At 36.9% G+C, this 72089-nt stretch overlaps 2 protein-coding genes across 2 annotated transcripts; one reads left to right on the top strand and one right to left on the bottom strand.

The window, feature by feature from the left end:
* Nucleotides 1-22482: 22482 nt before the first annotated feature.
* On the bottom strand, nucleotides 22483-44919 carry LOC142348441 (chymotrypsinogen B-like). Its single transcript, XM_075399798.1, has 4 exons — nucleotides 44532-44919; nucleotides 32102-32201; nucleotides 23750-23807; nucleotides 22483-23175 (listed from the first exon to the last, which is right to left on the bottom strand). The coding sequence occupies exons 1-4, from the start codon at nucleotides 44800-44802 to the stop codon at nucleotides 22681-22683; spliced, it is 924 nt and encodes a 307-aa protein (XP_075255913.1). The 5' UTR covers nucleotides 44803-44919; the 3' UTR covers nucleotides 22483-22680.
* A 709-nt stretch (nucleotides 44920-45628) lies between these two features.
* On the top strand, nucleotides 45629-60952 carry LOC142347991 (uncharacterized). The gene is made up of 2 exons (XM_075399156.1): nucleotides 45629-51088; nucleotides 60593-60952. Exons 1-2 carry the CDS (start codon nucleotides 45629-45631, stop codon nucleotides 60950-60952), a joined length of 5820 nt encoding a protein of 1939 aa, XP_075255271.1.
* Nucleotides 60953-72089: the final 11137 nt, after the last annotated feature.

Genomic DNA, 72089 nt, shown 5'->3' with positions numbered 1-72089 from the left:
AGACTGCACAACTGCAAGTTGTTTTTTGTGTGAGTCTGCTTCCGTTCCACTCAACGTCACAAGTAAGTGATCCCAGAAGCGTTAATTGATGAGCATCATAAGCTTCAAGATGTCTTATCTTACCATCCAACTGAGGTTTACCAAGCTCAGTCCATATTTTTGATGATATCAATGTGCTATCTGCACCTGTGTCTACCTGCATTTTTACTTTGCAGTTATTTATTGAGATATATTCCCATGTCACAGACATGCTAAAGATTTGTTCTTTAGTATAAAACATTCCCATCTCCGATGCTGGAGATGCTTGCTCTGAAGAAACATTTTCTTCTTCGAAAAAGTTATTCTGTTTATTGTACTTACCTGAATTTGGTTGGGGTTTGCTTCTACACATTTTTGAGAAATGTCCCACCTTTTCAAAGGTGTTGCATTTCTTACTTAGCGCTGGACAAGGTCTACTAGAGTGTGGCTTACCTCGACACCTAGTGCACATGTTGCTTTTATTAGCCGTAACTTTTTCATTTGGTTTTCGAAAGGTCTTTTTGAAGTTGAACCCAACTTATTCTTTCACATTAAAGGGCTTATTACCTGATGAAGAACTTGCAAAAGTCATTGCTTGACTTCTGAATTGTAAGCTCTCGGTCATTTCAGTAACCGACATTGCTGGTTTTGCTTTAATACCGTCTAGTAGTCTAAGTTTTGCTTCAGGGTCCCTCAAACCTGAGATAAACTTTACTTTTACCAGCTCCTCTTCGGGGTTGGCCGCTGATTTCAGTTTTTCGAAGTCACAAAAGCGTGCTTCTTCTCTAAGACGTGCTAGGAAGTCGTCGTCTTACTCCCCTATACCTTGTATAACGCACAGAAATTTAGCACTTTCTGCCGTTACTACTCTCTCTTTAGGAGAAATATAGTTTTGAATCGCCAATCTGATGTCTTTATACGGAGTGTCTATCAAATTCCTAGGACTCATTAGGCTCCTAAGTTTAATAATTGCATCTTGCCCGCACATACTAAGGAAGAGATTGATTACTTGTAGGTCCTGTACAGTACCGTCGTTGTTGACCTTGTCCTCTTTCTTCTCTGCGCGACATTTCGCCACAAAAGACATGGTCCACGCAGTAGCTGATTCTGCTTTCTGTATATCCAAAATTTGTCTGTCTGTAGCTGGTCTGGACACCATTGTCGTGGTCGATAACACGGGTCAAAGAATTCAATAAATTGAATTTTAAATTAAATTTTGAACTGAAAATATACAAAAATTAGCTTGTATTTATAGTGGTTATCTATGCGAAAATATACAGAGAAAATTTAGATTGGCTAACAATATTTTACATGATTGGCATGTGAATAGATCTCAACTCCGAATCCCGGAGGTGATTTTCTATTTTCATCAACATTTCATGAGAATCATATATGGCTTGGGTACAATCGAGTTCATTAGTTGGAGGTCGGTGGATGTTAAAATCAGGTTTCTGTTGGTGGGAGAATTTGCTTCTGACATTTGTTTGATAGGTCAATAAGATAATGATAGCGCCAAAACAAAATTAGAATTGAGTTTAGTTTTGTGGCCATTGCTTATCGACACAGCAATAAAGTTCGTCAGGTAAGTTCTTCTTTCGTTCTTTGAAACTTTAATAAATAAAACTTCTAAGTTTCTTGATGTTTCTTGGAAACCATCACATTATTATTATTATTATTATTATTATTATTATTATTATTATTATTACTATTATTATTATTATTATTATTATTATTATTATTATTATTATTATTATTATTATTATTATTATTATTATTATTATTGTTTTCTTTAAAATTTTGTCGTTGCGCACCAAAGATGTGTACATTCATATTTTGCGACGCTTTGATTTTTTTAAAGGGAAGAGGCCTTAAGCTTAGATTTGGGACATTTCTAAATGATTTTTTGGGCCAATTTTCAAATGAAAAAGCCGAGGTCAAATTTGTAAAAAAGTTGCAAATTAATGTGAGAGTTGCAAATTAATGTCAAAGTTATAAAATTGTTTGCAAATTAATGTGAGAATTTGCAAAAATTTGCAAATGGATCTCAAATTCGCAAAACCTGTTTGCAAATATTTGCAAATATAATACATTATTTAAAAAAACTGGTAAATCATTTTGCAAGTTTTTGCAAATTTGGCCTTGGGTTTAGACTAGGGTGTTTTGTGTTATACGAAAGCTATTCGTATAAAATTATTGTGGCTTGCAGAATGAAGAGCATTAATAAGAAACCAAAACTCGTTTAAATTGGTAGGTATATAATATATGTTACTTATATGGGGGAGGGGGGCGAAAAGAGGCTCCTATAAATGATTATCTCCAATTTTAATTGGCAACGTTAGAGAAATTGTTAATTTGGAAAACAGTACAAAAAATTTTCCCTCAAATGAGGCAATTTGAACTGGCAAATTCTTGAATAAATCATCACTCTGAATTGGAAATTGTTTCAGCAACAGTAGGTTGTTGTAACTCGCAGTAAGCTTTTATAACCATATTCATAATTCACGATCAGAGGGCAAAGTCTCTAGTTTGTACTCTGATCTGTAAGCTTAGGGTTGTAGATTGGACCTAATTGGCAAAGCGTGTCCGGAGCATGATCTGATTATTGGATGGTGATCAGAAAATCTTGAAATTGGTGCAATCATTTGCAACATTTTGGAAGAACAACGGTTTAATCAGCCATCATAACTCCAAAGATTGGTGCGCAAAAAAAATTGGAAAAAGCGCTGTGATCACAGGACAGGTTCTCAAATTTGGAGCACTGGAAGACAAATTATGAAAGATCTCACTGACAACCAGAGGAAGGATATTTTTGATCCAGTTCTTGAAAAAAAATTTTTCTTCTTTTTTTGTGTTTTTTTTTATTTTCAAACTTAGCAGAACAAATCAAATACTTTCTTTGACGATAATTTTGAAGTAACATTATGACAAAAGCGCCCGACAGAGCGCGGTCTTGACATTAATTTTCTTAATTCAATGCTTTCGTATTCGAAAATATCTTATGATGCAGAGTTTCGCTGAAAGCAATGGAGATTAAAGTTTGGTCCCATCCCGGAAAATTACTTTTGTGATAAAAACTTTTAACCAGCTCTGTGTGCCAATTTTGGTTGATGAGTATTCTTTGCAAAGTGATATCAAATCGATATCAATGGAAAAATGGCACAAAAAAACTAGATCGAGAAGAAGTTTTTGTTTTCTCGAGGAGTTATTTAGATATACAATTTTGAACTTTTTCCATTTTTCTCTTTTTAACATTTTTTGTTCACGTTTTAAATTGGTTAAGGTACTTAAACTAAATTCTCGAAATTCTAGAAGTCTTATCATTTATGATAGCTAACTAAGAGTTGCAACTAAACAACTGCTCAGTCAGAATAGAGCTCGAATTTTTTTGTTGGAGGGCGTTGGAACTATTTTTGCAAATTGACACTTTCAGTGGAGACAGAAAACTGTAGTATCATTGACAAGCTTGAAAAAAAGAGATCGAATGAATTTTCTTGGGAATTTTTTTTTGCCAATTTTTGTTGTTAACAAGAAATGCAAGCTTGAGCTAAAATTCGCATTTTCAATCTCCTCTGAGCGTTTCAGGTTTTATAATACTTCAAAGAATATATTTTTTGCTGATCAAAATTTTGCAAGTGATTAGGATCAAATTTTGCAAATGATTAATTTTAATCTAGTTGACAAAGTTTCCAAAAATTTTTCGTAGAGAAGAATATAAAAAATGATCTTTCTGCAATTATTTATATAAAATTTTCTGATGTATGGGATTTGAAATTTTCTCAAATAAGAGTGAACCTCAAAAATATTATACGTAGGAAACCCATCTTTAAAAAAATTTGAAAAATTTAAAGATTTTACGGTTTATGGTTTGTTCTTTTTCGGTAAATGATGAGTTGGAAAATTAGAGAAAACATTATGTGCACACATTACGAATCTTCTGTAAATATTGTATCAGGCCCCAAGGTGTAAATCACATTGATTCCTTTGGAAACAAGTTAGTTACTGGACAGAGAGTATCAAACAAAAGAAAATTTAATTTTAACAATGAAAAGGAATGTCCAAAGTTTTCAAGTCAGAGAATGTATTCAAACTAATTAAATCTTGAAACAGGTATATTAATAGTGTTAGTTAGAGTTTATTTGAAAATTCTCGGCCACGAAGATTGAAGATTTATTTGAAAATCCTTGACCTTTCTTGAGAGCAAAGTTTCAAAGAACTTCATAGGAAAACATTACAGTGTAGTTGAAAAAAAACAAACAGTTTTTTAATGCGTACATAAAAAACCTACTCTTGCTGTATCAATTAAAACAGTATGAAAACTTTGATGAGTTAAAACTTCGACTATTTGAAAACATTTTTTTTCTGAAGAAACTATAAGTCAACAAGGAGGCTCTGTAATGAGCGTTTGCACATAAAGTTCCGAACCCGCTCATCCAAATTTTTGGCATAAATGTCTATCAAATGAGGAACAGATAGAAAACCTCAAAAATTCAATTATCTTTCAAAAAATGTGTATGAACAAAGATCGCCTCCGACACAAAAAACTCATTGGAGCAAAAAAATGCGGCATTACATTGATGAGATGAGTAATTATTCAAAAAGCAAGTCAAGACGAACAACAAAATCAAACAACAATAACAACAAATATTAATTACATCCAAAACTTTATGTCCATTTCAAAAAAAACTTATTAACAAGCTCAAAAGAGCGCCGGATAAAACTGAAACTAAACAAAATAACTTATAATTCACCTAAAAACATACGGGACCACTCTATAAGAAGGTAAGAAGGCTCGGTAACAATCAGATAAAAAAGAAAAAAACAGCAAAAAAATTGGCTTATGTTTTTAAAAACAATTAATTTCAAAGGAAGGATAGCCATTAGATGGCAAATGAAAACGTCCAATATGTTTATGATCACATAAATTTCTATGGGAGGGCATTTGGATCTGTCATTAATCAATTTTTTAAGCGGTTACAAAAAGAACAACAAATAGAGACAAAAAAAATTCAATTGAAACTTGCGAGAAAACGCTGTCGAAGTCCTTAAGTCGTATATGGCCCCTCAAAGTATGTTCAAATGAGCCTTTCTCGAACTCCAAAAGAACTCTTTCTCGAAGTGCTATAGGCCTTCTCATTAATGAGAATAGGTAACAAGTAGACCAAAAAAGAAAAAAAGTCATGAAAGCCGTTAGCTACAAGAATAAATAACTAAATGGGTTCGTCTATTCGTCCGAAGGAACCGCTGTAGAACTTTAATTATTCATAATTTGTCTTACTTCTACAAACAGGACGTTAAATACAGACAAAAATCAAAAATTATTTTATACTTTGTACGAAAAACCTGTGCAGAAGCTAGTAAATTCTTAACGAGTTCTAAAAAAAAGATTTTCTATACTTTATCCCTCCCTCGACACCAATAATGTCATATGCGACCTGTAATTAACGCGACTTAGTAGCAAAGAGACAAAAAAGAACAAAAATGCCAAGTTAAACAGAGTTAAAAAGAAATTTTTTTTTGAAAACAATTGTTTTCAAAGTCACGAAAGCCATCAGCTATCCCTTCAAATCAAAACAAAAGCTCATTTTTCCTACATGAAATGCCAATGAGATTGTCATTATACAGGTAATTTTATACGACTAAAAAGACACTTTAAAAACGGTAGTTAAAGACTATTGTAAAAAAATTCAATTAACTTATTCGAGAAAGGGTTATCGAAGCCGTTAAAACCATTATCTATGCCTTTCAAGACTTTTAAATGTTCAATATTGTCTTATTTTTAACGCCAATAATGTAATATGTGAACTGTCAGTAGTGTGATAATGTGACAAAACGAGAAAAAACATAAGAAACGGGCCAATACCTAAAAGGAAATGAAATCTAGTAGTATGAAAGCCAGAAAACCATAATTTAAGGCTAAAAACTGCCAAAAAAAATTCAAAGAAAAGAACAGGAAGAAGAAGCGTTCTTTCTTTGACCACAGTAAGCTACAAGTTGACCAAATTAAAAGAAAAATAGTGGCGAAGTTCAATAAGCCATTGTTTATTCAAAGAGCAAACACTTTTAAAACTCAAAACGACCATAATCTTTCTGGCATAGAAAATTGATACATTAATTTAAAACTGTTTAGGAAGCCAATTGTAGCTATCAACAATTAGCTTTGAAGTGAATTGTTCTGTTCCTTAATTAAAATAAAAGAGCTCGAATTTTTTTTAAAAAAGACCGACTGATTACAATCCGAATTACTTTTTCGATTGTAACAGTCCAAGATTGGACCAAAACCAACCCGCTATTGCTATTCGAACACTTCTTTTAGAATACTCAGTTGTTTCGAGTGCTTTGGATCTAGATTAATTGTTAGTTAAAAGATCAATAATAAATGCTGCGTTTTTGATAATCATAGAGTAAAGTTAGCAAAGAACGGCAAGATTTTGATTCTAGACTAGTCTCAATGGAAGGGGAAGTAAAACTTGCTCCTTCTTTAGTTTACAAAGATTGTTTTTGTTGTTTTTGGGGTGTGTACTTTCGGCAAACTTGATCAAAGTGGACTAAAATGCTTATTTCGGGAAATTTTTGCTGAAAAAAGCTGAATTTTGAAAATTTTAGCCAAAATTTCAGCCAGAAAAAATAAATCAAAATAGACAACAGTAATTTTTGCTTCTAAAAATAAGATCAACACTACTATTGTTTACAATTTTATATAACTTTTAGCAAAATTGACGAAATTTTATGGCAAAATTCCGGAAATTGTGAAAAAAAAACGAAAATCCGTCTATTATTCACAAAATTTCAAACCTCAATAACTCCCAATAATTTCAAACCTCAATAACTCCCAATAACCTCAATGATTGATACCACTCACAACTCTGTGTACGATGAATAAATCGATCGGTCAAAATTGTCTGAACAAAAAAACCCGTTTGAGTATATAGTTCCTCCTCCCCCCCCCCCCTGAAGAGGGGTCGGAACAACAATGGTTTTGTTTGAAAAGACCCTGTGTCAGGTGATGATAAAACCATAAGGATTTGTATTTGATGTAAAATTTCTCGACAAATATTGATCCAAATGGGGTTGCAAATTATAGTTCATTTCAAAGCCTAGCATTTCTACTTTACAGCCATATAAGTTTTACGATCATTGGTTGAACTTAAGTATCAACTTTGTTGAAAGATGTCATTTTTCAAGATATTTAACATGACACTAATAATTGTTTTATCAAAAAAAACAAAAAATGGCTCAAATACTTCAATATTTAGCTCATATTGACGTTTTTCTCATAGGCTTTGCAGCCATATATATATATATATATATATATATATATATATATATATATATATATATATATATTGTGTTTTATATAAATATTGTCTTAAAATTTGCCCAAAATGACATCAAACATAAAACGAAAATACACTCATTTATGACTTTGTTAAGATGTGGCTATTTCCATCCACTTTTAACATAGGTTCAAAAGCCGTATACAAAGTTTTGAAGCAATCTTGTATAGAGAATTGAGCTAGGATAAAAAATGGACACTTTTTGACCATTTAAATGCGTTTATGCCTCCTAGAAGCATTAGTCACCGAGTTAAAAGTTGGATTTGTATTTGATGTACAATTTCTCGACAAATATTGATCCAAATGGGGTTGAAATATAGTTCATTTCAAAGCCTAGCATTTCTACTTTACAGCCATATAATTTTTACGATCATTGGTTTAGTATGCGTTTCAACTTTGGTCAATGATGTAATTTTTCAAGTTGTTTAACATGACACGAATAATTGTTTACAAAATAATTAAAAAAAGTTTGCTTAAATGCCTCAATATATAGCTCATTTTAAGCCTTTTCTCATATGCTTTGCAGGCATATATATATATATATATATATATATATATATATATATATATATATATATATATATATATATATATATATATATATATATTAATTCATATAAAAGTGGCTTAAAGTTTGCCAAAAATGACATCAATTATAAAAAGAAATTATAGTCATAAATGACTTGGTAAAGAGTAGCTACTTCCGACCGCTATTGATACTACTCACAACTCTGTGTACGATGAATAAATCGATCGGTCAAAATTGTCTGAACAAAAAAACCCATTTGAGTATATAGTCCCCCCCCCTCAAGAGGGGTCGGAACAACAATGGTTTTATTTGAAAAGACCCTGTGTCAGGTGATGATTAAACCATACATCAATAAAGAAATGTTTGCTTTCGTTTAATTCCCTGACGCCAGTAATGGTTCTCTTTTTCTAGTTGGCCAGAGAGAGTTTGAGTGGCATTGACTCAGTATCAGATTCAGGTATCGAGTTGCTGTCCAAATTAAAATGCGATATTCATATACGCCCGGGTTGAAGTTTCTTTGATTTCATACAAGGATCATATATGATTTCATACTGTCCATACTTGATTTCTTAGTACGATCCCTGTATGAAACCAAAGAAATCATATATGATCCTTTTATGATTACCAAGAAATCATATATGATCCTAGTACGAATACCAAGAATCATACATCTATTTTTTGAAAATCTTTAACCAGTTATGTTTTTTTTAATTTTATTCGGTAGGGAATCACATATATGATACCCCGGCATCACATTGTGATCCGCAAAAAAAGCCTAACGTACAATATCAATTTCAAGTTGGGTACAAAATAAAAGAGTAAACGCAAACAAATAACAAAACTTTTGACATGCTCTGAAGCCAGTTACATATAAATGCTCATTTATAAAAAAAATCAAGAAAAAAATGCATATCACGTCAAATTCGTTTTCTGAATACGTTTAAACCACAAAGTTATTCTTTTAGCGCACACAATGAATCAAATGTGGATTACAAATGCGGTATAATAATTTAATAAGTCCTCTGACTACATTATAGGGGAATTTGTGGCACCAGTCAATGTATTATCTGTCATATATGACCTTGTATGAAATCCAAGAAATTTTTTCAACTTCAATGGAAAATCAAAATTATACAGTTTTTAGTCTTTGATTTTTTTTGTATGATCCCTGTATGATTTCTAGGAAATCATATATGGTCCTTGTATGACTACCAAGAATTCATACGAATCATACATGACCTAGTATGATTACTGAGAATCATATATGAATTAGTACGAAATCAAAGAAAGTTGTTTGATCGTTGACCCGGGCGACTATCAAAAGCTTCAATCTGCTACAAACTCCTCGAGCGGGATCTCAATTTTTTGCATCAATAGGAAGTTGAAGATACTGTATTGACTTTGCTGATTAATTTTTGATCAAATTAATTCCAAGATCTCTGCTCAGTGAAAAACTGAACATCTTATTTTGCCTACCGCACTGGCAGATCTTTCTACCATCGAGTTCAACAACATCGAGTTCACTCAGTTGTAAACAATTTCAATGACAATGTAAATTTCAATATACTCAACCCTCTTGCAAATTCGAAAGTTCTTGAATATTTTTTAAACCAATTGATGATATCCGATTTTGACATGTTTTTACCATGGCCCTGGGCTATTAAATGTCACTGTTCAATTTGCAGATCCTGAAACCTTTACTTGCGGTCTTCCCGGGTCGAGGTTTGGCGGTGAATTTTCGTAAGAAATGCGGTGAAATGCGGTGAAAAAAAATAATTTTCACCGCGTATTTCTTACATCTTTTTGCGGTGAATGTGGTGAATCGCGGTGAATTATTTTTTTTCACCGCGTTCTCAGTATTCTTACAAAAAAGAATCGTCCCTACACGGGTTCGAACCTCTGCCCTCCTGCATGCCTTCCAATGCTTATTCCACTGCGCCAACTCTCACTTACTTGTTTGTTATTTCTTGTGAATTTAAATCAGATTGAGTAAACTTTGGAAACCATATGCGGTGAATTTTTGTAAGAAATGCGGTGAAATGTGGTGAATTATTTTTTTTCACCGCATTCACCGCATTCACCGCATTTCTTACATTAATTTGCCATAATAGTCTATGCGGTGAATTTTTGTAAGAAATGCGGTGAATTTGGTGGTGAATTTTTGTAAGAAATGCGGTGAAAAGCGGTGAATTATTTTTTTTCACCGCATTCACCGCAATCACCGCATTTCTTACGAAAATTCACCGCATTCACCGCATTTCTTACGAAAATTTACCCAAAAACCTCGACCCGGGTTTAATGATATTCTTTTGTAAATAAAATTACAACATGTGCAGCAGCTTCATTGTGTTTTTAGAGTTCCTTCATTGATAAATTAAAGTCTTTTACTACAGCTACTACTAATGAAAGATTGTTTTTTTGCGATTTCCCCACAAAACGTTTTGTTCATAACACTTATAGTTGTTGTTTACGTTTTTGTTTGGAGATTGCAAGAATAAAGACTCTTTCAATTTTTGTTAAAAATCTATCTGGCAAAGTTCAAGATCTTGGCAAAAATTGTAATAGTTCGGATCTTCTCCATTTATGTTAACCCGTTAAGTTATGCACCCCAATTTACAAAGCAGGTGCCCTTTCAATGTGAATCATTATAAAAAATATGGCAAGTGCGTCTGGGTGGTGTCAGTAATATGCACCCTCGAAACTGTGAGGATGCAGAAGCGGATGCATTGCAAAAGAATGGGCAAAAAAGTAGCTCTTGCTAATGTCAGCTGATCATCAAACAGACCTGAGCGTCATAGTATTTCAATACCGAATCACAAAGAAATTTTTTTTCTATGAGCGAAACTCTAATCATGGCACTTTATAGACGTTTCAAGATAGTTTTCAGAGTAAAATTCTGAACATCAACTGAACATTTTGATGTTCATTCTGTAATTACGATTTGAACGAAATTAAATTTTTTCTCCGCTGAAAGGAGCTGAAAATTTGAAAGAAATGCGCTGAAAACCACTGAATTTTCAAAATAAAAGCTCTGATTGAGATTCGAATCCTGCTCTCCGGTGCCATCACTCAATGCACTTCGCCATTTATTCCTGGGATTCTTCCCGATTAATTGGATTTTTTTTTATCAATGAACAGTTCAGGAAGAAATGCGCTGAAATTATGAAGGAAATTCACTGAAAATTCAGCGCTTTTATTACATGTTTTCAGCGCATTTCTTAGAAAACGCTAATTGTTAATGTAATGGCAAATAAAATGGTTTTAAATTTTAGAATCGGTGTCAAAAATTGTTTAAATCTAAAGACATAATTAAGACTCATTTAGATTCATTTCCTGCATAATTTTAGCAAATTCAGCGCATATCTTACTCTATAATGCGCTGAAACGGCGCTGAAATCTCGACCCGGGTTACTGTGAAATAGCAGGTAACTTTGTAACTGGAGGGTGCATAACGTACGGGGGGCAAAAACGGAAAAGGTCCGAAAACTCAATATCTACTGGGCCACAATTAATTCATCAAAGTTACAACTATATATACAATACTTAGGGCCCTAACACAGGTGCGTTTTTATATGGGGTTTTATAAAAAACGCACCTGTGACGAATATTCCACCTACGATAAAAACGCAATTATAAAAACGCACTCAATTCTGCGCATGTAAAATATGGCAAGTGCGTCTGTGTGGTGTCAGTAATATGCACCCTCGAAACTGTGAGGATGCAGAAGCGGATGCATTGCAAAAGAATGGGCAAAAAAGTAGCTCTTGCTAATGTCAGCTGATCATCAAACAGACCTGAGCGTCATAGTATTTCAATACCGAATCACAAAGAAATTTTTTTTCTATGAGCGAAACTCTAATCATGGCACTTTATAGACGTTTCAAGATAGTTTTCAGAGTAAAATTCTGAACATCAACTGAACATTTTGATGTTCATTCTGTAATTACGATTTGAACGAAATTAAATTTTTTCTCCGCTGAAAGGAGCTGAAAATTTGAAAGAAATGCGCTGAAAACCACTGAATTTTCAAAATAAAAGCTCTGATTGAGATTCGAATCCTGCTCTCCGGTGCCATCACTCAATGCACTTCGCCATTTATTCCTGGGATTCTTCCCGATTAATTGGATTTTTTTTTTATCAATGAACAGTTCAGGAAGAAATGCGCTGAAATTATGAAGGAAATTCACTGAAAATTCAGCGCTTTTATTACATGTTTTCAGCGCATTTCTTAGAAAACGCTAATTGTTAATGTAATGGCAAATAAAATGGTTTTAAATTTTAGAATCGGTGTCAAAAATTGTTTAAATCTAAAGACATAATTAAGACTCATTTAGATTCATTTCCTGCATAATTTTAGCAAATTCAGCGCATATCTTACTCTATAATGCGCTGAAACGGCGCTGAAATCTCGACCCGGGTTACTGTGAAATAGCAGGTAACTTTGTAACTGGAGGGTGCATAACGTACGGGGGGCAAAAACGGAAAAGGTCCGAAAACTCAATATCTACTGGGCCACAATTAATTCATCAAAATTACAACTATATATACAATACTTAGGGCCCTAACACAGGTGCGTTTTTATATGGGGTTTTATAAAAAAACGCACCTGTGACAAATATTCCACCTACGATAAAAACGCAATTATAAAAACGCACTCAATTCTGCGCATGTAAAACGCACCTTGACATTATAAAGTGGCTATATGATTGGTAAAAAGTGACTATTTCCGACCGTTTTTATGAATGGTACAAAGAGCTATATCTAATGTTTTGAAAAACTCGTGTACATACAAGAGAGCGCGGATTAAAAAACTAGCGTTTTTTACCGTTTTGCTACGTTTTTGGTACCCGGAGTGTTTAGGTCCCAAATGGTTAAGGTACCATTTATGATTCTTTTACTCATAAGGTAACAAAAAATGGCTCCAAATGCTTGAAATACAGCTTTTTATAGCTCTTGTACATAAATAGTGGCTGTAATGGTACCTGAAATAAAATCCAGCACAAAAGAAAAATCAGGACAATAATGACTTGGCAAAGAGTGGCTATAACCGCCCACTTCCAACATAGGTACAATAGCCCTATATAAGATTTTGAAGAACTCATGTATAGAGAATTGAGCGAGGATAAAAAACGTGCTCTATTTGACCGTTTAAATGCGTTTATGCCTCCTAGAAACATTGGTCGCCGAGTTAAAAGCTGGATTTGTTTTTGATGTACAATTTCTCGACAAATATTAATCCAAATGGGGTTGAAATATAGTTCATAAAACCTAGCATTTCTACTTGACGGCCATATAAATTTTACGATCATTGGTTGAACATAAGTATAGACTTTGTACAAAGATGTCATTTTTCAAGATATTTAACATGACACTAATAATTGTTTTACCAAAAAAAACAAAAAATGGCTCAAATACTTCAATATTTAGCTCATATTAAAGTTTTGCTCATAGGCTTTGCAGCCATATATATTTTTTTATATAAATATTGTCTTAAAATTTGCCCAAAATGACATCAAATATAAAATGAAAATACACTCATTTATGACTTCGTTAAAAAGTGGCTATTTCCGCCCAATTTTAACATAGGTACAAAAACCGTATACAAAGTTTTGAAGCAATCTTGTATAGAGAATTGAGCTAGGGTAAAAAAACGGACTTTTTTGACCGTTTAAATGCGTTTATGCCTCCTAGAAGCACTAGACATCGAGTTAAAAGTTGGATTTGTATTTGATGTACAATTTCTCGACAAATATTGATCCAAATGTGTTGAAATATAGTTCATTTTAAATTCTAGCATTTCTACTTTACAGCCACATAATTTTTACCATCATTGGTTTAATATTCGTATCAACTTTGGTCAATGATGTCATTTTCCAAGATATTTAACGTGACACTAATAATTGTTTTACAAAATAATAAAAAAATGTTTGCTCAAATGCCTCAATATATAGCTAATTTTAAACCTTTTCTCACATGCTTTGCAGCCATATATATATATATATATATATATATATATATATATATATGTTTATATATATATATACATATATATATATATGTATATTAATTCATTTAAAAAATGGCTTAAAGTTTGCCAAAAATGAAATCAATTATAAAAAGAAATTATAGTCATAAATGACTTGGTAAAAAGTAGCTACTTCCGACCGTTTTTATCAGTGGTACAATAGCCCTACACAAAAATTTGAAAAGTTCATTTACTTAAAAGAGAGCGCGGATCAAAAAACAGGTTTTTTTTAACCGTTTAAGTACGTTTATGGTACCCGGAGTGCTTAGGTCCAAAATTGGCAAGGCACCACTTATGATTCTTTTACTCATTAGGTAACAAATAAATTTTCAAAATGCTTGAAATATAGCTCACTTTAAAGCTCTTGTGATAACTTTTTGCAGCTCTTTATATTAGTTGATAAAAATAGTGGCTGGAAAAGTACCTGAAATGGCATCAAACATAAACGAAATATCAAGACAATTATGACTTGGTCAATAGTGAATTTTCCGCCCAATTTTAACATAGGTACAAGAGCCGTATATAAAGTTTTAAAAAGCTCTTGTATAAAGGATTGAGTGAGGATAAAAAACGGGCATTTTTTGTCAGTTTAAAAGCGTTTATGCCTCCTAGGAGCACTGTTCACCGAGTTAAAAATTGGATTTGTTTTTGATGTACAATTTCTCTACGAATTTTGTCCAAGTGGGATTGAGATATAATTCATCCTAAAGCCTAGCACTTCTACTTTACAGCCATATAAAATTTACGATCATTGGTTGAACATAATTGTCAATTTTGTTCAAAGATGCCATTTTTCAAAATATTTAACATGACACTAATAATTGTTTTACCAAAAATACTTCAATATTTAGCTCATATTAAAGGTTTTCTAATAGGCTTTGCAGCCATATACATATTTTTTATATAAATATTGTCTTAAAATTTGCTAAAATTGACATCAAACATTAAAAGAAAGTACACTCATTTATGACTTGGTTAAAAAGTGGCTTTTTCCGCCCACTTTTAACATATGTACAAAAGCCGTATACAAAGTTCTGAAGCAATCTAGTATAGAGAATTGAGCTAGGATAAAAAACGGACACCTATTGGCCGTTTAAATGCTTTTATGCCTCCTAGAAGCACAAGTCACCGAGTTAAAAAATGGATTTGTATTTGATGTACACAACTATTGATCAAAATGGGGCTGATAAATAGTTCATTTTAAAGCATAGCACTTCTACTTTGCAACCATATAATCTTTTTGATCATTGGTTGAATTTAAGTAACAAATCGTTCAGATTTGTTGTTTTTTAAGATATTTGACGTGACACTAACAACCGTTTTGCCAAATAGTTAACAAATATTTGCTCAAATACAGCAATATTTAGCTCAATTTAAAGCTCTTCTTATAAGCTTTGCAGTCATATTTATAAATTTCTATAAAAAATGGCTTATAATTTGCCTCAAGTGACATCAAACATAAAAGGAAAAGATAGTCAAAAGCAACTTGCAAAAAGTGGCTATTTCCGGCGTTTTTATGAATAGTAGAATAGCCATACATAAAGTTTTGAAAAACTCATGTACATTCAAGAGAGAGCGGATTAAAAACTAGTTTTTTGATCGTTTAGGTACCTTTATGGTACCTGGTGTGTTTAGGTCTAAAATAGGTAAGGTTCCAATTATTATTCTTTAAGTCATAAAGTAACAAATAACGTCTCAAAATGCTAAAATTATAGCTCATTTTACAGCTCTTGTAATTAATTTTGCAGCCATGTATTGTAGTTTATATAAACAGTGGCTCGAAAGGTACCTGAAATAGCATCAAAAATAAAAGAAAAGTCAGGACAACAATGAATTGGTAAACAGTGGCTATTCCCGCCCTTTTTTAACATAGATACAATAGCCGTATATAAAAATTCGAAGAACTCCTCTATAGAGAATTGTGTGAGAATAAAAAAGGGGCACTTTTTGACCGTTTAATTGCGTTTATACCTCCTAGAGGCATTAGTCACCAAGTTAAAATTTGGATTTGTATTTGAAGTACACAAATAGTGATCCAAATGGGGTTGATATAGTTCATTTTAAAGCATAGCACTTCTACTTTACAACCATATAATCTTTTTTGATCATTGGTTGAATTTAAGTAACAAATCGGTCAAAGTTGTCGTTTTTCAAGACATTTACTTGACACTAACAACCGTTTTTACCAAATAATTTTTCAAATACCGCAATATATCGCTCAATTTAAAGCTCTTTTCTAAGACTTTGCAGCCTCATATATTAATTTATATAAACAAAAGTTTAAAGTTTGCGTAAACTGCCATCAAACAAAAAAGAAAATATATTCAAATATAACTTGGTAAAAAGTGGCTATTTCCGATCGTGTTTATGGATAATACAATAGACATACATAAAGTTTTGAAAACTTATGTACGTACAAGAGAGCGCGGATTAAAAACTAGTTTTTTTTGACATTTTAGGTACTTTTATGGTACCTGGAGTGTTTAGGTCAAAAATAGGTAAGCTGCCACTTATTATTCTCTTACTCATAAGGTAACAAATAATGGCCCAAAATGCTTCAAATATAGCTCATTTTAAAGCTCTTGTACTTAATTTTGCAGCCGTGTATATTAGTTTATATAAATAGTGACTGGAAAGGTACCTGAAATGTCATCAAACACAAAAGAAAAATCAGGACAATAATGACTTGGTAAATAGTGGCTATTTCCGCCCACTTTTAACACAGGTGCAATAGCCCCATATAAAGTTTTGACAAACTCTTGTATAGAGAAATGAGCGAGGATTAAAATGGACACTTTTTGACCGTTTAATTGCGTTTATACCTCCTAGAAGCTCTGGTCACCGAGTTAAAAGTTGGATTTGTATTTGAGGTACAATTTCTCCACGAATATTGATCCAGATGGGGTTGATAATTAGTTCATCCTAAAACCTAGCACTTCTACATTACAGCCATATAATTTTTACGATCATTGGTTGAATATAAGTATCAACATTGTTTTACCAAAATAGTGAACAAATTTTCGCTCAAATACCTTAATATTTAGATCATTTTAAAGCTTTTCTTATAGGCTTTGTAGCCATATACATATATATATATATATATATATATATTAAATTATATAAAAATGGCTTAAACTTTGCCCAAGACGACATCGAACAGAAAACGAAAATACACTCATTTATGACTTGGTAAGAAGTGGCTATTTCCGCCCACTTTTAACAAAGGTTTAATAGCCGTATATAACGTTTTGAAGAACTCTTGTAGAGAGAAATGAGCGTGGATAAAAACGGGCACTTTATGGCCGTTTAAATGCGTTTATGCCTCCTAAAAGCAATAGTCAGCGAGTTAAAAGTTGGATTTGTATTTGATGTAGAATTTCTCCACAAATATTGATCAAAATAGGGTTGATATATAAGTCATTTTAAAGCGTAGGACTTCTAGTTTGCAACCAAATAATTTTTTTTGGGTCATTGGTTGAAATTGAGTATCAAATTGGCCAAGGTTGTCATTTTTTAAGATATTTAACTCGACAATAATAATTGTTTTACCAAAAAAAAAATAAATATTGGCTCAAAGACCTCAATATATAGCCCGTTTTAATGCTCTTCTTATAAGCTTTGCGGTCGTATATATGAATTTCTATAAGCAATGACTTATAATTTGTCTTAAATGACATCAAACATAAAAGGAAACTATAGTCAATTATGACTTGGTAAAGAGAGTGCGGATTAAAAATTAGCTTTTTTGACCGTTTAGTTACGTTTATGGTACCTTGAGTATAAAGGTCCAAAATAGTTAAGGTACCACTTATGAATCTTTTACTCATAAGGTAACAGATAAAGGCCAAAAATTCTTGAAATATAGGTCATTTTAAAGCTCTTGTAGTAAATATTGCAGCCATGGATATTAGTTTATATAAATAGTGACTGGAAAATTACCTGAAATGGCATCAAACATAAAAAAATCAGGTCAATTATGACTTGGTAAATAGTGCCTAAATTCACCCGTACATAAAGTTTTGAAGATTTCGTGTATAGATAATTGAGTGAAGATAAAAATTGGGCACTTTTTGACCATTTATATGCGTTTATGCCTTCTAGAAACACTGGTCACCGATTTAAAAATCTGGTTTGTACAATTTCTCCACAAATTTTGATCCAAATGGGTTTCATATATAGTTCATTTTAAAACATAGCTTTTCTAGTTTACAACCATATAATTTTTTTGGTAGTTGGTTGAATTTTAGTATCAATTTGTTTAAAGTTATCATTTTTCAAGATATTTAATGTGACCGTAAATTTTGTGTTACCAAAAAAAAACAAATATTGGCTTAAATACCTCAAAATATATAGCTCAATTTAAAGCTTTCTTTATAAGCTTTGCAGTCACATATATAAATTTCGATAAACAATGGCTTATAAATTGCCTCAAATGACATCAAAAATAAAAGGAGAAGATAGTCAAGTATGACTTGGTAAAAAGTGGCAATTTCCGACCGCTTTTATGAATAGTACAATAGCCATACATAAAGTTTTTAAAAACTCATGTACATACAAGAGAGTGCGGATTAAAAACTAACTTTTTCTGACTGTTTAGGTACGTTTATGGTACCTTGAATGGTAAGGTTCAAAATATGTAATGTACCACTTATAATTCTTTTACACATAAGGTAACAGATAAAGGCTGAAAACGCTTGAAATATTGCTCATTTTAAAGCTCTTGTAGTAAACTTTGCAGCCAGGTATATTAGTTTATATAAACAGTGGCTGGAAAGGTACCTGAAATGGCATCAAACATAAAAGAAAAATCAGGACAATTAAGACTTGGTAAAAAGTGGCTAATTCTGCCCACTTTTAACAATGGTACAATAGCCGTATATAAGTTTTTGAAGATTTCGTCTATAGATAATTGAGTGTGGATAAAAAAGGCACTTTTTGACCGTTTAAATGCCTTTATGCCTCCTAGAAACACTGGTCACCGAAAAAAAATAGGGTTTGTACCATTTCTCCAAAAATATTGATCCAAATGGGGTTGATATATAGTTCATTTTAAAGCATAGCCCTTCTAGTTTACAACCATATAATTTTTTTGATTATTGGTTGAATTTGAGTATCAATTTGTACAAATTTGTCACTTTTCAAGATTTAAAATGACACTAATATTTGTGTTACAACAAAAAAACAAATATTGGCTCAAATACCTCAATATACAGCTCAATTTAAAGCTCTTCTTATAAGCTTTGCAGCCATGTATATAAATTTCTATAAAAATTGGCTTATAATTTGCCTCAAGTGACATCAAACATAAAAGGAAAAAATAATCAAAAACGACTTGCAAAAAAGTGGCTATTTCCGGCCGTTTTTATGAATATTACAACAGCCATACATAGAGTTTTGAAAAACTCATATACATACAAGAGAGTGCGGATTAAAAACTAACTCTTTCTGACCGTTTACGTACGTTTATGGTACCTTGAATGGTAAGTTCCAAAATAGGTAATGTACCACTTATAATTCTTTTACTCATAAGGTAACAGATAAAGGCTAAAAATGCTTGTAATATTGCTCATTTTAAACCTCTTGTAGTAAACTTGGCAGCCATGTATATTAGTTTATATAAATAGTTGCTGGAAAGGTACCTGAAATGGCATCAAACATAAAAAAAAATCAGGACAATTAAGACTCGGTAAAAAGTGGCTAATTCTGCCCCCTTTTAACAATGGTACAATAGCCGTATATAAATATTTGAAGATTTCGTCTATAGTTAATTGAGTGTGGATAAAAAAGGGCACTTTTTGACCGTTTAAATGCCTTTATGCCTCCTAGAAACACTGGTCACCCAATAAAAAATTGAGTTTGTACAATTTCTCCACAAGTATTGATCCAAATGGGGTTGATATATATAGTTCATTTTAAAGCATAGCCCTTCTAGTTTACAACCATATAATTTTTTTGATCATTGGTTGAATTTGAGTATCAATTTGTACAAATTTGTCTCTTTTCAAGACTTAAAATGATACTAATATTTGTGTTACAAGAAATAAACAAATATTGGCTCAAATACCTCAGTATATAGCTCAATTTAAAGCTCTTCTTATAATCTTTGCAGTCATATATATAAATTTCTATAAAAAATGGCTTATAATTTGCCTCAAGTGACATCAAACATAAAAGGAAAAAATAGTCAAAAACGACTGGCAAAAAGTGGCTATTTCCGGCCGTTTTTATGAATAGTACAATAGCCATACATAGATTTTTGAAAAACTCATGTACATACAAGAGAGTGCGGATTAAAAACTAACTTTTTCTGACCGTTTAGGTACGTTTATGGTACCTTGAATGGTAAAGTTCAAAATATGTAATGTACCACTTATAATTCTTTTACACATAAGGTAACAGATAAAGGCTAAAAATGCTTGAAATTTTGCTCATTTCAAAGCTCTTGTAGTAAACTTTGCAGCCATGTATATTAGTTTATATAAATAGTGGTTGGAAAGGTACCTGAAATGGCATCAAACATAAAAGAAAAATCAAGAAAATTAAGATTTGGTAAAAAGTGGCTAATTTTGCCCACGTTTAACAATGGTACAATAGCGGTATATAAATTTTTGAAGTTTTCGTCTATAGATAAATGAGTGTGGATAAAAAAGGACACTTTTTGACCGTTTAAATGCCTTTATGCCTCCTAGAAACACTGATCACCGAACAAAAAATTGGGTTTGTACAATTTCTCCACTAATATTGATCCAAATGTGGTTGATATATAGTTCATTTTAAAGCATAGCCCTTCTAGTTTACAACCATATAGTTTTTCTGAACATTGGTTGAATTTTAGTATCAATTTGTACAAATTTGTCAATTTTCAAGATCTAAAATGACACTAATATTTGTGTTACAAGAAAAAACAAATATTGGCTCAAATACCTCAATATATAGCTCAATTTAAAGCTCTTCTTATAAGCTTTGCAGTCATATTTATAAATTTCTATAAAAAATGGCTGATAATTTGCCTCAAGTGACATCAAACATATCATGGAAAAGATAGTCAAAAACGACTTGCAAAAATTGGCTATTTCCGGCCGTTTTATGAATATTACAATAGCCATACATAGAGTTTTGAAAAACTCATGTACATACAAGAGAGTGCGGATTAAAAACTAACTTTTTCTGACTGTTTAGGTACGTTTATGGTACCTTGAATGGTAAGGTTCAAAATATGTAATGTACCACTTATAATTCTTTTACACATAAGGTAACAGATAAAGGCTAAAAATGCTTGAAATATTGCTCATTTTAACGCTCTTGTAGTGAACTTTGCAGCCATGTATATTAGTTTATATAAATAGTGGCTGGAAAGGTTCCTGAAATGTCATCAATCACAAAAGAAAAATCAGGACAATAATGACTTGGTAAATAGTGGCTATTTCCGCCCACTTTTAACATAGGTACGATAGCCCTATATAAAGTTTTGACAAACTCCTGTATAGAGAAATGAGCGAGGATAAAAAACGGACACTTTTTGACCGTTTAAATGCGTTTATGCCTCCTAGAAACACTGGTCACCGAAATAAAAAGTGGATTTGTGCAATTTCTCCGGGAATATTGGATGGGTTGATCTATAACTCATTTTAAAGCCTAGCATCTCTACTTTGTAGTCATATAACTTTGAATATCTTCGGGTGGATGTAACTATCAATTTGGAGCAGAAACCTTGACTTTCAAATCTCGCCCTAATAATTTTTGTAAACACCAGTTAGTTTGACCACTTTACCAAGCTATTTTAATATTAAAAGTATATATAGTTGCAAGCTACTAAACTTTAGTTTACGCAGATATAAAAAAATGACAAAAAACGCCCGGAAACATTCAATTTTATGATTGAGTCCAAAGAGGCCTTTTTTTGAAAAAATGGACCTGTTTTTGTTGTACATTTTCTCCACCAATATTGGTCCAAACAAGTTCATATGTAGCCTATTTTAAAGCTCATCTGATGTACTTTTCAGAAAAGTAATTTATATTTGCGTTGTGTCCTTTTGGTTAGAGCAATCTGACTGCAAACGTCCCTGAATGAGTATACTCTAGAGACTTATAAAACTGCAGTTGTTCTTGTGGCCTAACAGGCTAGCAGTTACCTTAAAACATACGTATTTGGAAAGGTAGTGAACCTGTAGTTGTATGCAAAGCAAGAAAACCGTTTAAAATTTGCTATTGTACAAATGCGGGCGTTAAAGTTTTTTGAGCCACCAAAACGCACGGGCAATTAGCATTAAAATCTGAGACTATTTTAAAATTATGCGAATTTTGTTGTTCTGATTTGATATTCTGTTTTCTCATGCTCAAAAACCCTTAACCCCAAATCGGTCTAGTATTGCTGGAGATTACACTCGAACACGAAAATTGTGCAAACATGTGATCTGAAAGTATAACTCGATTTATTTTGGAATCTGGATCAAAACAAAAATTAGGACTACCGTTAACTCGGTTATATTTTTTAAATCCCCTATTAGAGGGGTTTACAAAACATATTTGATCTCATTATTTGTCTGAGCGCCCTTATGAATCCAAATAGCGCGACAAAAAATTATGGCTCGACCATGTGTTCAACGTCTGGCAGGGTACAACCCGTAGCCAGCCAATAAATTTCGAATTGTAATTCCGCCACCTAATTTCGGGTCGAGTTCGGATGCTATATCGCAACATCTTAACAACACATATAATTATCTTATAAATAGATATAAAGAACCCCTGGTGCCTTGAAAACAAACTGTTTTTGCTCAGTTGTTTGCAATAGTTTGTATAATCCAGTCCTGAAAATGAACAACACTTGCAAAGTAACTTCCACCATTACAAATTTGTCGCTGATGCTCATCTACATTATAACTGCTCAGGTTCCGGAAAAAACTTGCCACGCCATATACACAAACAGCGTTATATTCTTCACACTCTTCAACCAGGTATAGAGGTCCACCAATGTCATAATGGCAAATGTTGGTCCAACCATGCGATAGAGATGTCTCAACACAAACATTATCTTCTCGGCATAATTCAATGCCGAAAGCTTGAGAAACTGATGCGAATCGGCTCTCGTATAGATAGATTTCCCTGGGCACTTTAAGTCGGTTTATTGTAGCCGAGGGATTTTGAGTGTAGTCATGTAGGCCAAAACCAGCAAATCCAAAAAGTCGTCGACCAAGTCTGACGATGTCTGGCGAAGACCGGCATATAGGCAGAATTCGCTCGCCCGCTTTTGCTGGAATCAAGGCTGGCAACTTAGAAAAATTGCCAGTTATTTATCCCTTCATGGTTTACTCAATAATGAGATCGACGAAAATCGAACTATTTTTTATAGTAAGTGTCTGCTACATTACTATTTTCACGTATCTTAGCGGAATTTTTTTTTCACATTGAAGTGTGACTCACAGCTACTACTGAGATGACTAAGTTCCGTTACTAAGAGATGAATAAGTTTTTTTTTCACTGAAGTCAGATTTTTTGAACGTCTTCAACATATACCGGATAAATCTGAGCTCTATTGCGTCCGATAAGCCAGGCCGAGGTTTTTTTCAGGAAATAATTAATAAAAATGCACTTACAGCCGTTACCTTTGAAAAAATGAGAAAGTGTTGATTTTATGTAAGAAATGTATTGAGAAATCAACGCAAAGATTCTTTAATTGAAAAAATTCATTTTCAGCGGCTGTCAGCACTTTTTGTACATTTTTTGGCTAATCTTTGGCCTGAAATATCACACGTGGCACTGAATTTTGTGTAAAGGAATTTCATCACCATCTCATTAGTTAGACGAATTTGCTCATTATCCTGATTTTTGTTACAAACTGGCAACCTCTCTCTGAAATTTCAGCAAAGCGATGTCATTTCTCGGTTCTACTCCTGCCTGGTAACTAAAACAAATGACACAAATATCTGCACTCCTCAACTCAAAATAAGATTGGGTTTCGAACAGAGGGCCCAGACCCAACAGATCAAAACTTGTACATGAGATAGCCACTACCTTGACCAGACCAACAGATTAAAAAGCGCGGGACGTACCAGAGTGTCCGAAAAGAAGCAGGCAAATAAACCAAGATTATGCATACTCCAGTCTTAAAGGGACAAAGTTTTGGCGCGGACTAGAGGGAGCGTTCAAAGAGTCGGACTTTACTCAAAGTTGGACCAGGCTGATATACACAACCAGCTATCTGTCCAGACTATGAGATCATTTGCATCGGAGCTCCTTATCTGCCACTCAACTTCGTAGGGTTTATACCTGTCTTTGGTTGGCAAACGCACCCTGGGTGCAAAGATGTATAAATGATTGATATTGTATATTGTATGTTGGCACATGAAATTCTTACCCATGATACGCTGAAAAGTTTATCAAAAAATTGGAATTGTTTTACAGGTTTAGCAAAGACGCAGATCTAAAATTTCTTCTTCCAATAAATTTTTCACTTCTATTGAAGTAAATGATGAATAGTTTGGGCGTTCCGACCGTTCAGGGTTTTATAGTTAACCGCATTAGAATAGTATCCCCAGTTTAGAGTCAGATTAAGAGAACTGTTTTTTTTTGAAAAAAATTTCCCTACACTGGTTCAAATAAAACCTGCTTTTAAGTGAAAACTGAAAAATAAGAACCGTACAGATCCAATGTAATAAAAGGTGATGACTAAAACTCGCCAAAAGCGCAGATGTTGAAAAGTAAATGTAGAAATGTGAAAAAGGAAGTTAGAATCATAGTAAAAAACTTCTCATTTCCGCATTAGGTAGAAAGATAGTAACTGAATTACTATATTGATACGATTTTAAACTGAACTAAATCTTGACTTTCAGCAACAATTGAGGAGGATGATGATTGCTACGACAAATAACCACGTGCTTCAAACCAAATCTTCATAATTTCAAACTATATTATCAAAATCCCTTGGTGTTTTTAGCTTAAGTTTTTTGAGCATAAAGCATTACAAACAATTCAAGCTAAATATTAATTCAATGGTGCGTCGCAACATTTGGTCCGCCAAAAAATAGGTTAAGTTTCAAAAACTCAAAGCATTATGCAACAAAGCATTCCCTCTCTCCAAATTTTTGTCAAAATCTAAAAGCGGAAACTTAAAGGCAAAAATTCAAAAGCGGACCCCCCACGAGACAACAACCCCCCCCCCCAAAAAAAGTTATACAAGATGATTAACTTGCATAACTAGGTTGATTAACCTGAACCTCAGACCCGGTATGGTTGTGTAGTGGGAGAACTACATACGAAAAAGCATCAAAAGCTTTTTGTTGAAACTTTGTGGAAAACAATTTTTCTCTCTCAGTTCTCTCAGAGAACTCAATTTTTAGCTTAGTTACTCCCCCGAAGTATTTAAGATAAGTTCGCGCGCTTCAAGTGGCCGCACAATTTGCAGGGGGATATTTGAAACACAAAAAATTTACATGTTTTCTTTAATTTAATTTGTCCTAGTTTACAATTTAAATCAAAGAACACGAAAAAGACCAAAGACAAAGAAAAGGACAAAAACTCAAGGACAACGAAAATGACAAAAGACAAAGACCAGAAATCGAAAACAGAGACCGAAGTTACATTACAACCTTCAACAGATCAAACACTCGAATCAACTTATTCATTTTGGAAATGCAAAGGCAGTCTCGGAGATCACACCGAAGCGTCGCCACAAGATCAAACGATGAAGCAGAAATGATAATGAGAGAAGAACCGCTAACAACAGAAGCAGACATCAACCGATTGAATCAATTTTCAACGCTTCTTGCACGAAAGCAAAGTTATCTAGTCAACGGGAATGGGCAAGTGCAGCAAAATTGACACAACCTGATGCACTTCATAATGACATTGTTGAGTCCGAAGAACTCGACGACAAACTGTCCCGGAACAATGACGTAATGGAGCGCTTCACTAAATGCTTTAAACGTTCTTCTGCTGGGGAAACATGAACTGCTTTGAGCTGAATGTTATAAGAAATTTCAATGTTGTCAACAAACATCAAATTGTCAAAACTTAACATGCCAGTTTTCTTGGAAAAATACATAGAGTGGACATCATTCTATAATTTGTTCAAAGGCGCATTTCTTGACAACATTGCTATTCAACGTAGCCGGAAGCTATAATACCTTTTGACTTCGCTATCGAGATCTTAGTCAATAGATACGAAAGGATGGATTATCATTCGAACGCATCGTCAGTCAATTGTTTCCTGTCATTCTTTGACAAAGGACAACGCTAAAAACTTGAGAACATTGATTGAAGCGATGGATGAACATAAATTTGCTTTGCAGAAACTAGGGAAACCGGTGAAAAGCCAGATAATTTGTTCCGTCTATTTGATCACTGCAAAGCTGCCAGCAGAAACAAAACAACACTGGGAGCTATCATCCAAGGGCAAGAATCCTCAAAAATATGCAGAACTTCGATTGTTCTTGAAGAAAGGGGCTGAAGCGTAGGAAGCAAGAACAGCACATGGAAACAGTACTACTAAACCACAGCAAAATACAACCTTGAGTCATCTCATACTCATTTGGCGAAATTGGAACGAAAATATGAGTGCTGTGAAGTAACCACAAAATTTGCGGTTGTGGAAAATGTAATAGTTGTGGTAAGAAAGTATCAGTGAAGGCACGGGCTGATAATTTTGGTAAAACTTTGTTTTATTGTTTGCAACCTGGGCATAGGTCAGAAGATTGTGAAGGGTCCGAATGCAAGCAGTGTGGTAATATGGTGGAAAACAAGATACTCTTTTGAATCAGGCAATCAATCAAAACGTAACCATTATAGCTGTCCATTATGAACATTTCATGATCGGTAACCACAGGTTAAAAGAACCAAACTTCGGATTAATCTGTAGGCGTTCAATGTTTGGTTGCATTGTAATTGGAAAGGAACAAACTGAAACAATTCCTTCAAAAGTTTCGCAGACCTTCTTTGTTCAATCAGGACTGGACAATTTACATTGTTTCTTGGAAATAGATAAAGCACCAAAAACAAAACGTAGGACCAGCTAGAAGAAAGATTGTGATCAACATTATTTATCACCACTGAGTCTTTAACGATTCAAGTACGACACTCAAAAGAAAGTTGTTTCTGACGGATCTGCAAAAATAACAACGGGTGGGTCTTTGAATGAGAGACTGATGGTTGGACCGAAAATTCAAAAAGACTTTTTCAGAGTTTTGATTCAATTCCACTTACTTCAGTTTGTACTATCAGCCGATTATGCAAAGATATATTGTCAAGTAGAAGTGGACAAAGACGACAAAGATTATCAACGTTTTCTTTGGAAAGACCCAGTTCAGAAACAATAGAGATGTACCAAACTTCAAATTAATCTCTAGGCTTTCAATGTTTGGTTGCGTTGTAAATGGAAAGGAACAAACCGAAACAATTCCTTCAAAATTTTCGCAGACCTTCTTTGTTCAATCAAGAGTGGACAATTTACATTGTTTCTGGGAAATAGATGAAGCTCCAACAGCAAAATTTAGGACCAGCCAGCACAAGCATTGTGATGAACATACAGTTAAGTAACAGTATTGCGTCTTCATCGTATCATTCGATTCGACCTCTGCACGTTCTTGCTCAAGAAACCTCAGATGATAACCTTTGCTTTTCTATGATCACTGAAATGTATGTGAACGAATTACACAAAGGTACCACCGACTTGCCAGAAGCAGAAAAATTGCAGAACGCTTTCATCGAAATTCTTGCTACTGCAGTTTTGACATAAGGAAATGGGCTTCCAGTGACTCAAAATCAGTTTGAAGACCAGCTGGAAACCTAGAAAAAATTGAAGATGAAATGGTAATCAGAAGTGATGGTTACAATATCAAGACACCGGGCGTAAAATGGACACCAAGCCCTGATCAAATTAAACTTGCAGTTAAACTTGATAAGCAGAGGCTAAAAACCAAAAGACAGATTCTGTCAGAGGTTTCAGGCCTTTTCGGCCTAATGGGCTGGCTTTCACTAACCACCATCCAACACAAACTATTTGTCCAGTTATTGTGGATGGATAATCTTAGCTGTGATCAAATTCTTTTAGATGCAAATCTTCAGCAAAACAGGTGATTTCGCATTCAACTTGAAAACTTGGAAAATATCATCTTAAAACGGAAGATTTCAATGCCGGTTTCAGAATCAGACTATCAACTACACATCTTTTGCGATACATCATTAACTACTTCTTCTGCTGTTATCTTCTTCAGACAGAAGTTTGTAAGTTCTACGAACCGCGTAGCTATAATACAAGAATTTATTGTGGCCACTGATGTGAAAATATGCTCATACGGAAAAAAAATCTGCAGACTCTGCTTCACGAGGGATGGCAGCTGCTAATTGTCGAAGCGTAAACTGTGGTGGGATGGACCGGAATGGTTGAAACAGTTGGAAAGTTATTGGTCCTCGCTTAGTTTTTGTCTACCTATACAATGGAAGCAGAGGCTGAAGCCAACAAGCAAACTACTAACTTGACAGTGTTTTCGTCAAAAAATGCAGAACAAGATTCTGATAATGATGAACCAAACTTCTTCAAACATAGTGTGACAAGAATTTTCGCTTATGTTCTGAAGTTCGTTCGTGGTATGAGGATTAGTTTTTGAAGTGCTACAGAAAAACAACTCAAGGCCACCACGAAAAGACAGTATAGTTACGTTTCTTCAATCCTACCAGCAGAAAAGAAGCCAAATCAAATCATTACAGCGTCAACCAATCCACATGAGGCTTTGTTGCAAGGAAAGAAAAATACGAAGGCCTAATAGTTTTAAATAGCTTTATATCACAATTTTTTTTTCCAATTGACATCTTAGGAGATCAAAACCGACACGATAGCATTCAAATCACCAGCACAGACAGTCGTCACGAACAGGGAGGTATTCGTTGGCATAGCATAGACGAATCAAGGGATTCAAGAGAATTTGGTGGTATAGGTTGGTCCAAGGTGCCTGGTTGCTTCGTCAGTGCCGGGGACACACATAGAACTGGGAACTCAGAGTTCAAATATAACTTGGGAGACACTGGACTTCATTCCAAAGTCAGCACAGGATTATCAATCCACTCATCACGTGGTGACCAAAACTGTAGGGCCGGGGGCGCAAGTTTTGCATCGGTCGCCGGATCAAGAAAGAAACGGTAAAATTGACTGATCAGATTAATGGTATTGGCAGGGCCGGGGGTCAGGTTTTGCTTTCAACGCTGGGGGAGAGGATAAAACTGTGATCTCAATGAAGCCAAATCATTCTGTCGGTGGTATTGTTGGAGCCGGGGGAACAGGTCTTGCATTTATCGCCGGGGACGAGGTTCAAACGCTAAAATCAATTGATTTTGATTATGGTATTGGTAGGGCCGGGGACCCAGGTTTTGCAAACAGCACTGCGCGGGGATAAGAAAAGCAGTTCAACCATTCCCATCAATGCTATTGGTTTGGATAGTCATAGGGACACATGCAGAACTGATGTGGCAGTTTATTCCCGTAGCAATATTGGGCAATTCGTCAGCTCGGATATAAATTAATTTTTTAGCGCGGCAGAAAATTGTAGTGCCGAGTACCAGATACATGTAGAGGTAATTCAATAAAAAAACTAGATACCAACATGCGAGGGAGGAGGTAAAGCCAAGGGTCCTGGTCCAAGTAATGGTAACTTAAAAAAAAAACTGAAAACCGTCGGATGAGGAAAGAGGGAGAGGTAGGATTAGTGGCCCGGGTACAAGAGATTTAGGAAATCGATTTGATAGCACAGGCAGAGTGGTACTGCGTGCCCAGGTTTAGGTATGTTGGGACAGATAAAGGGCAGCATTGTACCGAGTTCACCCAGTGCCGGCAAGGCAGAATTCACATATGAGAGTCAGTCGCAGAAAATTGCATTAAGGAAGCTCTTAAGAAAAAATAAACCTCTACAACTTTTTGCCATTCTTTGACAACGAGAAAAATGTTATTCGAGTTGGAGGACGTTTGGCGAATTCACCCTATACTATTGACAAAAAATTGCCATTTCTCAATCTAAAGAAGTCACCCAGTACAGAATTGTTGATTCAAGAAGCACACAAGGAAAATTTTCACGAAGGTCCCTAAATAACACTATCACTATAAATTCTTTGGTGCCCGATATGGACTCCTGGAGGCCTTTCTGTTGTTAAAGGTGTTCAACGTAAGTGCAAGTCATGCATTCCCTTTGAAACCAGATTGCTGCAGCAACAGATGGGAGACTCTCCGCGGGAAAGTTTACTGCCATCATTCACATTTAGTCATTCCAGATTAGACTATTTTGGACCCTATTACATCAAAGGTGCATTGCGGCAAATTTCATTAAAGTAGCATTTTTCATTTGCTTCAGCACTAAAGCAGTTCACATGGAGCCAGTGATGTCCTTAACAAAGGAAGATTGTCTCGCAACACTGAAACGATTCACAGCTTGTGGGGTTATGCCATAGGAAATATATGATGATAATTCAACAAAATTCATTGGAACCAAGGGCGATCTTGAATTAGACAAGCCTTAGCAACAAATAAATTTCAGCATCTTATCTTTGTGTTTAGCTGCAAAAATAATTTTACTTGGTTGACAATTCCTCTTAGGGCTCCAAAGATTGAAGGACTTTGGGAAGCAGCAGTCAAGTCAATGAAGCGTCATAGGTATCGCTGCCCTGGAAGAAACACGCTGACATTGGGTAATATCGCGATACTGTTGACCCAGGTAGAAGCCATCCTGAACTCAAGACCTATTACATCAGATTTATATTATGCGAATGACGCTTTAGCCCTCCTACCAGGACATTTTCTTTTAGGAAGACCAATTACAACAATGCCAGAACCAACAACAGTTACAGTAAAAGAAACAACAACACTTACTCGACAGATGGAGAAGATGGACAACCTCATCAGAGATTTCTGAAAAAACTGTCTACTGATCATATAACTACACTGCAGAAGAGAAAGATGTGGCAGAATGGACAACAAAACATCGAACTAGACGGCATAGATATCGTGACAAAGGACAACACAGCATCAATGACATCGCTTTTTGGTCGAAAAACGAAGATGTTTGATGGAAATGACAAAATCGTTCGAGTCGTTCAACTTCAAACAGCCAATGGATTTTTCGTACGACCCGTTAGCAAACTCGTTTTTACTGATGAAGGTAGAAATCGGCATGTCGCAAACCAGACTCAGAAGAGACGACGAAGAAGAGGATTGACAAAAACAAAAATGTCAATGGCTTGACAAAAACATACAATGTGAATGATTAAACAAACTTTATTGAAACAAAGAGACTATTTAGTTGAACACGTTCAAGGACGATGAAATGTTACGATTTTAAACTGAACCAAACTTTGAATTTCTGCAGTAGCCGAAGAAGATGATGATTGCAACGACAAATAACCATGTGCTTGAAAACAAATTTTCGTAATTTTGAACGATGTTATCTAAATCACTTGAAAAAAGATTTTGATGTGGAATGTAGAATGTGAAAAACCATTTTAGAATCATATTAAAAATTTTTTGAATTCAGCAGTAGGTAGAGAGATATTAACTGAGGTACTATATCAACAAGGCTTCTGACGAAAGTAAATTTTCGATTTATCATTTTATGATAGCTTTTCAATGGAACAATTACCAAACTTGAGTTAAATTTGATCGTTTTTCAATCGACTATAGTTGTAAGTTAGAAAGAGAGTGGGGAAGTTGAAAAAGTATAATTTTCAGTTTCTATTACAAGTTATCTTTATCCAAAAATTCATCCATGCAGTTCCGTTTCCCAAGTAATGGTTGAAGAAAATAAAATTATCGAAATCAGGTTTTAATGAAAATCAAGGTAACCTAACTTTCCTTTGGAACTTTAAAAAATATATTAGGCCTGGCAAGTTCTGAAAAAAATCACGACCTTTTCCATTCAAAATTTGAGTTGTTTGTATTGCGTTCTAGTGATATGACAAATTTTTAATAGCAGGAGATTCAAACAAACCTCTACGAAGTACTACGAAAAACAAGGAGAATTGATTGAATTTTTTCTTTAGCTCATATATAAAACTGATTGAACAAATATGAATTTTTAGTTTCAACTGTGTTGTTGAACAATGATGGGAACTCAGTTGATTAAATCATTCTTGATACAAATCTACCATAGTTTCACAATTTGTAAATATATTTTTGTTAGAAATATTGGCATAACCAACGTCAATGGAACACAATGTACTGACCTGGGATGTGTAATAATTTTTCCAATCTCCCTTTGGTAAATGATTCCTCTCTTACTGCTAGTTACTCTGAAATGCCCGAATTCCAGATAGAAACCCGTCGCTAAAAAACAAACAGTTCAAATTTGTGTCAAAAACTATACTTGAGAAATTAAATACGTAAACGACGCAAAATTAGTTATGATTTAGTTAGCAGTTAGTTAACATGTGGCGACCTCACAAAGAAAATCAGAAAATTGTCTAGTGGACTTCAAATACCATTCCCAAGAAATATCTCATTATCTCTTCACAAAACTACTTTTAAAAATTCACCTGAATGTATTGGTCATCAGCTGCATACTGCACGTTTTAATCACTACAAATCACTATTAACCCGCCGCAGAGAACGGTATCACTGTTGCAATTCTTGGACCACAGGGTCCGAAATCAAGCTGAAGATTCCGACTGAGTTTAAGCTCTTAATGTCTTAGTTTGTGACAATGCCTTCGAATAAAGTTAGAAGTAAACAGGAAGGCCCTGGTTGGTTACATTAAGTATGAGATAGTTTTCCTGCTGTTGTTTCTTTACCTCAAAAATGTGATCAACTTAGTGATTTTCTCCTGCACTGTGCAAGTACATCGAGACATATGTGTTCTTTCGCTAAAGATGCCACGTTAACGTGCTTAGTGTTATTGTTATCTTACTGCACGGAAGTATTATGACAACGCTATTTCTAATGTACAAGAAAAGGAAAAACAGCAAAAAAGCATAAAGCTTAATTAATAAAAAAAAAACCAAAAAACACGCATGTATACATCTAAAAGCTTTGTTATAGATATATAAATGCAAGAGTTTAATTTGATCTTGCCCGTAACATGAGTCGATCTCCATCAACATAATATTCGGAAGACCAGCTCTTATATGGACGTTACAGCACAAGGCTAGTACACTTTATCAACGCACGCCATTTGACGACGGCACAGAGCCAATAATACCAGGAGCCGGTTTTGACGGATATCCGGAAAGGCAAAATGACCATTTTTACTAGGGCAGCACTTTAAAGAAGCGTAATCAAATGAAAGCTGGCGTGGACGCTTAAGCTGTAAAGTTGTAAGGTCAAAGATGAGAATTCTCAACTTTGACCTTACAACTTTTTTGAGCACAGCAGACCCACGAACCCTGCCAGCTGTGTCTTTAATATTTTATTGACATTTCATAAAACTAATACTTTAAGACGATCTCTGAACAATTGGACTGGATATCTTAGAAGTCTGATTTTCATGAATGTCGAAGCTCAGAAATTTCTCGACAGTAGGAGCTTTCTCGGTTGATTAGAAAACGTAAGCCTCTTCAAGCCCAGAAGCATCCTATACGTATCGTCTATCATCGAGTACAACAGTGACCCGAAAATATATTTTTGCTAGCTGTCACGAATTCGAGACAATTCTTTGTTTGCAGCAAAACAATTGGAGATTAGTTAGGTAACGTGCATTGACACATCAAATTTTTGTACAGTAATATCTGGACTTCACGGAGCAGGGCACTGGTAACGAAAATAATTTCCAGCATTATCAACGCCTTCCTTTCACGTTTCATGCATTCTCCGCAAATTATCCTTCCCTAGACCAGACCTAGAGTTATGAAAAGACCCAAATAGTCTAGTTTCTAATGGGGGGGGGGGGGGGGGGGGTCAATATTGACCAAAATTACACAGTCAAGCATCGTATTAGTTAAGGTCAGGTAAAAGTCTTTTCATGGACCGAGAAAAAGTCTTTTCATGAGAATCTTTGTCTTTGGGTGTTCTTTCTATCCTTGCTCGCAAGAAACCAATTACAAAAAACAATAAACATTTTATGCCATTTTATTTATCTAAATCTTACTGATCTTCAAAACTGTTCATCATCACAAATAAATCGAGATTTCCTTGAAATTTTATTGGACGAAGCATTGAGCTGATTGCGTTGAATGGTACTTAATTGGCTCTTTCAGTTTGAGACGCCGTGTAAACAATTATCCGAGTTTTTTTCGGAATTTTGTTTGTTATACAAGTCTGAGTCTTCGGAATGTTTTGTATATTTCCAAACTGATACCATTGTTGTTGTCAACTTGGAAAAAAATTGTTCATCTTGATGTTATCTTTAGCCATGATTGCTAACTTTAATGTTCCTAACCATTTCGCCCATTCTGTGTGCAAATCTGCTCCTGACTCCCAATACGTCAATATCCCAAGAAGTGATTTGATAGCTGACTGTGCCATATTAATCAGAATGTTATAGCTCCGCTATAATCGATGCGACACGTAATTCGGAAGCAACTGGTTATAAAATTCAAGTAATAGTATTACTACTACTAAAAACAATACTATTGGTATGAACAACAATAATGTTGATAATAAAATAATGTGAATAAAAAGAAAATACTAACAATAACAAAAATAATACTAAAATTACTGCAACTACTACTACTACTACTACTACTACTACTACTACTACTACTACTACTACTACTACTACTACGGCCGACTTGAAATTGGGGTAAGCGATCCGCGGATTACAGTTTTGTTCGGAGATTTCTCATTTCTGTTCCCAGAGCTCAAATAAAGCTTGTTTTTATTAGCCAAGATGTTAATCTAGCCAAAAATGAAAATGGCCCTATTTGAAAAGCATTTCTTTGGTTTTTATTAGGTTTCAAAAATTAAAATAATTTTTGAAAAAACTGCACTTTTCTCTCAATTTTACATATAAAAGTTACTTTTTCTCATCGTAGATTGATAGTCACGCTTAGGATCTTTCCAGAACAATTTTTTAAATCATTCTAGCTCTCTTATTTGTTGTTTTGTTGACCGAGCGGAGTAGTGTGACATCCGCGGCCAAACAGTAAGGGAAATTGAAAACTCTGTTTTTTCATCAAAAATTAATTTTTTTGATTTTTTCTTTCAGTTTCGGTGCGGTATGACTAAGTTCTGGCATTTTTGTTCTTGTAGTGCAGTTGCGTTTAGTGCCTGGAAACGACCTAATTTTTAGGTCATGAAATGAAAGTGACCCAAACGAGTGACCACTGAACTGCAAGAAAAGTGGAATGAGGCGAAAACTCAAAAATGAGTCCTGGAGTCTGAAACTTTGCATGACGACTAAAAATAGTCATACAAGTCAGGTAACATTTTGCTGGATTCTAACAGCTATTAAAAACAGCGAAAAAAAGGTTTTTAAAAATCTCGACTTGAATTTGGGTACGAATTTTTTATAATTTTTGGCCAGATGCGAATATCTGGAAGACGGTTGATTTTAATGAGCTCAGCAAAGTATTTATGGAACTTCAAATTCAGAATGATATCCGAGTTTAGGGGGGGGGCGATTTTTCGATTCAAATAGCATAAGAAGAAATGAAAAACTATTTCGAACACCAGAAGCAATTTCCGACGAGACTCAGCAAAAATAAGGCCATTCAAAATTTATGCTACTGAGGATTATGCTTCAAAATGTTTTGAAATACACATGTTAAGAGTCAGCGATCTCGCTATTTTCAGCTCCCAATTCTAAAAATAGAGTTCCAAAATTAATGTCAAACTCTTGCCAAGCAGCAGAAAATTATTAAATTTGATAGGTCGTTTTTGCAACTTTTTATTTTCTTTTTAATGTTTTCAGTTTGCTTGTCGGGTCACCAAGCTTACCGAAAATAATTTTTTAAATACAACTTTTTACTGGAAAAACTGTTTTGTTGTTGTTTTAAGTTGATTTTGATTTTTTGTGAAAAACTTGAATTTGGGTACATCGCAGTTTGTTGAAGTCAAATTGAAAAAGATGAGATCCATTCAAAGAGAACAACATAAACAAAAATGATCATTTCCATGCAAGAAAGTTTTTCACTACTTTTGCGATATAGTTGTTTTCCTCCAGTTTTTTTTTTGAAGCAGAAAAAATAATAACTTTGAAAAAAATGGAAGCAAAAAAACCTGAAACAAAAAAATAAGAGTTCAAGGTAAAGAAAAACGAATTAGAGAACGGTTTCTGATGTCATTTCTGAAATACTTGTTATTGTTGCAATTCAGTTTTATGCAGGAAAAAACACTTACATTGATGAAACTACACATATCTTAATAATACAAGGGGAAAAGTTTGAAAACCAAAAAACTAGAATTTGGGTTCGAAAAAAAAATGTCAAAGTGGCCCTATTGCTCTGGTCGCCAGGTTTTACTATTAAACATAAAAATAATTGTCATACCAATTCCTCGAACTCTTCATGGATGTTCGTACGGAAAAATCCAGCCTAATTTATTTAAAGACATTAAAACTTAGCCCAAAATTTTGGTATGAGTAGAGTGCTTTTGAGTGCTTTCAATTTTTTTCGAAGTCCATTGCCTGATTAGGGATCACGTACCGGGAAAAAAGTGGCCTAGAATAACGGATACATGTTTTTTTGCTACAGGGGTAAGGAAATGTGATTTCTACGGGACCAGAGCCTTCAAATCGAGACAATCCCCTATTATTTTTTCAAATTGATTTTTTTTTGCTTTAAGTCAAAGCCTTTGGCCCCTCCATTTCTTTCAATACACCTCCTCATCCACGAAATAAAAAACAATTCTGCTTGAGAACGGCTTGGAGAAGATGTGTATCACATCATTATAAAAATTAAGTGTTTTAGAGTTGCGAAATCCGGAGCTTTTAAATGTTTTTTTGCTGATTTCAATTTTCTCTAAGTCCATCGCCTGTTTAGGGGTTAATTACCGAAAACAAACATGGGCTTAAAATAACTGATATAAAATGGGATTTCTCGGGGGGGGGCAAAAAAATAGGGAATCATCCCGAGTTGAAGGCCAGAGCCCTCAAATCGAGATGATCCCCTATTTTTTTTTTCAAATTGATTTTTTTGCTTAATGTCAAAGTCTTTGACCGCTCGATTTTTTTCAAAACACCTCTTCACCGACAGGATAGTTAACAATTCTGCCTGTGCACGGCTTGGAGAAGATTGGTATCACAATATAATAAGACTTAAGTGTTTTAGAGTTGCAAAATCCGGAGCTTTCAAAATTTTTTTTGCGGATTTCAATTTCCTCTAATTCCATCGCCTGTTTAGGGGTTAATTACCGGAAACAAACATGGGCCTAAAATAACGGAAAAAAAAGGGTTGCTCGGGGGGGTCAAAAAAATAGGGGATCACCCCGAGTTGAAGGCCAGAGCCCTCAACTCGAGATGATCCCCTATTTTTTTTTCAAATTGATTTTTTTGCTTAATGTCAAAGTCTTTGACCGCTCGATTTTTTCAAAACACCTCCTCATCGACAGGATAGTTAACAATTCTGCCTGTGCACGGCTTGTAGAAGATTGGTATCACAATATAATAAGAATTAAGTGATTTAGAGTTGCGAAATCCGGAGCTTTCAAAAATTTTTTTGCAGATTTCAATTTTCTCTAAGTCCATCGCCTGTTTAGGGGTTAATTACCGGAAACAAACATGGGCTTAATATAACGGACGTAAAATGGTATTTATGGGGGGGATGCAAAAAAATAGGGGATCACCCCGAGTTGAAGGCCAGAGCCCTCAACTCGGGATGATCCCCTATTTTTTTTCAAATTGATTTTTTTGCTTGATGTCAAAGTCTTTGACCGCTTAATTTTTTTCAAAACACCTCCTCATCCACAGGTTAGTTAACAATTCTGCCTGTGAACGGCTTGGAGAAGATTGGTATCACAATATAATAAGAATTAAGTGTTTTAGAGTTGCGAAACCCGGAGCTTTTAAATATTTTTTTGCGGATTTCAGTTCTCTCTAATTCCATCGCCTGTTTAGGGGTTAATTACCGGAATCAAACATGGGCTTAATATAACGGACATAAAATGGTATTTATGGGGGGGTGCAAAAAAATAGGGGATCACCCCGAGTTGAAGGCCAGAGCCCTCAACTCGGGATGATCCCCTATTTTTTTTTTCAAATTGATTTTTTTGCTTGATGTCAAAGTCTTTGACCGCTTAATTTTTTTCAAAACACCTCCTCATCCACAGGTTAGTTAACAATTCTGCCTGTGAACGGCTTGGAGAAGATTGGTATCACAATATAATAAGAATTAAGTGTTTTAGAGTTGCGAAACCCGGAGCTTTTAAATATTTTTTTGCGGATTTCAGTTCTCTCTAATTCCATCGCCTGTTTAGGGGTTAATTGCCCGACACAAACATATGCCTAAAATAACGGACACAAAATGGGATTTCTCGGAGGGCCAAAAAATAGGAGATCATCCCGAGTTGAAGGCCAGAGCCCTCAACTCGAGATGATCCCCTACTCTTTTTTTTCAAATTGATTTTTTTGCCTAAAGTCAAAGTCTTTGGCCCCTCCATTTTTTTCAAAACCTCTCCTCATCCACAGGATAGTTAACAATTCTGCCTGTGAACGGCATGGAGAAGATTGGTATCACAATATAATAAGAATTAATTGTTTTAGAGTTGAGAAATCCGGAGCTTTCAATTTTTTTTTGCGTATTTCGGACTGAACATTCTTATGACATCGATGAGTAGCCATTTTGAATTAGTTCTTTAAACACTAAATCCACTCATCTATTTATTTGAAGAATTCTAGTTATGCAGATATGCAAAACCAGAGCAGTTGCTAGTTTTTCATCGTTTAGGCACGTTACGGGCCTCTTGCAGCGTCTACTGCAAGAACGTAAAATGTTGAACTCAGTTCGAGATAAGATAGGTCTTGGTCCTCAAGAGCTCATATGAATCTCAATTTGAAGCTCAGCACACCATCTGTTCAAAACTGGTTTTTGCAACATCCCTTGTAATAGTTGATCCATGCAGGAATTGATTTTAATCCAAAATAATAAAGTTGGAATATTCAAGTTGAAAATCGTAAATGGTCAGTTTTATTAGACTTTCTATGCTTTTAAAACAGCAGGACCACATTTTTACTGAATTTATCTTACAATTTAGAAAGAAAAGTTTAGTCGGCATCAAAACGTGATAATAAGGTCTCGAGAGACTTCCAGCAAGGTGTTTATTTTAGTTCAAATAAATTTTGTTTAATTAGTTGCTTCACTGTCTCCCGTCACTTTGAAATATAAATAGGGATAAAATAACGCACAAAACAACGTTCAATAGCATATGGAGCTAAAAAAAGCATACAAACGTGACAGAAGCTAAAATTGTACGTTTTGCGTAACGACAAGTTCAAGCTGAGACTTCAGCTCGAGATAATCTTCTAATTTCTTCAATTTGAGTTTTTTTGGTTAATTTTAAAGGCGTTTTACACTCAATTTTTTTTCAAAACAACTCCTATTCGACTCAATAGGTAACAGTTGCGACTTTGATCGAATTGCAGACAATTGTTAATATAATTCTTAGGTATATCATCAAAAAGTTTAGTAAAACTTACTTTCTGCTAAAGAAAAAATAGCAGATATCATTTTCCTCATTGTACATCACCTGACTGAATACGTGTGAATTTCAGCAATCGAACATTCGTTTTAAAAAGGCAAAATAAAAACTTTTCAGGGGGATCAAAAAATAGGGGATCTTCCCCAGCTGACAGCCCCACAGAATATTTGTCAAATAACAAAAATTTTAAAAAATACCAGATTTTAGTTTTTCAAAAATTTGAGAAAGATTTATGCCTTTTAATTAAATTTAAGTGTTTTAAGTAAAACTATTGTATTGGCCGCAACAAAAAATCAACCATACCCATTTTTTTGTCGAGTCATACTAGTCATATGAGTAGACATGAAAATGGGGATCGGTCCAAACTGTAATTTGGTCTCATTTTGAGAACTTGAAAATGGGCATCACAAAACTGGAATTCGGGTACGACGATTTTAACTCGAAAATGGGCACTTGAATATGGGTACTGAGATTCTGTAGCCAAACTTGAAAATGGGCCAAAAATGGACCATTTTCAAGTTAGGCTACAGCTACTACTACTACTACTACTACTACTACTACTACTACTACTACTACTACTACTACTACTGTTTGAACACTTAAACTCCATAAAAAAATAAAGGAACAATGACAATAAGTAGAAACAAGTTAAAAAAATGCGTATAAGTTTGAGCTTATTTGGGTTTTTTTAATCCAGGAAATGCTGTTCGACAAAACTGTTGAAGCGGGACTTAGACTCTTTTTTCGCTTTCTGTCGTAAGGTGATGTAGCTCATGTTGTTCCTTGAGCAATCTTCTTCAAGTTGATCCATCCACGTCTTGAGTTGACCCCCTGGAGCTCGTTTAGCATATCGGTTTTTTTCTGTCGGCTCCCAGGTGAAGGCTCGGAGCGCTAGACGATCGTCATTCATCCTCAGGATATGGCCAAACCATTTCAACCAATTAATCAGGATCATTTCAGAAAGTGTCGACATACGTGATCTCGCCAGTACTTCTTCATTTGTCACCCTCTCCAGATATGAAAAACATAGTATCCTTCGCAGACAACTGGTGTGAAAGCTCTCAAGTTTCCGTTGCGTTGATTTATTCATGGTCCACGTTTCAGAGCTATATCAGACCACTGATAACACGAGAGCTCTGTATAACTTGCATTTGAGGGGAATATTAAGTTGTTTGCTCTTCCAAAGCTTCTGAAAGCTCGCAAATCGCTGTCTCCCTTCCGCCAGCTTAGCACTGATTTCCTTTAGGTCACCATGTTGCAAGCTCACGAAAGAACCGAGATACTTGAAAGATTCTACATTTTCGAACTCCACTCCGTCTCGATCGTGGACATTGCAGGAGAAAATGCGAGATCTTCCAGCCTTTTCCCTGCCGCAGTGTCGTGACTCGTGAATTCGTCGGCCTTTCACAGTTGCGAATTTCTTAGTGCACTTCTGACAAGTGAGCCTTTTCTCTAGCCCAACAGACTTTGACGCGCTGTCTTCGACCCTCTTCGAATTCTTAGACTTGCAGAATCTGGCTTCATGCACTTTGCATCCTCTTGCAGTGTCGAAGCGACGTTTACAACCTGAACATACACAACTATCGTCATCAGAGACCGCAGGTGATCTGTTATTCGTCGTAGACACTAGATCAGCAACCACTGACCTCTCTTCGCTGCTAACTGTCACAAGCTCAGCCTCCGCTGAACTTTTCAGTCTCAGTTTCTCACCAGCTAGTGTCTCGAACCAGCCCGCATTCTTCTTCTTGCCCACCAGCACCTCTCTGCCAATGAGTAGTCGGGATTGGTTTTCGGCCTCAATGAGAGTCCCAAAACGGCCTTTGCGGTTTCCTGTAAGAATCTCCACGTTCCTTTGAGCAATGGGTACACTGGCTCCGGGTTCGCATTTAACATCCATATTCTTTGCCTTCCCAACATTGATCATTAGGCCAACAGCCTCGGCTAAAGATTCAATTCTATGTAGATTTTCTTGAACTTCGGAATCAGAGACGCCCAATAGGGCAACATCATCGGCGAAGTCAAGATCAGCAACACAGCGTCCAATGTCGATTCCTCCTTGAACTGAGTTAGCCAACACATAGTTTATCACAAGGCCAGACAACACATAGTTGTCTTTTGTCAGATCTTAACGCTTTTCGTACTTCTTTGCAGCAATTAGAGAACACTAGCAGCGCCTCTATGCGCTACTATGCTTCCTCAACTGTAACTCGGCCCTTTTCCTAATCATCGCCAGCGTTTCAACTGTAATCCAGGGTTTGTGCACACGCTTTTCGGGGATGAGTAGTTTTGTTGCCGCTGCATTAAGAGCCGTTCGAAAATTTGCCCAAGATTATTCTACGCCTTCAACAATATCGTTGTCATCAAGATAGCGTTTCACTTCTGCGCAGAAAGCTTCACGCTTGACTTCATCGCGCAACTTGGCATAGCAGACTTTCGGTTGACTGCGTGGCTTCTGTGCCACTAATTTGAATCGCACTTCAGCAATGACCATTTCGTGATCGGTGAGAGTGATCTTTCCCCTCCTTGTCCTTACGTTGTGCAAACAACTCCTGTGCCTCGAACCGAATAAGATATGATCTAACATCTTCTTTCGCATCTGTTGGTCAGGTGGGTTAAATGTATACCGGTGCACTAACCGGTGTCGAAACCAGGTTCCACCAATCAACAGGTCATGAGAGACACAAAAGGACAACAATTTTTCTGAGTTATCATTCTCCTCGCCCCATTCCAAAGGGACCTCGGCAAGGCACGTTGACATCAAATTGTTGACCAGGTTCCGCATTGAAGTCTCCGACGAGGCACACTCTCTCCCTTTGTTTGAAACTGGATACCAAGCTGCTCAACTGATTCGAAAATTGTCTTTCGCTAAGTCGTCAGCTTCATTTGTGGGCGCATAACACACAATCACAACAAGGTTAGCTCGTCTCTGAGCTGCAAACTTCACATAAGCCATTCGCTCACTTACAGCAACTTGCTCAATTTTGCTATGGGCAAGTCTTTTCGTCACTGCAATACCAACTCCTCCTTGTCTCTCTTCGGCAGTCGATAGCCAGGAGTTAGTGAGGAAGAGCTTGTGGTCGCCAAGATCTATTTCCTGCTCCTCCAGTCTCGTTTCCTGCACTCCCAGAACGTCCAACTTGTACTTCTTCAGGTCCATTTTCAGGCTTTCCAGTTAACTTGATTGAGCCAGTGTCCTGACATTGAGGGTTCCAATTCTGAGATTTCTATTCCACGGGAGATTCTTCGCACCCCTTACCCGGGACTCGGGGCCATTTGTGTTTGAACTCCGCGGGGAGGGGAGGTTGGATTTCCCCCTCACTACTACTACTACTACTACTACTACTACTACTACTACTACTACTCCTACTACTACTACTACTACTACTACTACTACTACTACTACTACTACTACTACTACTACTACTACTACTACTACTACTACTAATACTACTACTACTACTACTACTACTACTACTACTACTACTACTAATACTACTACTACTACTACTACTACTACTACTACTACTACTACTACTACTACTACTACTACTATTGTTGCACTACGAACACTCTGATGTGATTATGAAATGAAAGACAGGTCGCCATAATGATTTAGTAGATATAAAAAATAATTAATCTCAATTACAAAACAAGTATTTGACAATCACAGAGAGTATTTTAAAAGGACGGTACAAGAAACTCAAAGGAGATGAAAACTATTGACAATTATCCATCACCCAGCTTTAGGTGCGCGACCCTAGACCGCTCTGATCAGACCATTTCCCAGACTTTGCCGTCTTATCAGATCCACATAAACACGTCTCGCTCAATTGAAATCGGATAGAATCTGGCCAAAAATCATAACTTCTCGGCCCACATAAAACAGAGTTGATTCAAGTTTATACAGTTGTCGTATTTCAATTTTTACTTCTAGTGCCAATTAGAGAAAATGAACAAGCGGAGTCCGAATTGATAATAGGAACGGAATCGAAGCTCACGCCGTTAGAGTTAGATTGTACACCAAATTTTATAACCAGTTGCTTCCGGATTACGTGTCGCATCGATTAAATCGGAGCTATAACATTCTGTTTAATATGGCACAGTCAGCTATCAAATCACTTCTTGGGATATTGACGTATTGGGAGTCAGGAGCAGATTTGCAGACAGAATGGGCGAAATGGTTAGGAACGAACGTTAAAGTTAGCAATCATGGCTAAAGAATACATCAAGATGAACAAATTACTAAAATTAAACCCTGGATGAGCAGACAGTTTGCCCAACAGTAACAGCGTATGAGGACGCACGTGAAGGACAAACTTCTGACCAGAATAGAAAGGGAGAACAATGAAAAAAGAAGAGAAGAGTCGAAGAAAACGAATGCCTGGCAAATTGATAGAAAAGTCCCCATATGATAGACAGAATCCACTGGGATGAAGCAGAGCTTAAAGCGAAAAGCCTAATCTATCTCTCACCAGGAGCAGAAGCAACATGAAAATTTCATCAAAGATACGCATGTGATAACATGGGTGCTGGTCATTAATTGAATCTAGGAGCAAATTGCACGAATTTGCATTGTTTGATTGCCATCAAATAGATTGCAATGCTGGATTGCTGAAAATTTTTTTTGCCTGCGAAGTTTTTGCGTAAAACAGCACCCGCAATAGGTGCCAATTTATATTACTAGATTATCCTGCGATTATCCTGAATTTTTTGATAGGATTAACTATTTCGAGAAAGTTAACTACTCCTGATAAATTAACTCCTTTTTCATAAACTCGAGTTTTTTTTAAGATAGCAGTTATCGGTGCATTTTTTCATATCAGGTTTCAACAAATTTCAGATTTTTAACCGTTGCCCTCTTTATAGAGCCAGTGTTCTCTTACTGATACGCAAGTTATATTGAAAGACGTTTTATCAAAGAACTTTTATAACAGGTTATATATATTTTTGAGCAATTACAAATTTCTTGAAAAAAGTTAGATTGCTTTTACGTCGGCTCACTTATGTCCCATTAATTACCGGTCCCCAATTCAAACCTGATAGTTTTGAGCATTAGGTATGAACGATTTTTTTGTGTAAAGTACATACCATTTCTATCAGCTACACAATTAGCAGATGTTAGAGCCCAAACTGAAGTGATAATAGTCGCCCCACAAAAGTTGAAGTCATCATGATAAGTTTTCAATACAGATAGAAATGGCCTGCGTTTTGTTGGCATGCCATTTATAACTAAAAACAATGCCGACTTTTCTGTGGAAATTGTCTTCCAAATATTGAGTGGAGCAAAAATTTTATTGGAAACAGGAATTATTTGAGAGGATATAAAAAATGAGACCAGTAAAACCTCTGTAAAGACCATTATTTGAGCGTAAAAGAACAAAAACTGATAAAAACTAGAATTTACTTGTATGATTTGATTATTGAAATGCGGCGCTCTTGATCTGAATTAGAACGGCTATTGGAAAATAACATGTTGTTTGCTAATAGCAAATTATGGACCACCTATTGAAAATAAACAACTCAACCGAAGTTCATGTTTAGCAATTGCATTTTTTCTCGGGTTCATCAAATGTAGTTTACGCTAAGACCTAATTGAACTCATTATTGTTCTTGAAAAATTTCACTCGGTTTGAGAATGGTCGGTTCCATATGTACCAGGAGAGGCACGTGCTAAAAAACTAACTTTGAACACCAAGTCATAATGTTGATTTTATAGATGTAATTCAATGGTTAGGAAATGGATGACTTTTTCACGGTAGCAAAAGAAGATTTGTGAAGCAAATCTCACGAAAGTTTTAACTGTTGACAGGGAACAACAGTGGGCAAAGGGTAGCCCAGGCATATCGTGCCAAAGTAACTATAACTCAAGGGTATTTTTTGAAACACCACCAACACTGGCGTCAGTGAAGCAAGCTGATTAGTTTGCTTCTCTGACGTCCGGCCGCAGCACCACCAACACTACACATTCAAAATTAACTGAAGGCGGAACACCGCACAGTTTTTTTTCTGGTGACCCCCCCTAACCAAGCTCGAACGCGCAACCTCAAGGCAAAGGCAAAGACAAAGACCACGAATCATCCCCAAAGACCAAGACCCATCCCCCCACCGAACAATAAAGACCCCCCAACACAGTCAACATTTCAACAACACAATACACAAAGAAGAATACAAACCTCCTGACAGCAATGCCGAACAGAACCATGCAACCACCCGTTTTAAAAGCAAAAATCAGGGTGATGGGGGAGAAAATTGCGAAGAACTTGCAAACCATGAGCGAATTGATTGACAGTGGGAACATAAACGCAGCAAAGAATGTTCATGAAAAGGCGGCGGAAACATTTTCGGAGTTCGAGGAAACCAGTTACGAGTTGATTTCACAGCTTGACGAAGATCAGCACGAGGAGTACATCGGAAAAATCACTGACACGTGGAACAACATCGACGACATGAAAATTAAAATTCAGAATCACCTTTCGCAAGTAAACACCACAACAAACTACAACACACAAGACAACAACGAGACAACAGTAACAGCAAACTCGACATCGGATAACTCAGAAACCAACAACAACATTAACACTAGAGCAATTGGACAACAGCAAACATCCGTTAACAGAAGTTTACACAACGAACAACCAGAAACTAGCAATTCCGCTCAACGTGACAACCTCAACAGCTTTTGGTATGATAGACTAGCTTACTCAAGCAGCCTAAACGACCAGCAGAACAGAGTTACTGGAATGGGGGACACACAAACATTCAATCAGCCAACAGAACAACCACAACAATTGTCAACAACGTTATCACAACCAGTTCCATTCTATACGCCTTATGTGGAAGCTCTTCCAAAGATGGATCTTCAGAAGTTCAACGGTGACCCGAGCAAATGGGCAGATTGGTACAGCCGTTTCAGTTTCATGATTGGAGACACTCAGCTCAGTGATGGACAGAAGATCGCCTATCTACAGGGACTTGTAATTGGAAAAGCCAAAGCAGCAATTGAAGGATTTGCCTGCAACGGACACCTGTACAAAGATGCAATAAACGAATTGAAACAGCGGTTTGGGAACCCAAACGTCATTATCAGCAACTTGTTGGAGAAACTCATCAACTACAGGCCACCAACGACATCTCTTCCTTGGACAATTGTAAATTTTTCCACATTCATTAACACCATGACAAGGACACTACAAGAACTCAACTTCGAAGCCGATCTCAACAGCACGACAATCTTGGAGCATGCAACCGACAAACTACCTTACAGCGAAGAATTCCAATGGAATCAGTTTGTTTTACGACGAAAAATTCAGCAGCCCACACTTGCAGACTTCAACCAATGGATTAAAGAAATAGCAGAAGCACATGAGCGTTCAACGAATCAAGGACGAAGCAATACTAGTCTCAGCACAAACAGTGATACACATCAACGAAAATTCAACTTAATTGGAAACCGACAATTTCATCAACAACCAACTCATCCAAACAGGGAAGAACAGCAGCAACAACAACCAACACAGAACATAAACAACATTAGCAACAACAGGAACCAGTACAACCAGAGGAGCACAACACAAATGCTTCAAGCAACAAGGGGAAGCAACAGCAACAACCAGCCTCTGCCTTGTGTCTTCAACGACGGTAATCATCAGTTATTCCATTGCCCAACGTTTAAAGCAAAGACAGCAGACGAAAGACTACAAACGGTTTATCAGTTGAACCTTTGCAGAAACTGTTTGGGAGCAAATCATCGAGCCAACAACTGTCCTTCAACCTCTAATTGCAGGGAGCAAGGATGCGGACAGCGACACAACACCATGTTACACGGTGCCAACAGTAGATACGGACGAACAATGATATCAATTGTTCAAGCAAACTCTCAATTGAGCAACTCAAGAGGAAATGGTAACTCATTTGCAGTCATCAACAACAAAGATACAGCCACAACAAAGGACACGACAGCAGCAACAAAAACAACGAATCTTCTCTATGTCATGCCAGTTATTTTACACAACAAAGAGAACAAAGTTCGAACATACGCCTTCATCGACCCAGGAAGCAGCTTGACAATACTTCTCTCGAAGACAGCCCACGAACTACGCCTTCAGAAAGAAACACGTCAACAACTTGTTTTGGAGGGAGCCAACGGAACAGACACAAAATCGTGTTACACAACGTCAACAGAAATTTCGAATTTGGAAGACGAGGAACGCTACAACCTCAAACAGATATACGTTGTGGAGAACATCAATTTGCCAAAGCTGAGGGAGCTCCCGGGAGACATTGCCAGAAAGTATGACCACCTTAGACATGTCAATATGCCAACTCTGGATAATCTCGAAGTCACAGTTTTGATTGGACAGGACAACATTAACCTTATCTCACCAGTCAGAGTGGAACAAGGACCATCGACAGCACCAAGCGCAAGTCTTTTCAAACTTGGTTGGACTATTTCTGGACCCCATACAGTATTGGATGACAGCAAAACACAACATTCAATGCACCATACTGCTTTGTTTTGCAGCAATTGCCTCGAACAAGACAATGACCTCAACCAAGAAGTTTCTCATTGGTGGAAAGCAGAAACAATTCCATTGGAATCCAAAACCAAGTCAAATGATCCAGAAGTTTTGTTGGCCACCAAGATACTCAACACAACATGCGTGAAACAAGCAGATGGACGTTATGAAACGGGACTTCTCTGGAAAGACGACAGCAGTTTACCAGACAACCGATCACAAGCCTTGACACATCTGAATCATCTTGTCAACAGACTACAGAAAAGACCTGAACAGTACAAGAAATACAATGAGGGCATTCAAGCAGACCTGGAAAAAGGCTACATTGCAATAGTACCTTTCCATAGACAGAAAGATACAGGATGGTACATTCCACACTATGGTCTTGTCAGCCCAAACAAACCCGACAAAATACGAAGAATCTGCAATGCCAAAGCACCACAAAGCGGAACAAGCCTCAATGACAAACTCTTAGCTGGACCTGACCTCCTCGGGAACATGCTTGGAATTTTGCTACGATTCCGACAGGGAGCCATCGCCATCCAGGGAGACATCGAAGCGATGTTTTTGCAAATCGGAGTACGACAACAGGACCGACGTTATCTACGATTCATGTGGAGACAACTCAACAGCCCAAAATTAGAGGTGTACAAATACCAAAGACACATCTTTGGAGCCAGAGACTCACCAGCTTGCGCAAATTTTGTTTTGCAACAGACAGCCAAAGACGACATCGAAGATCACCCAAATTCTCTAGAGATCATTCAGCGGACATTCTACATGGTTGACATGGTTGCATCTTTCAGCGACGCCATCACAGCTTTCAGTACAGCCAAGGATGTCAAGGATACTCTGAGGAATGGTAAATTCAATCTGACAAAATGGTGCAGCAACAGCCGTGAGTTTTTTGAGCAGATGCAAGATGATCTATGCAAACCAGTGGAGCAGCTCTTCAGTAAAGGTTTTCATCAAAGAGTACTTGGAGTTTACTGGAGCTTAGACGAAGACAAAATCAAGTTCAAAGCGAAAGACAGAAGGAACCTGGACAGGAAAACTTGGACCCAACGCAAGTTTCTCTCTTTCGTGTCAAGTTTCTACGATCCTTTGGGAATCATATCGCCATTCCTCATACGAGCCAAGATTCTACTACAAGAGTTGTGGAAACATGGACGCGAATGGGACAAAGCTATCAGTGGAGACAATGGAAAGGCCATCAAAGATTGGGTACAGGAAACGGAACAGATAGGTACAGTAGGGGTAAACAGGTTGGTAGGTGGTACAGCACTTGGGGACACAATGGAACTTCATGTATTCTGCGACGCATCATTGGAAGCAACAGCAGCAGTAGCATACATCAAGACAACCAGGAACCAAGAAACCACAACTCGTTTTCTCATGGGAAAAACAAGAGTGGCACCCTTACGTCAAACAACAATTCCCAGACTAGAACTGCAAGCAGTACTTTACGCGGCAAGATTGAAGAAAACAATTGAGGATGAAATGGATTTCAAGTTTGACAAAATCTTTCTGTGGAGTGACAGCACGACTGTTCTCAGTTGGATAAAGAACTTCAAATTGAAACACAAGATGTACATCGGAAACCGAATTGCCGAAATAAGGGATCTCACAAACACCAATCAGTGGAACTACGTCAACACCAAGGACAACCCAGCAGATCAAGGAACGAGGGGACTAAAAGCAACAGAAATGACAGAAAAATCTCTTTGGTTACAGGGACCACAGTTTCTTCTATCTTCTAGCGACAACTCCACAACAGACGAACAACAACACGAAATTGTTTTCTTGAACAGCGCAGAACAGAAGCCTCAGGCAACACGACGACAGCCAATTGACAAAGACCTAATTTGTGCCAACAGGTTTAGCCAGTGGTTGAAACTAAGAGCCGTCATCATCAAAATGAAAAACCTCCGAAACAAAACGAGAACACGGGACCGGCAAATCATAGATGCAGAGAACTTTCTTTTCCGTCTATCTCAGCAACAATCATTCGACGAGGACATAAATCGACTAACACACAACAAGCCAATTCAAAAACGGAGTAGATTGATTCAGTTGACACCTTCAATAGACGAAGAGGGTATCCTTCGATCAAATAGCAGACTAGCCAACGCACCAGTTTCAACAGCAACAAAGAAGCCAATAATCTTAGACGGTAGGAACAGGATTATTCGTCTTTTTCTGGAACTGCAGCACAACATCAATGGTCATGTGGGAGTCGAACAGCAGACACACAGCATTCAGTTGAATTACTGGGTTCTTCAATGCAAAACAGTAGTGAAGAAGATCTCAAATAGATGCCACGAATGCAGACGACAAAGACAACTCAACAGCCAGCCTCAGATGTCAGATCTTCCGAGTTACCGATTCTCAGTCAGACCTGTAGCCTTCAAGGAGACCGGAGTAGACTTTTTTGGGCCATTTGAAATCTACAGCCAGATCAACACAGCCATGAAAGCTTACTGTTGCTTATTCACTTGTCTGACGATACGAGCCGTTCATATCGAAGTAACCAGAAACTTGCAGAAGGAATCATGCATAATGGCACTCCAACGATTCTTCAGCCGACGAGGACTACCGGAAAGAATTCACAGTGACAACGCCTTATATTTCACCAGTACAGCAAAGACCTTCGAGGAAAGCAGCTTCACCACTACAGAGATACAGAAATATGCGGAATCGAAAAAGATTTCATGGAAATTTATTCCACCAGGAGCACCGCATTTTGGTGGACCATGGGAACGCCTCATTGGGATGAGCAAACGACTCTTCTTCAATATCGCCGGATCTAGAAAACTCCAGGAAGACAGTTTCTCAACCCTTATTTGCCAAGTCGAAGCCCTACTCAACAGCAGACCTCTAACATCAGTCAGCAGTGACATTCGCGATGTGGAAAGTTTGACACCAGGACATTTTTTGACAGGAATGACAACAGGACTGCCTTCAGATACTACAATTAGCAGCAACGACAGAGGAACAGGAAGACTATGGAACAACGTCAACAATATTATGAACGAGTTTTGGACACGTCTTTTAAAGGAATATCTACCAACACTCAGACAACGTCGAAAATGGCATTCAACAGTAGACGGGATAGAAGTAGGGGACATGGTATGGATATTAGAAAACAACACACCCAGGGGTATTTGGCCGGTAGGTAGGGTACAGAAGGTAAATAAGGGTAAGGATAATGTGGTAAGGTCTTGCCTGGTTAAAACATCAAAAGGGGATTTTGTTAAACCAGCTATTAAACTTAGCTTGATTAGCGACAAATCAACATAAAGATTATCAATATTAAATGGGGAACAATAATTCAAACACAATTTGAAGCAAACTTGATATCAGTTTTGGGATTAGGGTAAAGTGAAAGATGAAAATTTTAAAGTTCAATTCAATGAATTCGCAATTCAAAGGGACTTTTAGGTATCATTCAGGTACAAATAGGGATTTCAATAAGTAACTCACAGGATACTATAATTAGCAAAATTTAACGTACATTAGAGAATATTTTCAAATAGAAAAATTTAGGTGGGTAGGTTTAACAGGAAGACAAATTCTGGATAGACATTAGGTAGGTTTTGGAATTCAAATGCACAATTAATTAGCTTATTGCAAAACAGCAGAGAGTTAAACTGACAGTCTAACAGTATTTTGAATAATTAGATGACACTAAACAGCTTAGGTAAAACCAGACATCAGGGGTAAAAAGTATTACAAAACATTTGGTATTCCAACAAAACTCTAATTAGGGAAAAACAGGTAAAAGGTAGGCAATAGGTACAAGGTAGTGGTAGATTTAGGCACGTAGGGAACACGGGGAGCATCAATTTGTCAACCAGCAACTTTCAAGGAGCAGACCAGCAACAACAACATTTCCAGAATTTGTTCAGTATTTGACAATCGCCAATCAGCCAATACAAAAGTCGATTCAAAACAACTACAAATGTACACAGTTGAACGCAATCAGCACAAAAAGCAATTCAACTTTCCAGCATACCACTTTCATATAACACTACAAGCAGCACGTTGACAACCAGTACACAACAACAATCTCCAGACAACACCGATGGAAGATATCAGCAGAAATTTAACTACAACAACAAACACTTCAGCAAGAATTACTTCAGCAGAAGTAGCAGCATTTTTCGAACAGCAGTAAACACATTCTTCAACAGTGGACATCATCAAAGTCAGTTCAGACTTATTTGTAGATATGGACGAGTCCATAACTTCAAGATCAGCGTTTTATTGAGGACACAACTCAATACAACATTTCAACATAATCATCAGCAGATGAAGTGGAAAATACAGTTCAGCTTCACAAAAGACACAACAGAGCAAAAGAGAACACGACGAGACAAAAAAGAGCAACTTCAAACAGACTTCAACAACAACAACAGATCGACTACAAACTTTCTGATTTTTGGTGCCCAAAAATGGGGGCCCAGTGTACCAGGAGAGGCACGTGCTAAAAAACTGTAACTTTGAACACCAAGTCGTAATGTTGATTTTATAGATGTAATTCAATGGTTAGGAAATGGATGACTTTTTCACGGTAGCAAAAAAAGATTTGTGAAGCAAATCTCACGAAAGTTTTAACTGTTGACAAGGAACAACAGTGGGCAAAGGGTAGCCCAGGCATATCGTGCCAAAGTAACTATAACTCAAGGGTATTTTTTGAAACACCACCAACACTGGCGTCAGTGAAGCAAGCTGATTAGTTTGCTTCTCTGACGTCCGGCCGCAGCACCACCAACACTACACATTCAAAATTAACTGAAGGCGGAACACCGCACACCATATTTAATAAAACTAAGCCTAAAAACAGACAACCTGATCTAATTAAAAAGAAATCGACAATTTCAACTGATGATCTTAAGCAGTTCCCATGAAGACTTCATGCTCGTAGAACTGTTATAGCAAGAGTCTTGGCAAAATGCGGATATCGTGCAAGAGTTGGACTATGGAATACTTTTACCGCTGAAAATTGTATGAAGTAAATTATTAGTCCATGAACATCAGTATGATTGGTTCCTGAATATTTTTATAAAATTTGAAGATTACAAGGAAAACGTCAAAAATTTGCATGAATTCTTGTTAACATAGACAAGTCAGTATTGCATAATGTAGAATCGCGTAGACATTATTCGCAGTTCGGCTGTTTATTTTTGTAGAAGAAATTAGGAAACCAAATATCCCAACGGAATCTTGCACAAACTTTCAGACATTCCCCGTGCGTCATTATGAAGCATAATTAAAGTGTAACAAAAATTTTTCAATCAGGTTTTCAAATCCTCGTATTCAAGCAGAGATGATGGCACAAGTTGTCCCTTTATTGAAACATCACAATTTGTTTGTCAAATGAAACAAAAAAATCCGATGAGAAGAAAATATGCATTACGTCGCCAATCCAACATTTTGAGCAAGCAATTTTGCTTCTGCTTCTCTTTGCTTCGCTGTCTGCTCTCCCATGTCCGCTCTCCCTTAAGATAGGGTTTCATAGGTTTTGGGTGACAACAGTAACAGAAAAGGAAACTAGTTGAAATTCGCTCAAAGGAATTTGCCACAAATGTTCGCGATTGTGGAACTTGATGGCGCGCGAGAAGTTTGGACATAATTTTGCCGCTTTAGCCCGCTAAATTATGCCCTTAATATCCGCTCTAAGGTAACTACTTTCCGCTGTTCAATCGTCACCTATTTGCACAGTTTTTGATGTCTTTGTAAATATTGTCCGGGTCGCTAGTTTCCGCAACTTTTATGTCACTATTGTCCGCGTCTTTATTATCCTCAATTTTTAAGTCACTATTATCTGCGGCTTATAGTTAGAAATTATCTGAAATGTCTTAATTGCTTTTACTTGTTTTAAATTTTGTTTCAGAAAGAATTTAGGTAAAACTATCGTCCCTAAAGAGTCGGGCTATATTATATGTGCAAAAACTGATAGATAAAAGAACAATAACAGAGACTCCAAATAACTGATGAACAGAACTAACTACAACAAATGACTGATGAACTATACGACTGATTTTTCGAACAAAAATCCCTTAGTAAATCATTTCTGTACTGAGTGTTACAGAGTAAATAAGCAAGATTATGCGCCAAACAGAGTACAGGATTTAAATAAAGTATTAAATTAACAAAATGCGCATAGAAATCTTTCCAATTTACGTATAAAGCTCGGAAAAAGTTCGTTTAGTATAACTGAATTAATAATAATTACAAAATCTTTTCAAATAGGGCGTGTTTTTACTTAATAAATTTTTGTTTTTTGCATGGTTTTGTACAGAATGGTGACCCGCTTTGATCTCAATATCGAAAATAGACTGATACCAGTCAAATGAACAAAAAAACTTACACTGCCGTCTAACACTTGTTGCTATGATTGTACCAATACTAATTCATTGTCTTTTGTGTTTTCAGATACGAAAACCCGGGTCGAGGTGTCACCACCATTCAGCGAGAAATTATGTAAGATAAGCGGTGAATGCAGAAATTTTTGTAAGATAAGCGGTGAATGAGATGAAACTAAATAAATCAGGTGGTGAATGCGGTTAAAATCCCTTATCGCCTGGCAGCGAGGAATTTACATAATTTCACCCCTGAATTTAGCGGTGAAATTACATAAATTCACCGCTTCGAAAAATTACATAAATTTGCCGCTTCGAAAAATGCGGAACTTGATGGCGCGCGAGAAGTTTGGACATATTTTTTTCCGCTATAGCCCGCAAATTTACGCCGTTAATATCCGCTCTAAGGTAACTACTTTCCGCTGTTTAATCGTCACCATTTTCCATAGTTTTTGATGTCTTTGTCACTATTGTCCAGTTCGCTATTGTCCGCAAATTTTATGTCACTATTGTCCGCGTTTTTATTATCCACAACTTTCAGGTCACTTTTATCTGCGGCTTATAGTTAGAAATTAGCTGAATTATTTTAATTGCTTTTACTTGCTTTTAATTTTGTGTCAGGAATAATTTAGGGGAAACTATCGTCCCTAAAGAGTTGGGCTATATTCTATATGCGAAAACTGATAGATAAAAGAACAATAAGAGAGACTTCAAATAACGGATGAACAGAACTAACTACAACAAATGACTGATGAACTATAAGCCTGATTTTTTGAATAAAAATCCCTGAGAAAATATTTTCTGTACTGAGTGTTACTGAGTTAATAAGCAAGATTATGCGCCAAACAGCGTACAGGATTGAAATACGGTTTTAAGTGAACAAAATGCGCATAGAAATTTTTCAAATTTACGTATAAAGCTCGGAAAAAGTTCGGTTAGTATATTTTAATTAATACTAATTACAAAATCTTTTCAAATAGGGCGTGTTTTTACTTAATAAATTTTTGTTTTTTGCATGGTTTTGTACAGAATGGTGACCCGCTTTGATCTCAATATCGAAAATAGACTGATACCAGTCAAATGAACAAAAAAACTTACACTGCCGTCTAACACTTGTTGCTATGATAGTACCAATACTAATTCATTGTCTTTTGTGTTTTCAGATACGAAAACCCGGGTCGAGGTGTCACCACCATTCAGCGAGAAATTATGTAAGATAAGCGGTGAATGCAGAAATTTTTGTAAGATAAGCGGTGAATGAGATGAAACTACATAAATCAGGTGGTGAATGCGGTTAAAATCCCTTATCGCCTGGCAGCGAGGAATTTACATAATTTCACCCCTGAATTTAGCGGTGAAATTACATAAATTCACCGCTTCGAAAAAGTACATAAATTTGCCGCTTCGAAAAATGCGGACCTTGATGGCGCGCGAGAAGTTTGGACATATTTTTTGACGCTATAGCCCGCAAATTTACGCCGTTAATATCCGCTCAAAGGTAACTACTTTCCGCTGTTTAATCGTCACCAGTTTCCATAGTTTTTGATGTTTTTGTCACTATTGTCCAGTTCGCTATTGTCCGCAAATTTTATGTCACTATTGTCCGCGTCTTTATTATCCACAACTTTCAGGTCACTTTTATCTGCGGCTTATAGTTAGAAATTAGCTGAATTATTTTAATTGCTTTTACTTGCTTTTAATTTTGTGTCAGGAATAATTTAGGGGAAACTATCGTCCCTAAAGAGTCGGGCTATATTCTATATGCGAAAACTGATAGATAAAAGAACAATAACAGAGACTCCAAATAACTGATGAACAGAACTAACTACAACAAATGACTGATGAACTATAAGCCTGATTTTTCGAATAAAAATCCCTGAGAAAATATTTTCTGTACTGAGTGTTACTGAGTAAATAAGCAAGATTATGCGCCAAACAGCGTACAAGATTGAAATACGGTTTTAAATGAACAAAATGCGCATAGAAATTTTTCAAATTTACGTATAAAGCTCGGAAAAAGTTCGGTTAGTATATTTTAATTAATACTAATTACAAAATCTTTTTAAATAGGACGTGTTTTTACTTAATAATTTTTGTTTTTTTGCATGGTTTTGTACAGAATGGTGACTCGCTTTGATCTCAATATAGAAAACAGACTGATACCAGTCAAATGAGCAAAAAAACTTACACTGCCGTCTAACACTTTATGCTATGATTGTACCAATGCTAATTTGTTGTCTTTTGTGTTTTCAGATACGAATACCCTGGTCGAGGTGTCACCACCATTCAGCGCAAAATTATGTAAGATAAGCGGTGAATGCGGTAACTTTTGTAAGATAAGCGGTGAATGAGTTAAAACTACATAAATCAGGTGGTGAATGCGGTTAAAATCCTTTATCGCCTGGCAACGGCGAAATTACACTATTTCACCACTCAATTTAATGGTGAAATTACACAAATTCTACGCTTCGAAAAATGTGTCCAAATTATGCAAGATAAGCGGTGAATTTAGTGAATTTACATAAAATTCACCGGTCAACTTAGTGGTGAACTTACATAAATTCACCGAATAGAAAGAATTGTTAAAATTGTGTGAGATCAGCAAAAAATGCGGTGAAATTAATAGGGAGTAAGGGAGGAAAAGTTAGAATTACCCTCCCGCTAAAACTACTCCTTAATCTTACATCTTTTTGACACTTTTTCTAGGCGGTGAATTTCTGTAATTTCACCACTAGAGTAAGCGGTGAAACTAAAAAAAAATCACCAATTTTCACCGCTAAAATATGTAAATTTACAGCTAAAAATCGGAAATCTTACAAAAATTCACCGCGCATGTTTTACAGAAAGCTAAGTGAAATTGATTAATATACAAAAAAAAAATTAGAAGATAGTAAGAGAGATGGAGCAGTGGAAGAAGAAGTGGATAACATTCAGGAGGTGAGAGGTTCGAAACCTTGTAAGGCCGGTGAAATTACATATTTTAGCGGTGAGTTGTGGTGAATTTTTGTAAGATCACCTCTTACTCTAGTATAATTTCACCGCATTAACCGCATTTCTCTGCAAGATTATGTACGAAATTTGCGATGAAAAAACTAACTTTTCACCACTTGTCTTACATATTTTTTCAATTTTTTCACGACCCGGGTAGAAATCGATCTACTGATTTTAATTCTTTTATCGGAGATATTTTTATAACGCGACCTTTATGTCAGAAGACAATGAGGAAAATATCAGACAAATGAATGGTACGAAGTGAGCAACACGTTGGCAGTTCAGTTAGCTGACATCTCAGGCAACTCATTGACACCTCAGCCTAGATACTATCAACAGGGTTACTATAGGTTGCACAGAGTGGTGATCCAAACCAGTGCCTCATTCAAAAGTTGGTATATACTTCACCTCACTGAATCTGTGCTACATATAGGTTGATTTTACTAACTCAAAAACCCATTAACTCAAGTTACAGAGGGAACAAACGCGAAAAACAGTTTTGGTTGAACTTAAGGATTAGATAATAAAGGGAAAATGGAGCCCAGCCCAATGTCAACGAGCCGACAATTCACAGCTACCTATTCGAAGTCAGTTCGGTGGTAAAATCGAGCTGAATAATTGGCACATTGCCGTTTACCTCTCTTGGATCTACTCGTGATTTCCTTTCAAATTTTCAGTTGAGATCCAAGTAGAGAACTGTGAGACCAATCCGGTTTAAAACTTTTCTATTTGATATTTTTTCTCGTAGTAAATTTCACATTTCGTTGAAAATTAACAACTTCAGACGGCAAGAAAACCAACCTGCGATTTTTAAATTAGTGTGGGAGGTAAATCCAAAAACTTTGAATGATAAAGATGGTAATTGGTCATCACTATATAATTTTTGAGACGAAAAAAACATCGATTTTGGAAAATTTTGGTAGAATTGTCGAAAATTTGAAAAAATAGATCAAGTCAGTTTGTATAAGAAAACATGACCTCTGAAATAGAGAATATTATGCTAAAATATTCGATTTTGAAAATTTTTGGTCAATTTTGCGCTTCAAAAAACTTAAATAATCAGAACTTTCAGGCATGAAACCGTCCAGTTTACTGGATTACCATTCCTTATTCAAGAAATTGCAAAGAATTGACCGAAAAACTATAATTTTTTTGAGAGATCTGTCAAAAATCAATTTTCCTAAAAGAAGTTTCGTTGATTGAGTGAAACTCAATACATAAAAAAAATTGTGAATAAACTCAGAACCTCCGGCCTACAAAAAAAAATGCAATAGTTTTTTTTTCTCGTTCGCGATTCAATTTCGTAGCGTCCGCGTTTTTTTCGTCCTTTAACATTTCTAATCTCCCTGTTCTGTTCATATTTCAATAACGTCGCTCTCCCTAAACTTCGTTTTTCAATGTCGTACCCGAGGTTTCTGTTTTTGTTGCAGCATGTTGATTATAATAATATGCTTGTTTGTTGCTTTGGTCTTGTAGCAGTTTAGGGTGTGACTTGGTTAATTCACGAGTTACGGCTGCAATTTCTTTTTGATTTTTTCAATCTTACTATTGTACTGGCTCCACTGTTGTAGTATAATAATTATTGCTGCTGTATGTTTGCGTGTAACTGTATGGTTGTTTGTTTGTTTGGTCTTTTTGATTTCCAGGATTTGACTTACGTTTGTTCTGTAGTATCGGCTAGATTGTTTTTTGACTTTTTTAGCTGTCATAGTCTACAAGCACACTATGTTGTTTTTCATTTTTGCTGTAGTTTGTTTAAACTTATTAGTTGTTTGGTTGTTTAGGTTTGGGTATTGCTGGGGTGTGAATTAATTTTATTCTTGAGTTACCGCTAGTAATTTTCTTGCGTTCATCCTGGTAGTATAGCACTGCCCTGGCATAAATTACATTGTTAATGGTATATTTAGCCTGATAATGAACTGTTCTGGCTTGTCTTGCTGTAGCTTCTCTCCTTCTTCCCAAAGTGGGATTTGAATTTATTCTAGAGTTACGGCTAATTTGTTTGGCTGAGTTTGTTGCTGTATTCTGCTAGCGCAGTACTTTCCAACCTCTCCGCTCCTTGCTTGCTTGTTTCCCCCCGTTCCTTCTCGTATTCCCGTTACTGGCTACTGGCTTGACGTTTTCGTTGAAACCGTCCGGTTTCAAGCAACGTCGTGCGCCCATCGCCCCACTTTTCCCTCATTCGCTGGACGCCTGTCTTCTTATTTAGTCTCACGTTACTCAAAAGCACTCAGACGCTCTCTCACTTTTGTTACTTTTTTGCCAAGCAATTCGCTACTCGGTAACTTTCTTCCTGCTCTTCGGAGTATTGAATGTCAGGTCGTCGTCATTTAGTTTGCTATAACACTCATTCCCCGAGTGTGATTGGTAGTTCATCTACATTGAGAAATTAGCCATTTCAAGATAATTAGTAAATAACCCCAGAAATTGAAAAACCTCTATAACGCCAGATAAAATCTAGAATCCGGCATATGCATAGTCTACAAATAATTCACTGATTCCATAAATCGGGAGGACAGAAGGGCTAAAATTGAACACTTGACTTTTAGTTTAAGAATTTCATTCAGCAAGCCAGTGCAGAAGAATGAGGAACTCTATGACTTGGCAAGTAAAACAAAGAGCCCAGATTCAATTTTCCTGTCCTTGAGTAATGGTTGGATGATGTACCTATGAACAATGATATTTTCTCGTTGCGGCTAGAAACTGTTTTGACTCACTTGCGGACAGAGAAACCGTACGCGAAGGCTTTAATCCTCAAGGGCAGTCTAAGAGAAGTTATCGCAGAACAAATTTATCAATGTCTGGCCAGTGTAATTGTGAAATTCTCATGTCAAAACTAATAGGCGAAGAAGCTGAGAAGCCAAAACAAGCTGCCATGCGCCTCGCTAAGCATAGAGACGAAATTTTTATGCGGAAAAAAGGAGCTTGTAATACAAATGGAAAAGATGACTTAAAAACGGATAAAAACCAAGCCCAGGGTGTTGCCGCAGTTAATTTAAATGAGGCCGAATTGATGTGTAATTATTCTTTGTTTAGTCACAACTCAAGTGAACTAACATTACTCAAAGAAAATGATCAGATAGAAATCTGAACTTGATCAGGATTGGGTAAACTCCTTCCCAAACGGTAATTCAATTAATGCCGCAAGCGAGCTAATTTTCCCTCATCCTAATTCAGTACCAGTCGACCGTCCCCTTCAAGATACTGCCGTTAGTAATCCTCTAGAAATCTCAAGTAATGTTGTTGTCAACTTATTCAACTTTAATTGCTATCGCAGTACAAACGGCTAGGATTTGCAGTTTCTAATGCTCAGCAAGAGGCTTTGTATCGGGCATATCTCAAGGCTCAACTGCAGCAAGCTGTCAGTGATCGAAGGCTGGAACAGGCACATAGTCTCTCAAGTAGTGGTTTGGGGAACATAGTGAACAAAGTGCTGGCTGAAAGTGTCGAACTCCAACAAATTAAGCCACCTATGCAACTTGCCCGGCCAGAGACACAATCAAACTCCAACACCACTTGTTATGGCACCATCCCACTCGAACTTTCTTGTACATGTTTTTTCAGCAACCCCACAGGTAAATCAAACTATGGATCCACCGGCTGTACACTTGGGTCCGAAAAGTTCCAACATGCCTGATCAATTGCCTTTTTCTCAACCTCGTGTTCTAGAACAACAAAATCCGCCTCAAAGTAACATTCCGCCCGAACAACAACTCCCTTTTACCCATCCCAGGCATAGTTTCCCTCTACCTCCAAACCCACTCGTAAACCCGCAATTCTTTTTTCCGACTCACGAATAAGATAGTCTTCAGCTTCCCAAGTTTCCGTCCCCGATCCCAGCCAGCACAACAAAATATCTACACGTCTCCATCAATTCAAAGCAGAACACTGTCCATTTCTCGCAAGTCAGCCGGGTACAGTAAACCATTGTAACCTTGATCTAACTTTGTGGCGCTTTTCCCAGAGTAACCCCCAAACTTAAACCAGGCGACAAACAATGCAGCCGTTTTCAACAATTTTCAACCGACCCTACCCCCTAACACCCCTAACCCCGCCATCAGTCATCCGATCCAGCATTCGGTAGCACCACAAAATGTTAACAGCAACCACGCAGCGACCTGTAGTATCCCCGTTAACCCCTTCAGTACAACAACTAACGGCGCGCCCTTTTTGTCACGCCCGTTACACCTTCAACATTTGGGCATAGCTCTCCGATGCCATTGTGCTGGGGTGGCCCATCGCATCCCATGCCTCCGGCGCCAGCAGCCAAAAAGGCAAGCCTGATTAAGGCATTAGCTGACGCCATAACTAGCAAGAGGAATGAACCGCTACCCAAATGGAAGATGCGCCAATACAATGGGGATCAGATCCCCTACAGGAGCGCGAAAGGTATGGTCAACTTTAAAGCACAATTGACTCTCAGTTTCTTGCCTATGATCTTAAACTGACATAGCTTAAGACCCATGTAAATAGTAAAGCTAAAACAGATACAGCTGAGTTCACCTAATGCGGCGCAATGTACAAAGACCAACTGAGGACCCTAGAACGTAACTTTGGGCAACCACAGGCGGTCATAAGCGCTCATTTGGACAGACAAGCGACTATTTGGACAAAACGCTTCTCAACACTGCTGTACAGAAGCTACCGCCCAATACGAAGGAGTTATGGTCGTTCTTTACTGTCAAAAAAGATTGGGTGAAGCCTACTCTTCTGGTTTCTCACTACTAATTAAAAAATAAGGCCAAAACACACAATTTAATGAAGAACAACCTATTTAAAACCGAGACTGAGGATATCATCAACCCAGTAAACAAGAATACATATCTCCAAGATACATAGTAAGCAAAGGCAGTCGTCGGCTGTGAGAGTGTCTTGTATTTAAGGAAAAGACTTCTACGCATCGAGCCAAGGTTGTGGCTGGATCAAAGCTCTGTTTCGCTTCAATGCGTGATAAACACATGTTCAGGCAATGTCCAAGGCCCCGTAAATTTAGAAAATATGGCAGCAACAGCTCCCAGAAAACCTTGCTTCACGGAGCTGGAAGGGTTTTCCCAGCTAAACCCACAAATAACGACATCAATAACTCAAAGTCAAGTTTAGGAAGATTTAAACCATCTACCGGTCAAAAGCCACCAAGCAAACCGACCACTTTGCATTCTGTCGCGGATGTCAAAGTCCTCCTTCATTTGACAAAATTTTCGACTAATTAATTTTTCTGGACCTAATACCACAGCGTTGGTTTTATGCGATACCGCTTGCAGTAACTGTTGGGTGTCGGATAGTTTCGCAGCTAGAGTCGTTCTGCAAGGTACCGCATTCAAATTGACAGTAAAGGTTAAAAATAAAGAACAAACAATTGACACACAAGTGGTCCAATAGACTGTAATACCTCATAAAGATCAAGACTTCGAAAAAATTATTGTGCGTCTCTATGTGAGGGAAAATCCAAAAGTGGGTTCCGAACTCTTTGACGGTAAACTCATGCAAAAAACTTACCCAGATCTGGCTTTCCTAGATCAAGTAAGATATAGCTATGAAGACATTGAGATAATACTTGGGCAGGATGCCATCCGTCCGTTAGAGTACTTTTGACCCAACAAAAAGAGCTCACCGTTCGCTCTTCCCTTGCTCATAGATTGGGTTCTAAGTGGCCCTCTCTCTTCAAGTTCAAGTTTACTCTTGACGTTTTTCAAAACCAATAGTGAACATGATTATGAGCTGGCATATCAATTTATGTCATGTTACGATATGGAAGAGTACGGCGCGTAGAAGCAAGTTGACTCATGATCCGCAGCGGATGCTCGCGCTCATGAAATACTTGAAGCAACAATTTTCCATAATGGCCAAAGGAACAATGTCGTTATGTGCGAAGATGACATCCAGCCCTCAAAAAATTCTTTTTCGTCTCTGGTTCAGCTTAGATCTCTCGAAAAAGGGCTCTCGAGAGACACAGCATTAAAAGCAAATTACGTTAAAACCATCAAAGAAGACCTTGAAAAATGTTACATAATTACAGTTCTTGACGCTCATATGCTCGAGCAGCGGTCGGATAAAGAGCGGTACCTACCACATCATCCCGCAAGGGTACTAAATGGTGCATAAAAGTTCCACAGCACTTCTTTGAACGAATATGTGATCAAAAGCCCGACTTGCTACAGAACTTAATCCATGTACTACAAAAGTTTCGTCAACTTCAATATGCCGTGTCCGCAGATATCGAGGGTTTGTTCCTCCAGATTTTTGGCCCTGAGTGTGACCAGCCACCATTGCGCTTTTTGTGGCGAGAGCACCCCTCATTAAATGTTGTGGTATATCTATACACCTGCCATATTTTCGGGGCTAAAGACTCGCCCACTTGCGCTAACTATGCATTGCAACGCACGGCCCGAGACAACATAAATCGGTATCCTGAAGCAACCAATGCCGTCTTAAAAATTTTCTGCATAGACAATTACCAAGATTCGGCGGAGTCCCCTGAGAGGGCTCTCAATAGATTGAAGGAAATGGTGCAATTTCGCCGTCTAGGTGGGTTCAAGCTCACTAAGTTTTTAAGCATTGTACCAAATCCGGCTTACAATTTGATGGACCACCACAGTCCGCCGAACCAAAATTAATTGCGTCATCTAAGGAGGAATATTCCCATGTGCTTTGGTTGAAATGGGATCACAACAATGATACCCTAGTTGGGAGTTGAAGTACTTCCAGTACAGTAACTAAGTCCTAAACACAACGCTTGGTACTGAGTGTAGGTATTACTTAGGTTCTTGATGTATCCGATCCCATTGGTCTCAGCATTATTTACCGTAGGTGCCAGACCGTTACTAATGGGAATCTGGGGTGTCAGTGGGCTGCATTTACATGAAGAGCTGCCAAAAGACACCATTGAAAAGTTCCTTGAATGAAGTGAAGAAATATGCAAGCTTTCCGAAATCACTATTCCGGGGAGCTACTTTTCAGGAACCTTAGAACACCTGGAATTGCTAATGTTTGGCGATTGTTCGGGAAAACATTTGAGTTTCGTTGCATTTCTCGGAGCTCGAGTTACCACTTCGAGTGGGTGCAAACGGAGCTTGCGTTTGTCAGGGATAAAGCTCGTGTAGCATCTATGAATGTGATGACAGTTCAAAAGATGGAATAACAGGCAGCGCTACTGGCCCCTCGATTGAAACAGAATATCTGCCGAGGTTTCACAGTGAATGTCATCAGGGTTTTCATGTGGACCGACAGCACTACCAACTTGCAACGGCCTAATTCTACAACCAAGCACCCAATATTCATTGCAAACAGTGTTACCAAGAGCTTAGAACACACTAGTGCTGACGATTGGAACCATGTTGCCTCAAGTGATAACCCGGCAGACACCAGTATTCGTGGAATGTCAGCTGACGCTTTGCAATCAAGTAGTTGGATGAGAGTCCCGGAACTCCTAAGAACCATACAATTCCCGTTTGAACCAAGCCCTGAATTAGTTAATAACATCAAAATTGAAATAGCAACCAAAAAAAACTGATGATACTAACACATCGCACCCTCAACTACGTCAACTGAGGAACCGCTCCCTCAAATAATCCCTTTCGATGATCTCAATTCTTTTCAAAAACTGTTAGGAATAACAGCATACATAACCCAACTGTTACCCTCATATGAATGCTTTTAATGTCGATGGTAGTATAATGGATCCCACTGATCTTGACAAAAGCCGAGCTTCATCTTCAGTATATTGTTCAAGGAGAGTCTTTTTTTCCGAAAGAAAAGATCTCCTGAAAAACAAATTTGTTAAACAGAGTAGCCGTATTGCCCTGTTTTCCCCGCTTCAGCTGGCCGCATCAAACGATTTGTCGAGGTTGGTTTTGATATAAAACATCCTATCAATCTTGACTCACGCCATATATTTGTAAAACTTTTTCAGCGGTACGCCCAATTAAAAACCACTATCAAGGCGTTGACTATCTGCGGGCTAGAAAACAGGAACGCTATGTCATCCTTGAGTTACGATCCTCAATGCGTTGGGTTAAATCCAACTGCGTCCACTGCAGAATGTTTCGCTCTGCAACTATTCAACCCATATTGGCTTACCTCCCATTAGAAAGACTGGCATACCAGTCTCCTCCCTTCCCAAACACTGGAATCGACTACACCGGACCATTTTACGTTACTGTGCGTAGGACTACCGAGATGAGGCTGGGTTGCCTCTTCACTTGCCTAACCACGCGTGCCGTGCATGTAGAAATTAATCCGTCTTTGGATGCCAGTTCGTTTGTAATGAGAGAGGAACGGTTTTCCCCCGTCGGGGTACACCAGCACTTGTTTTCTCAGCCAAGGGTACCAAATTTGTTGCTCCGGTAAAAGAGCTACGCGAGAATATCAAAAGGTGGGAAAACTATCAATATTTCAGAGGAACTTGATCATAAAGGCGCTAAGTTGAAATTCAACCCCCAGAGCGCCACTCCAAGGTGGCATCTGGGAGAGGCTAATAAGTTGTTCTAAGCGAATATTTTACACCATCCTCGGTACTCGTTGCCTCACTTACAATGTTTTTATCACAATCTTTGGTCTCGTGGAATACGTACTAAACGCACCCCAATTAACGCTCGTGAGCGCCGGCCCGTTCAACCTAGGCGCAATAACAACTAACCGTTTTTTACTTGATAACGATGCTAACGCAATTCGCCAGCCGTTGGCGTCAACAAGCTTGATCATCGTAAACGGTACCCCCAAGCGCACTCGTATGCTAGCGCTATTTGGTCATATTAGATTAAAGAGTACGTATTGAAGCTGAACCGCTGTTATTGGTGGCAGACGGAGATGCCGAGGTGGTAGACGGAATTTTCTTATGGGAGATGCCGAGGGAATTGCATCAAAATAATTAACACAATGAAACACCTTTGAAATAATCGTGTTAAAAGATTTTAAGTAATCTGAATCTAATTACAAAAAATCTAGTTCTTCTTCAATTACTATTTGACGCCATTAAAATGATTGCCACTGAGTCCAAATCCCTGTCAGATGATCTAAAATATAAAGATGTGTGTTAATTGCAGCTTATTTTTGTACGCTTTGAACTTGATCATAAAGGCATTAAGTTGAAGTTCAACCCGCCCAGTGCGCCACTCCAAGATGGTATCTGGGAGAGGCTAATAGGTATTTTTGAGCAAATATTTTACACCATCCTCGGTAGTTGTTGCCTCACTTACAAAGTTTTTATCAATATCTTTGGTCTCGTGGAACACGCACGGAACGCACGCCAATTTACGCCCATAAGCGCCGGCCCGTTCAACCTATGAGCAATAACAACTAACCCTTTTATACTTGATAACAAAGCAAACGCAATTCCGCCAGTCGTTGGCGTCAACAAGTTTGATCATCGTAAACGGTACCCCCAAGCGCACTCGTATGCTAGCGTTATTTGGTCACATTGGATTAAACAGTACTTATTGGCGCTGAACCGCTGTTATTGGCGGCAGACGCATGCTGAGCAACTTTAACGACCGCCGGTGATTTAGTTTGGGTAGTTGACGAAACCAACCCAAGGGATTGCTACTCTACTGCTCGTATCACGAATTCCGGTACGGCTCTGATAGCGTCGCGCGCTCCGCCGTCATGCGCACGTCTAACAGATTTCTCGTCTGCCCACTTCAGTACCCATTCTCCCAACAACTTCTTCAGCGCAGAAGGAAGTTACGGAGTAAAGAAGTGAGATTAATAGCCAATCAGAATCTAGTATTTGAATACGGATTTAGATGAATTAATTACGCAGAGAAAACTGTCCAATTTACCTTTAGAGCTCGGAAAAAGTTCGTTTAACATAATTTAATTACTTCTAATAACAAAAGCTTTCAAATAGGACGTGTTTGTACTTAATAATTTTTGTTTTTTGCACTATTATGTACAGAATTTGATCGGAAAAGGACTGGCTTTGATCTCAATATCGGAAAAAGACTGATACCAGTCAAATAAGCAAAAACAATTTACTGTCAAACACTTTTCGCAATGATTGTACCAAAACTAATTCGTTGTCTTTTGTGTTTTTAGATACAAATACCCGGGTCGAGGTGTCACCACCTTTCAGCGCAAAATTATGTAAGAAAAGCCGTGATAGCAGTAACTTTGGTAAGATAAGCGGTGAATGAGGTAAAACTACATAAATCAGGTGGTGAATGCAGTTAAATTCCTTTGTCGCCTGGCAGCGGCGAAATTACATAATTTCACCGCTCAATTTTGCGGTGAAATTACATAAATTCACCGCTTCGAAAAATCTGTCCAAATTATGTAAGATATGTCGTGAATTTGGTGAATTTAAATAAAATTCACCGCTCAACTTAGTGGTGAACTTACATAAATTCATTGAATAGAATTCGTTGTCTTTCGTTTCGTCATTTAGAAACGAATAGAAATCAATCTACTGATTTTATTTTTTATCGGAGATGCCGAAAAATTTTATCAAAAGAATTACCACAATAAAACAGCAGTGAAATAATAGTCTTAAACGCATTTAGGTAATCTGAATCTAATTACAATAAAATCTAGTTTTTCTTCAATTACTATTTGACGCCATTAAAATGATTGCCACTGAGTCCAAATCACTGTCAGATGATCTAAAATATAAAGAGGTGTGTTAATTGCAGCTTATTATTATACGCTTTGATCAAAATTGTGGACAAAGCTGACAAATTTATGTCATTTATTTTGTAATTTGAAAATTAGTTGCATCATAAGTAATTAAACATACCCGACTAATGTCAGGAAAATTGCTCTCAAACGACCGGAGAGCGGCCGGCTACATTGGTAGCTAGTCACGGTTCAATGAGGCTAGCTTTAGCTTGATTTGACTATGCAATTTTTAGCTGTCTAGCCTTGTTATTAAATAAATCAAACAAAAAACGGATATTCTAAAATTTGCAAAATATTGCAAACTTTTAAAGAAAAGCTTTCAGATTTCGCAGTGCAATGGCTCAAAAATATGTTTTTGTCTCTGCAGTTATGTAAAGTAACCAATCTGCAAAACTTGAAAAACTACGTTGGCAAGTAAAGATTGTTAAACTCAGAAAAAGACAAAAATAATCAAAATTATTGAAAACAATTGCAAATTTTAACAAAATCTTGCTAAACTTCAAGATATTAAAACATTCAAAAACCTTTTCATTGTCGAAAGAGACTATCCTGTATCCCTATTTTAAGCTTTTAACATTTTCACTGGCTTATAAAGGTCCTTAAACTTGCAACATGAAAATAATTTTCCAAAATTTAGAAAAAAAAATTTTATCAAAAAAATTGCTCAACCTGTAGTCATTAAAATATTGATAACCATTTCAATGAGTCCTAAAGCTATGCAACAGTTTATCAGCAAGACTTGGGGGATGTCCCTAAGACCCTGGTGCCGGAAAAAATGATAAAGAAAAATTCAAAAAGATTCAAAGTTTAATATTTGATGTTAAAATCTTGAAAAAAAAATCTATTACATCTAAAAGCTATGCATTAACCGATAATCAAACCCCAGAGGAGAATATGTGGCTCTTGAGGCTAGATAAACCTAAAAACTGACAAAAACTTCTAAACTCTTCAAGTTGCATGAAAAACTCCTAAAATCTGTGATAATAAAAGCTGAAAAGATGAAAAGCGAAGATTTTCGGTAAGGTTGACAGACGGAATTAATGAATTTGTTGTCAAAAAATTGAAAAAAAATGTTCTTTAAAAAAGAAAAGCTAAAATTCGTAGTGTTGGAATCATGAAAAATGTTCCCATACATTTAGAAACTATGCAGTAACCTATTATCAAACCCTAGAGGAGGTTCCTCGCCTCTTGAGGCTGAAAAAAAAAACAAAAAACCGACAAACATTTTCAAAAAACTTGTATAAAAGAAAAGTTTTATAAGAAAAGAGATCGCTAAAATTTGTCATACTAAAATAATTGAAAGATTTTCCACGGCAAAAGAAATTTTTTCAGTGACTTATTATCAAACCCTGAAGGACGTTTTCTGGCCCCTGTGTCTGGAAAGTTGTGAGTAATGAAAAATAAATGTCAAAAAACTGAAAAAATTTGCAGGTTTCGTCAAAAAAATGCTAAACTTCGTGATGTTAAATTGATTAAACCGTTCCCCTACCACTAAAAACTATGCAGTAACCTTTTATAAAACCCTAGAGTAGGTTTCTTGACACCTAGCGCTGAAAGAACTTAAAAAATGAACAAAAATGAAGCTTGAAAAAAATTGTGAAATTTAGTATAAAATAGCGTGTTTTTAGCGATCGTTGTTCAAACATAACCACGGGGGGATGCACCGGGGGTTGATGGGGAGGGAGAGGGGAGATGTGGGCAACAGTGGGGTGTGGGGGGCAATAGCGCGTTGGAGGGGGGGTGGGTGCAAAAGCGGGTGCTCAACAGTGGGGGTGTCTTCAATCTCTAAGAACCGCCCTTCACACCAAACATATAAGTGTCTCCAAAACAGTTTGAGGTGAAACAGGGCTGAGAGGCTCTAAGAGCACTTAATGCCAGCTGGGCGCTACCTATTTATCCCCTTTTTGAGGACGAAAAGTCAGAAGCTTTAGAAGAAAAATCGGTCCAGCCGAAAATCGCATAAAAAAGACCGACAGGGCAATGTTCGTCTGAGAGCAATTAATAAATTAGAGCGCACCATAAAATTGAATTCGAGTAAATACTCATGCTCAAAATTGCGGACAATGATGACGATTTCCCATGACTCGCAAATTGCGGAGAAGTGTGACTCAAAAACGTGATTTTTCAAGATCAACGACGGAATATTGTTACGATTTTTCACAGCTTTTCTTGTCACTCTTGTCCGTAATTTAACCAATTTTGCGGACTCCACTCAATTTGTAGGATTGGTGACGTAATGTAAGTGCCTAATTAGATTGAAAATAGTAATCCTCGTTTCCATTTTATGTCAAACGTCAATTGGTACAAAAAAGAAATAGCAAAAATCATTTTTTGCTGCAATCTTTGTATTCTTGTCAAAACTGCTAGTTTCTATATTCATTTTCACCAGGACCGACAAAATAAACTTACAACGTCCCCAATTTGAATAGGCCTTTGTTCAATGGTCGTTTTTTTAGGAGTATTTTGGTCAACAGAATCAAATTTTAATGGAGTTCACCAAACCCGGGTATCATAGACCTAAAGATTTGATTCAATATATTTCACTGAATCACTAATGTTTATCAAAGATTCAGTGACGTTTCTGTGTAACTTTTATTCACCAATAATGTTTAGTTAAAACTCATATAGCTGTTTCGTTCTGAAGACAGGCTGGACGAGTTGTTTTGTGTTTTTCTTGATATTTACAGAAATTTAAAAATTATGTGATGAAAATTTAAAGTTGAAGATGAAGCAACCAGAGCATCGCAAAGCCAGCTAGAACCTTAGATAATACGCTTCGTCACTCAAAAGCAGTCAGTCAGAGTTAAAAAGACGACAAAAGCTTTTAAAATTGTCTAATATAAAATATTTGTTACAACTTTTTCATTTTTCTTTTCAATTATTTTTGATGAAATTTGCGAGCTGCCCGCATCGCGAGACATAAAAATTATGGATCTCATCACTGTATCGTTGACAAAATTGGGTGGATATACGCTATGTGACGACAAAGCATGAGTGGTACCCCAGGTTGAGGTCCAGACCCAAATTTTCGTCTGATCAGACTTTCCAGACCGAAATTATCTCTGATCAGACTTTCCAGACACAAAAGGTCTCTGATCAGACTTTTCAGACCGAAGGTGTTCTGATCCAACCATCTTCAGACCATGGTCCAGACTCAAATTCAGACCGTTGCCCAGACCTTAATCAAACTATGATCAGAATCAAGTGCGCTCGAAGAGGTTATGATCAGACCCAGTTGCGCTCGTAGCATTTATGGTCAGACCCAGTTGCGCTTGCAGCCGTTTATGATCAGACTGAAGTGTGCTCGAATTAGTCTGATCAGAGAAAAATTTTACTTATGAAAAAATCTCCTTGTTTTGCTATAATATATTCTTTTCATAAAAACTCATGTTTTCAGTATAAAAGTATCGCTAAAGGAAAAGAAACCCAACTGTTGAGAACAAATTTTATTTAGTGTACAGTTTAGTGTATATTTCTGACTCAATGGATGAGTTTAGACAGCTTTCCATATGAAACATCGTGGTCTCCAGTTGATCAAAGTTTCTTCTGAAGGGGACCGGCCTCTGCTATCAGCTGGACTCCTTTTTTCTGAGCAGAGCTATCGGACTTATGGTGGTCTCTAATCAGAACGGTGCTTTGTGGCTGCCTCTTGGCAGAGCCAACATCTCTCAGTAAAAAAATGAAAAGAAAAATAATGCGCTCGAAATGGTCCCTGATTAGACCCAATTGCGTTCGAAAACATTTCTGATCAGACCCAAGTGCGCTCGAAGAGGTTATGATCAGACCCAATTGCGGTCGAAGTCGCCTCTGATCAGACAAAAGTGCGCTCGAAGAGGTTATGATCAGACCCAATTGCGCTCAAAGTCGGCTCTGATCAGAACCAAGTGCGCTCGAATCCGCCTATGATCAGACTTTTCAGACCAAATCGACCTCTGATCAGACCATCTCCAGACCATCGTCCAGACTGTAGTGCGCTCGAACTTCCTTCCAGACCCTGTAATTTCGGTCTCGGATCACACGGGTGTGCGCTCGACTGGGTCTGATCATAAACCAATTTGGGTCTGCACCTCAACCTGGGACAAGACAAGATCATCCGAGCAGGTCCATGGTCATCTGAGTAGTCGGGAGGGGGGGGGGGGGGGGGGAGCTTCATCATCTACAGT

This window comes from Convolutriloba macropyga, chromosome 10 (assembly GCF_964194025.1).
Source record: "Convolutriloba macropyga chromosome 10, txConMacr16.3, whole genome shotgun sequence".
NCBI lineage: Eukaryota > Metazoa > Xenacoelomorpha > Acoela > Convolutidae > Convolutriloba > Convolutriloba macropyga.
The sequence above is the reverse complement of the archived record's forward strand: the minus strand, read 5'-3'. Positions and strand labels throughout refer to the sequence as shown.

What these genes read in the sequence shown, in the direction of transcription:
- LOC142348441 (XM_075399798.1), bottom strand. Translation starts at nt 44,802, where the DNA reads ATGGTCTTTACAGAGGTTTTACTGGTCTCATTTTTTATATCCTCTCAA. An exon ending in AAAATTATTACACATCCCAG is followed by an intron (nt 23,808 to 32,101) that starts GTCAGTACATTG and finishes CATTTGTTTTAG; the next exon opens with TTACCAGGCAGGAGTAGAAC. An exon ending in TGCTGAAATTTCAGAGAGAG is followed by an intron (nt 23,176 to 23,749) that starts GTTGCCAGTTTG and finishes AATTTTTCTAAG; the next exon opens with TTGCCAGCCTTGATTCCAGC.
- LOC142347991 (XM_075399156.1), top strand. Translation starts at nt 45,629, where the DNA reads ATGCCGAACAGAACCATGCAACCACCCGTTTTAAAAGCAAAAATCAGG. An exon ending in GGATAGAAGTAGGGGACATG is followed by an intron (nt 51,089 to 60,592) that starts GTATGGATATTA and finishes TTGCTATCGCAG; the next exon opens with TACAAACGGCTAGGATTTGC.